The sequence below is a fragment of the Dromiciops gliroides genome, chromosome 3 (genome assembly GCF_019393635.1).
Source record: "Dromiciops gliroides isolate mDroGli1 chromosome 3, mDroGli1.pri, whole genome shotgun sequence".
NCBI classification, from domain to species: domain Eukaryota; kingdom Metazoa; phylum Chordata; class Mammalia; order Microbiotheria; family Microbiotheriidae; genus Dromiciops; species Dromiciops gliroides.
This window is the reverse complement of record NC_057863.1, coordinates 491200204-491272292: the sequence shown is the minus strand read 5'-3', so window position 1 is coordinate 491272292 and position 72089 is coordinate 491200204. Positions and strand designations below refer to the sequence as shown.

Below are 72089 nucleotides of genomic sequence, written 5' to 3'. Positions count from 1 at the left end.
TGAGGCTAGATTTGAACTCAGGAGGATAAGTTTTCCTGACCAGCCCTGGCACTCTATCCACTGTGCCACTCAGCTGCCCATATTTAATTTGTTAAGCTACCACAAAAAAATTTAAGGCTTATTACTGTTTCTTTCAGATTCTAGGTGTAAGTCTAATGATCTTTATTTAATGTATATTATTTAATGCAGATTTTTTAGAGATGCTTATAAAGTGACTAGGCCAAGCTATTCTGGAAAATAATCTGGAACTATGCCTCCAAATGTTATGAAACTGTGTATACCCTTTGACCCAGTGATACCACGACTGGGTCATTACTCCCAAAGAGACCAAAGAAAAAGGAAAAGAACCTATATATACAAAATGTTTATAGTAGCTCTTTTTGCTAGTAAAGAATTGGGAACTAAGGAGATGTCCATCAGTTGGAGAATGGCTGAAGAAGATATGGTGTATTAATGAGATGGAATGCTAGTGTGCTATAAGAAGTGAAGAGGACAGCTTCAGAGAAACCTAGGAAGACTTTTATGAACTGATTCAGAGTATAGTGAGCAGAACAGGAAAACAATTTATACAATAATAACAATATTTCAGACAAACAACTTGAAAAGACTTAGAAACTCTGATCAAAGCAATGACCCACCATGACTCCAAGCGACTCAATGATAAAACATGCTACCCACCTCCTGATAGATGATAGATTCAGAGTGCAGAGACATATGGTTTTTAACATGATCGATGTGCGAATTTGTTTTGCTTGCCTGGATGTGTTTGTAACAGGGGAAAAATCTGTTTGGGGCAGCAAAAGAATGGGTAGGTACAATCCCTTTGGGAGGAAGTAGAATCAGCTAAACAACTTGTTGCGGTCTTTCTTGCCCAAGCCTGTGAGTCAACTGGACAATCAACTCTTCCTAAAGGGCAGAGAACAGATCTTTCCCTTGGTATCCCTACAACTTCTAGCACCATACTAGACACACAAGGTACTTAAAAATGAGAGAATGAATGAATGAATGAATGAACCAGTAAACAAACAAATGAAAGTCTCCATTGCTCCCCTTTTCCAGGATGTGTCCCTGCTGCCTCTGCCTTTGATTTTCAGATGGAACTTGACAAAGCTATTGCAGTCCTGATGAATGCCTTTTCCCTCTCATCCTGGATAGCTGGTGAGGCCAGTTCATCAGATCATGTAGCACAGGTTGGTCCATTTATTTCTGTTTCACACACACACACACACACACACACACACACTCCATGCAGTTCAGATGTGACAAAGCTTTTCGGTGATATGCATACAATCCTCCAATTCAGAGTCCCTATTGAGAGGTCAATTCTAGCCACACACCCATCTCTGGTCCAAGCTAATTGTCTAGAATAGTCTCCTGTGTTTTCTTTGTTCATTTTTTATCAAGCCAAGCTTCTCAGGATACAGCCAATTTAAGTAAGCAGACAGTACCATTCACCAAGCCTCCTCCAGGGTCAGAAAACCCTTTTACTGGGGCACAAAGGAAGAAGATATTGTTCTCTGACCTGAACATTATAGAGGAGATAAGTCATACCCATGATAAATTTATCATGTGGAGTCACAATCATTTATAATGGAGAAATCACAATAAAAAAAATCACATAAAGGAACAGTAGCTTTAATGAGTAACAGCCACATAGCATTAGTGGTTTCTTGATAAAGAGGACACAGCTGAATAGAGTTTATTTGGGATGAATCTATTTCCTTGCATCAAGATAGGAGATGGTTTCCAGGGAAACTGAAGCCCGTCACAGGCCTAAGTCCATACCAATAAGAAGCCGGACTCCCACTCAGAAACCTAGAGTTCCCCCTTTATGTCCCTCCCTTTTTCCCACATTGTCTTGGTACAAATGTCTAGAGCAGGATTTCTTAACCTTTTTCATGTCATGGACCCCTTTGAAAATCTGGTGAAAATTATGGCCCCTTCCACAATAATGTTCCTAAATGAATAAAATAGGACACAGAGGATTATAAAGGAAACAATCGTGCTGAAATAGCTAACGAAATATTTTTTAAGCAAATTCACAGACCCCAAGTTAAGAAAATATTTCAGCGTTGTCTCTTCTTTTCAGGGTTCTGAGCAGGATGTTGACCAGCCCTTCTCAAGCAGTCAGCAGGAGCCCAGGCAGGTAACGGAGGAGCTGCCCAACTCCAGTGAGGAATGCCCAGAAGCAAGGTATGGAAATTCTGGTACATTTAGATTTATGGCTGAGTCCACAGGCAAGACTCTCTGAACAGTTTTATTAGTTTTTTGACACCACCCTTGCAAATATTTTTAAAGTAATATTCCAAATCCTAAACACTTCAAAGATTAAGTGTTTAAGAGGCTCTGGCCTGGAAAAAAAAAAGTGTTAAATTGGGATAAAAGAGGCCCAGAATCTAACTTCTTTAGCTGGATTCTTTCTAATAATTCTAATAATAGATTTCTCTTTTTTTGTTTTGTTTTGTTTTATTTTTGGCAGGGCAATGAGGGTTAAGTGACTTGCCCAGGGTCACACAGCTAGTAAGTGTCAAATGTCTGAGGTCCACATTGAATTCAGGTCCTCCTGAATCCAGGGCTGGTGCTTTATCCACTGCACCATCTAGTTGCCCCCAAATAATAGGTTTCTAATAATATTCTTTAGTTATTAGTCTAATAATAACTTTTATCATTTCTGATAACAATCTAATAATAGTTATCCCTTCCACATCACAGGGATTAGGGGCATAGCACCCCCTCAATCTGGAAAAATCCTCATAAAATGTTTGACCCTACATTTGTACCAGAGAAGAAGTTTTAATTTTTTCTTTTTCTTTTATGGGGTGTTTATAGTTTAAAAGATAAAAAAAATGTTGATAGTATATAATACTATACATATGTTTTGTACATTATGAGTTTCTAAACTTTTTTTGTTATCTGCTGACCTTTGTGTGTTGTTTGTGGCTTCCACAAAAGTTCCCCCAAATCCCCCTTTAATTTCTTATGCCAACCACGGGTGGGGAAAGTCTCAATGTGGAAGGGATAATTGTAGATTTCTAACAAACCTTTCTAGTAATAATAGCTAGCATTATATAGTACCTAATATGTGCCAGGCTCTATGCTAAACGTTTTACAAATCTTATCTCATTTGATCCTCCCAATAACCCTGGGAAGTAGGTCCTGATATTATCCCATTTTACAGATGAGGAAATCAATACAAACAGAAATTGTGACTTTCCCACTAGACACTAGTAAGTGTCTGAGGCTGGTTTTGAATATAGGTCTTCCTGACTCCAGGTCTAGTGCTCTGTCCATTATACCACCCAGCTGCCTTCTCCGTCCCTAGCTGCTGTGTGACCATCAGTAAACCACTTAACTAACTCCTCTGAACCTCAGTTCCACTGATTGAAAACCAAAGGTTTTCTCTGTTCCACAGGGATCTTGTAAGGACAAGTAGCATCACAGAAGTAAAAATGCTTTGAGACCTTGGGAAGAAAGGCACTATTTAAACTCAAATAAGTTATCATTATTAAAGACTTCAGCATTTGGTTTCCCACACATCAGAAGAGGAAGGAAAAGTGACTTATGTTCTCTCTCTTTTGGTTAAGACAGGAGACAACACCAGAGACAATGCCAGCCTGGAAATGTCAGCTGTATCTTCAGTTTCCTCTTGGTTCCAGACCACAGAAAAATGAGGGCATCCCCCTGCATGCTGAAGTTCCAGCAAACACAGGAGATACAGAATGTCCAAGTTTCAGAGATCAAAACACAGTGACAAGGGATTTGGATGTGGCATTTCCAGACCTGCAGGTAGGTCCGTGACTCCCACTGCCCATACAGGGCAATGCCCTCTAAGTCTATATTTTCTAGAATAGGTGGCATCTACATTTGTAATTTTCTTTTTTTAATTAATAAAGTATTTTATTTTTTTCCATTACATGTAAAAATAGTTCTCAATTTTTGTTTATACAACCTTTACATTTCAGATTTTTCTCCCTCCCTCCCTCCCTCCCCCCCTCTCCTAGGACCAGCAGGTAATCTGATACAGGTTATACACACACACACACACACACACACACACCACAACACACACATAATAACATTAATCCTATTTCTGCATTAGTAATGTTATAGGAGAAAAAATCAGAGCAATGATGAAAAACCTCAAAATAGAAAACAAAGCACAGCATCAAAACAAAAAAAAAATAGTATGGTACATTCAGCATCTATACTCCGCAGTTCTTTTTTTTTTTTTCCCTGGATTGGAGATCCTCTTCCATCACAAGTTCCCTGGAACTCTTCTGTTGCCATTGCATTGGTGAGAAGAATATAGTCCATCACAGTAGATCAACACTCAATGTTGATGATACTGTGTACAATATTCTTCTGGTTCTGCTCATCTCACTCATCATCAGCTCACGCAAGACCCTCCAGGTTTCTCTGAACTCCTCCTGCTCATCATTTCTTACAGTACAATAGTATTCATATACCACAACTTGTCCAGCCATTCCCCATTGATGGGCACCCCCTCAACTTCCAATTCCTTGCCATCCACGTAAAGAGCAGCTATAAATATTTTTGTACATATGGGTCCCTTTCCCCCTTCCATGATCTCTTTGGGAAAAATACCCAAAAGTGGTATTGCTGGGTCAAAGGGTATGCACAGCTTTATTGCCCTTTGGGCATAATTCCAAATTGCTCTCCAGAATGGTTGAATCAGTTCACAGCTCCACCAACAATGCATTAGTGTTCCAATGTTCCCACAGCTTCTCCAACATTTATTATTTTCCTTTTTTTGTCATTTTAGCCAATCTGATAGGTGTCAAGGTGGTACCTCAGGGTTGCTTTTATTTCGCATCTCTCTAATCATTAGAGATTTAGAGCATTTTTTCATATGGGAATAGATAGCTTTGGTTTCTTCATCAGAAAACTGCTTGTTCATATCCTTTGACCATTTCTCAATTGGGGAATGAACTTGGGTTCTTATAAATTTGATTTAGTTTCCCTATATATTTTAGAAATGAGGCTTTCTCTGAGTACTGGCCTCAACAATTGTTTCCCAGCTTTCTGCCTCCCTTCTAATTTTGGATGCATTGCTTCTGTTTGTACAAAAATTTTTTAATTTAATGTATCAAAATCATCCATTTTGCATTTTATAATATACTCTATCTCTTGTTTGGTCAAAAACTGTTTTCCTTTCCAAAGATCTGATAGGTACACTATTCCTTTCTCTCCTAATTTACCAATGGTATCACCTCTTATGTCTAAATTGTGTATCCATTTTGACCTTATTTTAGTATAAGGTGTAAGATGTTGGTCTATGCCTAATTTCTGCCATACTATCTTCCAGTTTTCCCAGCAGTTTTTGTCAAATACTGAGTTCCTGTCCCAGAAGCTGGAGTCTTTGGGTTTATCAAACACTACATTACTAGTGTCATTTACTACTGCATTTCCTGAGCCTAGCCTATTCCATTGATCTACCATTCTATTTTTTAGCCAGTACCAGATAGTTTTGATGACTTGCCGCTTTATAGTAAAGCTCCAGGTTTGGTACCGCTAACCCACCTTCCTGTGAATTTTTTTTCATTATTTCCCTGGATATTCTTGATTTTTTGTTTTTCCCAGATGAATTTTGTTATTATTTTTTTCTAGCTGTATAAATAATTTTTAGGTAGTCTGATTGGTATGGCACTGAATAAGTAAATTAATTTAGGCAGTATTGTCATTTTTACTATATTAGCTCTGCCTATCCATGAGCAATTGCTATCTTCCAATTATTTAGATCTGATTTGATTTGTGTGAAGAGTGTTTGGTAGTTGTGTTCATAGAGTTCCTGGGTTTGTCTTGGCAAGTAGACTCCCAAGTATTTTATATTATCTACCGTTACTTTAAACTGGAATTTCTCTTTCTATCTCTTGCTGCTGGACTTTGTTGGTCATGTAAAGAAATGCTGATGATTTATGTGGATTTATTTATATCCTGCTACTTTGCTAAAGTTGTTAATTGTTTCAAGTAAATTTTTGAGTTGATTCTCTAGGATTCTTTAAGTATACCATCATATCATCTGCAAAGAGTGATAGTTTAGTTTCCTCCTTGCCTATTCTAATTCCTTTAATTCCTTCTCTTCTCTGATTGCTAAAGCTAACATTTCTAGGACAATATTAAATAATAGGGGTAATGATGGACATCCCTGTTTCACCCCTGATCTTATTGGGAAGACTCTAATTTATCTCCATTTGCATATAATACTTGCTGATGGCTTTAGAGTAGATACTGTTTATTATTCTAAGGAAAGTTCCACCTATTCCTAAACTCTCCAGTGTTTTTATTAGGAATGGGTGCTGTACTTTGTCAAAAAGCTTTTCTCTGCATCTATTGAGATAATCATAGTGATTTTGGGTTGGTTTTTTATTGATGTGGTTGATTATGTTAATAGTTTTCCTAATGTTGAACCAGGCCCTGCATTCCTGGTATAAATCCCACCTGGTCATAGTGTATTATCCTGGTGATCACTTGCTGTAATCTCCTTGGCTAATATCTTATTTAAGATTTTAGCATCAATATTCATTAGGGAAATTGGTCTATAATTTTCTTTCTCTGTTTATGCTTTGCTGTTATGGTATCACCACCATATTTGTGTCATAAAACGAATTTGGTAGCACTCCTTCTTCCCCTATTTTTCCAATAATTTGTATAATATTGGAATTAATTGTTCTTAAATGTTTGGTAAAATTCACCGTAAACCCATCTGGCCCTGGGGATTTTTTCTTAGGGAGTTCACTTAATGGCTTGTTCAATTTCTTTTTCTAATATGGGTTATTTAAGGATTTTATTTCTTCTTCAGTTAACCTGGGTAGTTTTGTACTTTATAAATATCATCCATTGCATTTAGATTGTCAAATTTATTGGCATACAGTTGGGCCAAAATAATTCCTAATTATTGACTTTATTTCCACTTCATTGGTGGTAACATCACGCCTTTTCATTTTTGATACTGGTAATTTGGTTTTCTTCTTTTTTTTAATCAAATTAACCAATATTTTATCTATTTTATTGGTTTTTTCATAAAACCAGCTCTTAGTTTTTATTGATTAATTCTATAGTTTTTTTGCTTTCAATCTTATCAATTTCTCCTTTAATTTTCAGGATCTCTAATTTAGTGTCTAAATGGGGATTTCTAATTTGTTCTTTTTCTAGCTTTTTAAGTTGCATGCCCAATTCATTAATCTCCTCTTTCTCTTTTTTATTCATGTAAGCATTTAGAGCTATAAATTTTCCCCAAAGCAGTGCTTTGGCTGCATCCCATAGATTTTGGTATGTTGTCCTCATTATTGTCATTCTCTTGGATATAGTTATTGATTGTTTCTATGATTTCCTTGTTTGGCCCATTCATTCTTTAGAATGAAATTATTTAGTTTCCAATTGATTTGTCATTCTACTTTTCCCTGGTTCTTTCTTACATGTAATTTTTTATTGCATCATGATCTGAGAAGGATGCATTTACTTATTACTGCCTTTCTAATTTGACTATGATGTTTTTGTGCCTATACATGGTCAATTTTTGAAAATGTGCCATGTACTGCTGAGAAAAAGGTATATTCCTTTCTATACCCATTCACTTTTCTCCAGACATCTATCATGTCTAACTTTTCTAGTAATCTATTCACCTCTTTCACTTCTTTCTTATTATTTTTTGGCTAGATTTATCTAACTCTGAGAGGGGGAGAGTCAGTCCCCCACTAGTATAGTATTACTGTCTAATTCTCTTGTAACTCATTTAACTTCTCTAAGAAACCTTGGATGCTATACCACTTGGCACATACATATTTAATATTGATATTACTTCATTATCTATAGTACCTTTAAGCAAGATGTAATTTCCTTCCTTATCTCTTTTAATGAGATCTATTTTTGCCTGCACTTTGTCTGAGATAAGGATTGATACCCCTGCTTTTTTTACTTTAGCTGAAACCATAATATATTCTGCTCCAGCCTTTTACCTTTACTCTGTGTGTATTTCTCTGCTTCAAATGTGTTTCTTGTAAACAGCATATTGTAGGATTCTGGTTTTTAATCCACTCTGCAATTCACTTCCGTTTTATAGCAGAGTTCATCCCATTCACTTCACAGTTATTATTACTGACTGTCTATTCCCCTCCATTCTATTACCCTTTGTTACTTTCCCCCTTCTTTCACCCTATTCCTCCTCACTGACGTTTCACTTCTTACCCAGTCTCCCCCGATCGTGCCCTCCTCTTTTTATCAACCCCCCTCTTTTCTTTACCCTTTTCTCCCTTGCTTTTGTCCTCCCTTCTATCAGTCCCCCCCTTTCCCTTCCCCTTTTCTTCCTAAGGAATGAGTTGTTTCTTTATCCAATGACGTATATGTTATTCCCTCTTTGAATCAAATCTAATGAGAATAGGGTTGAACAATGTTCCCCCCTCCTTTCTTTCCCTCTATTGTAATAGGGGTTTTTTTTCCACCTCTTCATATGATATAATTCATCCATTCACCTCCTCTTTCCTCTCCTCCCATAGACTCCTTTTTAACCCCTTAATTCTTTTTTGTATCATCACATCAAAGACAATTTATATTTATACTCTCTATAGTAAAGTCCTTCTCTCTGCCCAAATACATTTACAGTTCTTAAGAGTTATGTGTATTATCTTCCATGTAGGGATATAAGCAGTTTAACCCAATTGGGTAACCCTTTTTTCCCCCTGTTTACCTTTTTAAACTTCTCTTGAGTCTTGTATGTTGAGATCAAATTTTCTATTCAGTTCTGATCTTTTCCACCAGGAAAGATTGAAAGTCCCCAATGTCATTAAATGTCCCATCTTTTCCCCTGAAGAGGAACGCACATTTTTGCTGGGTAATAGATTCTTGGCTGCAATCCAAGCTCCTTTGCCTTCCGGAATATCATATTCCAAGCCTTGCGGTCCTTTAATGTTGAAGCTGCCAGGTCCTGAGCAATCCTGACTGTGGTTCCATGATATTTAAATTGCTTCTTTCTGGCTGCTTGGAGTATTTTCTCCTTCACCTGATAATTCTGGAATTTGGCTACAATATTCCTTGGAGTTTTCCTTTTGGGGTCTCTTTCAGGAGGTGATCGGTGGATTCTTTCAATGACGATTTTATCCTCTGATTCTATGATATCAGGGCAGTTCTCCTTAATAATTTCCTGGAATATGGTGCCTAGATTCTTTTTCTGGTCATGGCTTTCAGGAAGTCTAATGATTCGCAAATTGTCTCTCCTTGATCTGTTTTCCAGATCAGTTGTCTTTCCAATGAGGTATTTCACATTTTCTTTCTATTTTTTCACTTTTTTGATTCTGCTTGACTGATTCCCGGTTGTCTCTTGGATTCCTTATCTTCCAACTGTCCCATTTTAATTTTTTAAGGCATGGTTTCTTGCTAGTGAGAGTTATGCACTTTTTTTCCATTGGGCCAAGTGAATTTTTTTAAGGCAGTTTTTCTTCAATGAGATTATGCACCCTTTTTTTCCATTTGGCAAATGAATTTTTAAGGCTTTGTTTTCTTTAGTGAAAATTATGTGCTTCCTTTTCCAAGCTGCTGATTCTTTTTTCATAGTTTTCTTGTTTTGCTTTCATTTCTTTCCCCATTTTTTCTTCTACCCTCTCTCAATTGATTTGTAAAATCCTTTTTGAGCTCTTCCAGGAAGGCTTTTTGTTCTTGAGACCAATTTACCTTCCCTTGGTGAGGCTTTAGATGTAGGCAATTTGAGGCTATTGTCCTCATCTGAGTTTGTGTTGGCTTCTTCCCCTATTGATACAGAAGCTCTCAATGGAGAGGGCTCTTTTTTGCTTCTTACTCATTATTGCAGCTTATTTATTTATTTTTTAAGAAGTTTGAGGTCTGCTCTGGGGGCACCAAGGTCCCTGTTTTGGGCTTCTTGTGCAGGGATATAGGTGCTGTGTGACTGGCTTTTTACTCTGAGGCCTTTATGGTGTGTGGAGATCCCCCGCCCTGCACTTCCTGTCTGGGTGCGCTAGGCCAGCCAGGCACCCGCTCCCGGCGTCCATTCCCGCCTGACCCGTTCGTGGCCCTCCTGGTCGGTGCAGGTAGGTTTTTCCACTGCCCTTCTTGGCCACCAGATTTTTGAACCAGGTTCCAGGGGCCTCAGTTGTTTGGCTGTGGCTCGCAGCTCCTGCTGACTTGCCCCGACCCCCTCGGCGCTGGGTTGCTGCCCTGCACTGGGCCTCCCTTTTGCCCGAGTCAGACCGACCTTTTCCTGAAGTCTTCTAGATTATCTCTGGTTGGAGGATGGTGTCTCTCTGTCTCTTTGCAGGTTCTGTAGTTTCAGAATCTGTCCAGAGGCTTGATTTAATGTTCTTTTTGAGGGAACAGAAGGAGAGCTCAGGCATCTTGCTGCTTCCTCTCTGCCATCTTGGCTCTGCTGTAATTTTCCTTCATAGGGAGTTCCCCACACCCAATGAAAGTATGGGTCCAGGACAACAAAAACAGGTTCTCAGAGGAAAATTATTTTTTTAATCATAAAAGTATTTTTATTTTCCAGTCACATGTAAAGATAGTTTTCACATTTGTTTTCATAAGATTTTAGTTCCAAATTTTTCCTCCTCCCTCCTCCCCAAGACAGAAAGCAATCTGACCATAGGTTAATATGTACAATCACATTAACATATTTCTACATTAGTCCTGTTGTGAAGAAGAATCAGAACAAAGGAAAATCCGTCAAAAAAGTAAAAACAAAAACAAGTAGATAGACAAGTAGGGTTCAATTGCATTCAGAATCTGCAGTTCTTTTTTAGATGTGGAGAACATTTTCCATCATGAGTTCTTTGGAATTGTCTTTGGATCATTGCACTGCTGAGAAGAGCTAAGTCTATCACAGCTGATCATCACACAATGTTCCTGTTAACCTGTGTACAATGTTTTCCTGATTCTGCTCATTTCTCTCAGCATCAGTCCACTTATGTCTTGGCAAATTAATTTTTTTTTACATCATATTGATGCTCTTTTATTCCCATGCCACAATAATTTTCCAGTGAGTTCCCCCACTATCCCAATCCCTCCAAACACAATAGTTCCCTTGCTTCTAACAAAAAATTAGAGTGGACAAATCAACAGATTTGCTATATCAAAGATGTGTGCCTAATTCCATATCTATAGTCTGCCACCTCTCTGCCAACAGGCAGGAGGCATGTTTGATACTCAGTCCACCAAAGTCATTGCATTGATCAGACGTTCTGAATACCCTTATGCATTATTTTACTTTGGACATTATTGTGGGCATCATGTAATTGTTCTCCTGGTTCAACATCAGTTCCATTTTTTTATTTTAATATATTTTATTTTTGCAGGACAATGAGGGTTAAGTGACTTGCCCAGGGTCACACAGCTAGTGTCAGGTGTCTGAGGCCCAGATTTGAACTTAGGTCCTCCTGAATCCAGGGCTAGGTTCTTTATCCACTGTACCACCTAACTGCCCCCTCAACATTAGTTCATACAAATCTCCTCAGTTTCTCCAATTCTTCTTAGTCTGCACTTCTTATGGGCATAACAATATTCCATCATATACCAGAATTTGTTCAACCCATCCCCAATCTATGGGTACAACTTTCTTCCAGTTCAAAAAGGTTGTCCTAAATATATTGTCCCTTTACATACATATATACTATGTGTGTATATATATATATACACATACATACATAGCATATGACCTTTTACTTCCGTCATTGACTTCCTTGGTTATGTCTAGTAATGTATTTACCTGAATCCGAGGATATATACAATTTTGTGACTTGACTAGGATAATTCCAATTTTTTTCATGAACTGAACTAATTCACAGCTCCACCAACAATACAGTAATGTGACTGTCTTCCCACAGCTCCTCCAGTATTTCCCATTTTGTTCTCATATGCCTTTGCTAATTTAATAAGTGTAAGTGAAACTCTTAAGAGTTGTTTTAATTTGCATTATCTTATTACCAGGAATTTGTATTATTCTTTCATATGGTCTGAAAAGCCAAAGGAGAGGCACTGGGGACACATCTGGGAAAAAGGGAGCATTGAGAGAAACCTTCATTTGTTTGTTTGCCTGGTTCATTCATTCATTCATTGAATATCAAATGCTCTTGTGTATCCAGCATGTTAGAACTTGTAAGAATACCAAGTGAAATATCTGTCCCTGCACTGTACAGTTAACACCTCTTCCTGTTGCTGTCACTTCTCTCTCATCTCTCCCTGGCTATACCTGTGCCTATCCAACCACACATCTTTTTTTTTACACTTATGAGATTCCCATTATCATTTTAAACTGCATTTTCTAGAATCCACATCCAAATGATCAGAATCTGTGCTGGATAATATTGCCACACAGTGAATGATTCCTGCATGTAACCTTCTGAGGGATACCGTCCAGACTAGAACAATGAGGTCCCTGCCAGGACCTCACCTAAGTAATACCCAAGCCAGGTGATAAGCCAAGAATGTATGATTGTATTATGCAATATCAAAAAGATAGGTAGGTGGTGCAGTGGATAGAGTGCTGGGCCTGGAGTCAGGAAGATCTGAATTCAAATCCAACCTCAGATACTCCACTAACTGTGTGATCAGGGGCAAGTCACTTAACCTCTGTTTGCCTTAATCTACGGGAGAAGGAAATGGCACACCACTCCAGTATCTTTGCTAAGAAAACCCCATATGGAGTACACGAAGGAGTAAGACATGACTGAACAACATTTCTGTTATCAGAACCCATCCTAACTCAATGAGTAGGGTGGGAGATGTTCTGTTATTTCCTGGATGTTCAAGGATTTTTTTTTCTAATTTCAAATCTAGTAAACCACTCCTAGGGAAGGAGGCATAATTCAGGAGTATAGCAGCAGGCAGATGATTGTAAATGGCTTCTAGGCCAGGAATATGTGGTCATTATCATAGGTCAACTAGGTGGATACAGTAAATAGAGTGCTGGGATTGGAGTCAGGAAGACTCATTTTTTCTGGATTCAAATCTGACCTCAGACACTTCTAGCTTTGTGACCCTTGGCAAGTCATTTAACCCTATTTTTTCTCAGTTTCCTCATCTGTAAATGATCTAGAGAAAGGAAATGGCCAACCACTCGAGTATCTTTGCAAAGAAAACCCCAAATGGGGTCATGAAGAGTCAGACATGACTAAAATGACTGAACCAACAACATCATTAGGGAAATGAACATTTATTCCTAAGTAGTAAAAAAGAAGACTGGATCTGCTAACAGCTCCCTGCTACTTAATTCCTGTGTTTCCTTAGGCAAAATAACTTAACTTCTTTGAACTTCAAACTCTTCTTTTGTAAATAAATAAATAAATTTGCCACACTGTCTGTATAATAGGATGGAGAAACCAACCTCATTCATAAGAGCAAGGGCAGCCTTTATAGCTAGCACCCAAGTCAGAAGAAATGTATCTAAAAGATGAAAAGTGGCCTCCAAGTCTGACATTGACATCTACAAAGTATTGTAGGCATCTACACAGAGTAGTGCAAGAAGGCTGATGCCCATGCGGGGAAAATCTTAGGGATGCTATAGGAAAGAGTCTTTTTGTACCCCAGGGAACCAGGGGACAGATCAAACAGTCAGAAGATATAGGGTGTAAAGGATGCAGCTCTTAACTCCTAACACAGCCAAGGCCCAGGAAAAGCAGTTGTCCAGGAGGACATGCTATAGTCCTGGAATGTTGCAACCAGATGTAGATGATGCACTTAAGAAAGAAGAGAGGGGCAGCTAGGTGGCACAGTGGATAGAGCCCTGGCCTGGATTCAGGAGGGCCTGAGTTCAAATCCAGCCTCAGACAATTGACACTTACTAGCTGTGTGACCCTGGGCAAGTCACTTAACCCCCAATTGCCTCACCAAAAAAAAAAAAATTTAAAGAAAAAAAAAAAAGAAAGAAGAGAAAGTTTTATACCACACAGGAACCAAGGGTTGGAAACTAGATGGAGGTAGAGGGAGGGGGCAGCTCATTGGACAATAGTATCAGCAATGGAGAGAAGTAAGCAGTGGTCAATGTCTAAAACTAAGGGTAAAAATCATAAAATAAAATTGAAAGCAGTGTTATCTCTATCAATGGTGATAACAGCTTCCTTTCCCTGAGGCTAAGCTGAGCATGCTGGATTTGGCCAACAGGAATGGAAACCAGGCTAAAACCAAGACAGCAGAATGATGCAAAGATGTCAGGAAAGCTGAGGAAGTCCACACTGCCTGGAGAGAAGAAAGAAGCATGCTAACTTCACTTTACTCCTTGGTCCACTTGCAGGGTCTTATATTGTTAATTTTCCCTGTTCAGGCCATGTCCCTATAAAAGGTCCAGCTCCATGTTTTGAATGCCTCTACCCAGAGATAAGGATTATAGGATTCAGGACTGGCAGGGACCTTGAAGATTCTGGGGAAGCAGATTGTAAAAGGACTGAAGTACCTAATAATTCTTCCTTCCCAAAATGAATCCATCAGATCAACACCCCGGAATTTCTAACATGCAGGCCAGACCAGGATTGAGCTGTTCCACTATAAAGAGAGATGAGATTCAGGCCGGAGAGGGTGAGCTAAGGAGATGCTGACCTAAACCTGGATATTTAGATGCAGGACCTGGATAGTTCTCTTTATGAGAAAAATAGGATCAGGACTAGATCTGTAATTTGATTGGTACAGGAACTCAGAGCTAAGGAAATTCCCTCCGGCAATGAAGATCTGTTGCTCTCTTTGTGACTTCCAGACAGATATTTGCCTGGAGCACTGAGGTTACATAGCCTTTTCATAGACACTCATGTAGTAGGTATCAGACCAAAGAGGGAAGAAGATAACACTAGTACCAGCTGTTGGTTATATAACAATTCAAGATTTACCGATTCACCACATGGATAAAATTTACAGACACATTGAAGTATTGATGTTCCCTTGCCTTAACAATAAACTTGTAAAGAAAAACATAACATACAAGGTTATGATCCTCATAACAACTTGTTAAGGTAGGTTTTATGATATTATGCCCATTTTTACAGATGAGAGAACTGAGGTTTAGAGAGCCTCAGACTCAGAGAAGCTGGCAAATCCATAGGCCACACAGTCAGTAAATATTAGGGGCAGGATTCGAACCTTATGCCTCTCCTAACTTTTAAAACCACTCTACCGTGCTTCTTCTCAAAAACTCAACACAAAGTAGCAAGTTTTATCAATTAACAAGCATTTATTTATTGTGTCTCTACTATGCACTAGACACTCAAGATGCCAAAGATAAAAATTAAAGCCTCTTCTTTTAAAGAGTTTCCATTCCATCGGGGGAATCAACATGGACGCACTAACACAACACATATAATTTGTTGTTGAGTCATTTCAGTCATGTTGGACTCTTCATGACCCAATGGACCACATTGATCATGGGGTTTTCTTGGCAAAGATACTGGAACAATTTGCCATTTCCTTCTCCAGTAGATTAAGGCAAACATAGGTTAAGTGAACTTTTCTAGGGTCACACAGCTAGTAAATGTGTAAGGCTAGATTTGAACTCAAGTCTTCCTGACTCCCAGGCTCAACACTGTAGCCACTGGGCCACCTATCTGAGATCGATGTAGATAGATAGAAGATAGATAGATAGATAGATAGATTAGATAATGATAGATAGATGATAGATAGATAGATAGATAGATAGATGATAGATAGATAGATAGATAGATAGATGATAGAACATAGATGATAGCACATACATGTGTATATGTGCATATGTGTATATGCACACATATACACAGTACATAATATATAATATATAAATATACATGCATATATAGTGCATACAAGGAAACACAAGGTAATTTGGAGTACACTAGCATTGGGAGGGGGTTTGAAAAAAAGCTTCATATAGGAAGTAGCACCTCCTTCAAAGCACTGAGTTTTGAAGGATGCTAGAGATTCTAAAAGGTGAAGGTGAGGAGAAAGTGCATGGATAGATAGATAGACAGACAGATAGCAAGATAGAGCAATTATTAAGGACTTACTGTATATCAGGTTCTTTTCTAAACTCTGGGGATCCAAATACAAGCCATAAGGTAGTCCCTGCCTTCCAAGGACTTTATTCTGTATAGAGAGGAGCTGTGGAAGGTGGGAAGCTACCACATTGGCATGATTGGAGCTGGGAAGTAAAGCCTGATTCATAGTAAGAAAATGCAAAATTTTGCTTGACTCTCAGAATCCCAAGGTGTGGAGACAGAATGTTGTGTGTTAAGACAAGCAAGAAGGCTCTTTGTGTTAGACCAGAGAGAAGATGGAGTTCTCTCTAGGTGTAACTGGAAAGGTCATCTGAAGCCACATGGTAAAAGACTGGACATAGGGGTTTGTGTTTGAACCTAGGATCCAATGGACCTTAGTGAGCAGGGGAGGATCACTTAATGGAGGATGAACTGGAACAAAAATGAAAAATGAAGCACGGGAAAGACACTTACAAGGCTATGACTATTATCAGCCATGGCAAGACAAAGTAAAGTCAGTTAAATAAACCTTGAATGGGCATCTTCCTTATGGACCAAAATAACATAGGTATACCATTATTTAAGAAACCTAATCTATTCAAATGGGTAGCTAAATGGAGCACTAGATAGAGAACTGGACCTGAAATCAGGAAGACTTGAGATCAAATCCCAACCTTTGGACATTCACTAGCTGTGGGACCCTGGGCAAGTTACTTACCCCTGTTTGCCTCAGTTTCCTGGTCTATAAATGATCTGGAGAAGGAAATGGCAAAACCATTCCAGTGCTTTGCCAAGAAAACCCAAAATGGCGTCACAAAGAGTTGGAAACAACAAACAGGTACCTTAGAGGTGATTAACAGAGTTCAATCACCTCATTTTACAGATGAGGAAACTGACATGACTCAACAACAACAAATCAACTCAAGTAGCATCTGAGTAGGCACACAGAAATAAAGGGAAACCAGGCTTTCGGTAGACAGATGGACAAGATAACTTATAAAGCCCATTGCAGCTCTAAGATTCTGTGATTCTGTAAAAAACCTGTAATTTTTCCCCATGTTATCTTTACACCTATATGTTCTTGACTTGACTTGACTTACATATTTCCTTGCAGCACTTTATAATAAAACCCCTTTTTAAAAAACTCACCTAAACTAGGCAGAGTTAGGCATTATCTACCATGGAGTAAGGTTTGGAAGAGAAGGGGGAACAAAACCTATGTCCTTGCCAGCCCATTAGTGAGTGGCAGAAACCCCAGACAGAGAGTCAGTGATAGCAGGGCCAAAAGGGGGAGCCAGCTAGTCATATCTTGGGGGTTACTGGTAACAAGAAAGCCACAGCATGCCTAACCTGGAAGCAGACAGGCTGAGGATGCACTTTGATTCCATTAAACCGTTCACTGAGCAGTCAATTGCTATAAGGAACCGGCTCATGCTAAGCTTCCGGGTTATACAAAGATGAACAAGACATAGTCCTTGACTTCCAAGAGTTTAAGACTCACACAGAGAGGACAGAACTTCACTCCATGTTCTACGCCAATGCCTCATTGTGACCAGAAGAGAAAGTGTGACAAGTGCATTAATAATGATGAAACAATTGGGGCAGCTAGGTGGCTCAGTGGATAGAGCACTGGCCTGGATTCAGGAGTACCTGAGTTCAAATCCAGGACAACTTGACAACTTACTTAGCTGGTGACCCTGGGCAAGTCACTTAACCCCCATTGCCCCACAAAAAAAAATAATAATAATGATGATGAAACAAGGCAAAGTGTAACCAGGGATGTTAGAGATAAATAGCGTTATGGAAGGGTGAGGACTCTTCATTCCTCCTCCCTCCCTTCCTTCCCTTTCTTCCTTCCCTCTCTGAGTATGGAGAGGGGAGATTTGTTGGCATTTCACTAAAGAGGTAATGTTTGAACTGAGTAGAAGAATAAGTAATCAATAGCTGGCACTTTATAGAGTGCTTTACAGTTTATAACGCCCTTCCAAAATCACAGACTCTCAGAGTTAGAAGGAACATCAGAAGCCAGAACAGATCTGACCTGAATAAGCAAACCCATTCCAACATACATCTAAGTAGTCATCTAACCTTTGATAGAAGACCCACCTCTCCCTAATGAGGATGTTACCTCATTCCACCCTTACAACATTCTTCGAAGTCAGTACTATGGACATTGCAGTAAAGAAATAGCCCACATGCCTAATAAATATCAATGGTAACAGGTGCATCATAGTCTCTTCTAATCTGATACTCTACTTCAACCATATGCCTCTCAATTTTGACAGATGGGAGATGGGAATGGTTGGGGAGGGATTTGACCCCAGGTAGAATACAGTCAGTGGGAGACATCCCAAGTAGAGGGAAAAGCATGAGCAAAAAAAAAAAAAAGAAAGAAAGAAAGAAAGAAAGAAAGAAAAGAAAAAGAAATTAAAGCAAGAAATAACTGTGGATTCACTTCAGTTCAATTAAACAAAGAAAGTGTGGGTCACAATGAACAGTTTGGTTTACCTGAATTTTATGGTGTGTGGAAAAGAATAATGAAAAATAAGGCCTAGAAAGGTAGGTTTGGAGTCAGATAAAGAAATAACCTGATTAGTTGAAGTGTGCTAGGTTGGAGTCAAGGACCGAGTTAAAATCCTGAGTGCCTTGGGGTAAGTCATATAACCTCTCTGGGCATCAGTTCCTGATCAGTAAAATGCGGATTTGGATTGGACAATTGTTAATACCACTTCTGTTTCTAATCTATATAGCTTGTCCTTTGTGGGCAGTTCAGGGAATACAGTGCTGGGTCTAGAGTCAGAGAAACTGAGTTTAAATTCGCCCTCCGCTATTGACTCGCTGCATGACTCTGGGCAAGTACATTTTATCTCTGTTTGCTTTAATTCGCTGGAGGAAGAAATGACAAACCACTCAAGTATCTCTGCCAAGAAACCCCCGTGGACAGCATTGGTGTGTGACGTGGTTCAAGGGGTCACAAAGAGTTGGACATGACTTAAAGACAGAACAACAAAAACAGCAACTGTCCTATGTGATTCTCTATCTGATATCCTGTAGCTGTGGAAGGCAGTTAATACCATGGTTGGAAGTGCAGATTTTATTCTATAGATGTCGCCATTGAAAGCTCCTTGGATAGGAGAGCGGCATAATCAAAACTACACTTTAGAGTGATTATTCTAGATGCTATATGCAGGAGGGATTGTAGGAAGAAAGACTAGAGGCTGGAACATTAATTATTTGCACTGGGTATGTTCCCATTCTATTGATTAGGCAGAAACAAGAAGCATATGGTAAATAATCTTTTCTACATCATTTTCCTTTTTCCACCCTCCTTCCCCACACCACCCACTTTCTCAAGTTAGGGATGAGGGGGAGGAGGAAAAAGGTCTTAGAGACAACGTCTTGTTAAAAAGAAAAAGGCACTGCATTGTTGCACAAAGTGTGCTGTAACTGAGATTGGGGGGGCGGTACAGAGACAGGAAGAGAGGAAAGAGAAAGGGAAGGGGAGAAAAATGGTGGGAGAGAGAAAGAAATGTAGAGACAGAGAAAGGGAAAAGAAAAGAAGAACAGAGACAGAGAGACAGGCAGAGAAAAGGGGATGTGGTGGGAGAGAAAGGAAAAGAAAGAGAAATAAGTGATTTGATCTCTCTAATTCTGTTTCCTTATCTATAAAATGCTAATAATAAATAAACCTGCTTGATCTGCCTCACAGAGTTGTTAGAAAAGAACTTTGTTTAAACTTACAAAGCTCTAGATAAGTATTATTACTATTTTGTGAAGAGCACTACAATTGGAATCAAGAGATTCTGAGTTCAAATCCTGGCTCTAGGTGTTAACTTCGACAAGTTGTTTTCCCCTCTTGAGTCTCAGTTTCCCAATATGTAAAATAAGGCTAATAATCATACACTACCTACCTCACAGGGTTACTATTGTCATTGATCAGAACCGGTCCTAGTCACTCAGTTTCTTTCCATTTGCATACAACATGCACACTCCTTTGGATGGTGATTTTATCAGTGCAGTGACCCCATGTACGAATGGTGTAGATTCCATCACACCCTCCTCTTGACCCTGTTCTCCCAAAGAGTGGCTCCCCACATGCTGAGGTCTTTCTTTTAGTTCTTACCTTACTGGGTAACAGGGCGACACACAAGCTGGGCATCTGTCATCTCTGACTTTTCCATGACTCCCCCACCTCCTTATCCGCCATATGTCTCCTCAGTGATATTGTGCATGTCATGTCACCAAAAAAACCAAATTAATTAATTAAATAAAATGCTGAGTTGTTGTAGAATGTGCTTCTTATATCCAAAGAGGAGGTTGTTGCTGTTGGGATCAAGACAATGATCCAAAGCAATTCCAAAGGACCTGAGATGAAAAGTGCTATCCACCTTCAGAGAGAGACTGATAATTCTGAGTGCAGACTGGATTTTAATTTATTTTTCTAGCCTTAGTTTTTTGTCTTTTCTTTTGCAACATGGTGTGAGATTTAAAATTGGATATTAGATCATAAATCTCCCCTACTTAACCCTTCCCTTAATTTATCTCCCAGACTAGTAAATGGAAGAAGCTTCTGGTTTTCTAGATAGAGCCTTTATTGTATACAAGTGTTGTTGATTAGAAGGATAGGAAAATAGAAATACAGTACAAATCGTCTTAATCTAGGCTTAGTCTTATTCCTTATAAAAACTCACCAAACCGATTTAGGCCACCTTTGGAGTGAGTCAGACCGTCTGTGCCGCGCTACCAGGAGTCCCGCCAAGCCGGTAAAAAAAAAGCTACTCCTCGCAAGCTGTTTTTGGAAGCTTTTTATAGATCTGGAACAGAGGCGGTCCTTACACACTGCTTCAAGGTTATTGGTTGCATCATCCAAATCCATTGTCTTTGAAGGTGTTCTCAAGTTGAGTTCATAGTCTAGTTTCTGAGAATTATACCTTCTTAAGGGATAGCCAGTATGATCACAATCCAATTAACTTGATACAATCCAATTAACTTGAAGTAGGCTTAATCAGCAGTCAATCACTCTCACTTGATTTAATCAGTCTTGATTAATCTCCAGGTGGGTCTTTGAGTATCTGCTAAATCCCATTATTTCATCACATTCCCCCCTTTGTTTCTTCTAGGAACAGGTGTCCTGATGAAACAGTAAAAAATAATTAAGTCTTTGGAAGTCTTTTCTCAGTTCTCTTGTCTTCTTGGAGTGGTAAGATGTCATCAGGAGGAAGCTGGATTCTGGTCTGGAAAGCTGGCATCTTCTTCTTTAACTGAATTGCTGGATTTTTTTACTAAACCTTAGCATAGCGTTGTCAATGATCAAATTTAGTACTTCCATTACATTCCCTCCTTATATAATAGAGAGTGAGGTAGTTATGCAATCTATAACACTTCTTACCACCATGTGTCTGGATCAAAGCCAAATTAGTAACGTGTTTATGTCACCTGAAAATGTTATGGAAAGGTTATCATACCACATCTCATGGTTTCGAGACATCCAGTAGGCCATAAGGTGGCTGGATTCTGACTATGCCATCAGACTTAGTGAAAGAAAAAGAAAACTTTTAGAAGGGAGAGAGGAAGAAACTGGACTGTGTCCAGCAATTGTGGTCTATATAGTTGCCATCATAAGCAAACCATAGACTTACATGTACCTGTCTCTCCTCCTGTTGTACATATATTCTCTACAGGGCCTATATCAAACTCATTGTAAGAGCAGTTAGTCTCTGAGATGATAAGTTTCCATAATTCATAAAATCTCATATTAATTTCACCAAAGACAGTATGATGGTAAAAATGCATGTTATGCTGCATAACTGATGATGTACTTGTAATATATACAATAATTCCAAACCATACCCACAATGTACATAGTCACAATGACATGTAAATGATATATGAATGTAAATGACTGATAATATTAGACATTATTACATAATCTTTTAGCAAGTAAACCACATTATCTTATACATGAATTCTCTATCTAGTATGACAGTAACAGATACTTAAAGTGATAAACAATTTCATCAAAAAGAAATGAGTCAATATTCAATATGTCCATTGATAAATCAAGCAATAGGTTTTAAACATAATACCATAAACAGACTCATTAAATTCATGGTTCAAAAACAAACAAACAAAAAAGCAGTTTACCTGCAGAAGGAAAAGCTTGTTAAGGTTAAAGTATTTAAGCAGTCAGAATTTGGGGTATGCCACATTGTTTCAACTGGTTCTCCAATTCTGTGCATGTCAAAGTGGCAGGGGTTTCTGAATTGTCATTAATTTTTCTAATGCTATCATAATGTTCTTTATGGTAGAAAATGTGGAGTTCTGTAGCATCAGTTTTGTCTGTGCCACTGATTTTCAATAAAGGCTGATTTAATTGATGAACCACAACATTCAGCTGATGCTGCTTAGCAAATGCTACAATTGTATCATTTCCTCCCCACTTTCCAAATTTCTTTAATTCATCAACATATTCTTCAAAAGGGGAGTCATTTACTATAAAAGACTCAAACTCTTGCACAATGGCTAATATGGAAATATGTTTTGCATGACTTCACACATATAATCAAATGAAATTGCTTGTCTTCTCAAGGAGGGAGGAAGGGGAGAAAGGAAGGGGAGATTTTTCAAAATGAATGTTGAAAATTTTTATATGTAAATGGGAAATATTTAACAAAATAAAAATACATTTCTTAAAAAATACCAAAGAGCTAGTTAAAAACCTAGAGGAGGACTAAGGAAGTGATGCAGATTTTTAGTCTTATTTATGAAAATATATGCCTGGGACCTGGCTGAAGAAAGGTCAAAATGAACCATCATTGTGCCCAAAGGCTTGCCCCTGGGAGGTCTAGATGCCCAATTCATTTTGGCCAAACCTCTTCTTGAGAAAAGGAGATGGGAGGGAGGCTCTCCTTGAAGGACGTCAAGCAACACTAAGCAAATACCTCTTAACCTGCAAACAAAGGGATGGAGAGCTCTTGACATGTAAAACAGTTAGCAAACAACCCAGTGCTAAGAACACTAAGGTGGATGGAAATGCAAACACTATGTATCAATGGTAAATCTATGTTCCTCCTGTTTCCAGAGCAAGATCTTGCAGCTGGAAGATACCCTGGATGAGCTGAATGAGGAGTTTGTTCAGCTCAGCACCCAGGCCCTGAAACTGCAGACAGAAAGGAAGGAACAAGGTCAAGAATGGAGTCAAGGGACCTTGTTCATGGTGAGCACAGTCAATGGCCCACTCAGACTGTGGCCTTGCACTTTCTGCTGGGCCTCATGGGTGTGGGTCCCTGTGAGTCACCAGAAAGACAGGGACCAGTGAGGGGTGGCAACCCTAAGCCAGCACAACCAGTTGGGATCAGGAAACTCACCAGTCTTTGCTCTGCCCTGGGTATTTGATTTGGCAGGTAGAGTAAGGGCCCAGCAGGACAGAGACGTGAGGGGGTGGGACAACTCACAGAATTTGCTCAGGGGTGCAGTTCTTTGGGGAGGTAAGGAAATGAGGGTGAAAATCACACAGTCGTACTAGATGCGAGTCAAGAATCAATCTCCGAGTATTTATTAAAGACCTATTACGCACCATGCTCTGTGCTAGGCATTGGGAATGAAACATTGTCCTCAAGAAGCTGACATTGTCTTGGGAGAATCAACATGGACATTTCTGTACATACAACATGTATATAAGTTCATTGCAAGGTTCACTAGCCATGGAGGTGAATAAGGAAAGGCTTCATGTAGGAAGCAGCCCTTGGGGTTTTTTTTGTTTTTTTTTTTAATTTATTTATTTATTTATTTATTCATTGATTCACTTATTTATTTGTTTGTTTGTTTGTTTATTTAATTATTTATTTATTTATTTTGGTAGGGCAATGTGGGTCAAGTGACTTGACCAGGGTCACTCGGTTAGTAATTGTCAAATGTCTGAGACCGCATTTGAACTCATATCCTCCTGAATCCAGGGCCCGTGTTTTATCCACTGCACCACCTAGCTGTCCCCCAGCAGCCCTTGGCTTTGAGGGAAACTAGGGATTCTAAGAGTGAGAAGGAAGTATTCTCAAGGCATGGGGCAAAAGCAAGGAGATGGGAACATCTTACAGGAAGAAAAGCAAGGTCATTTTGGCCAGGAAACAAAGGCAAAGAAGGAGTATTCATCTTCATATGTGAACAGAGTCTGCCTTTAAACCTAGTGGTCACTTCCCAAGTCAGGTATCCCTCACCCAGGGAAGCATGGTATAGTTATAAAAATATTGGACTATTGGGAGACCTGAGTTCTAGTCTCAGTCCCACCTACTATGAAGCTGCATGACCTTGTGCAAGTTCCTTAATATCTTTGATCCTGTGTTTCCTCAGTCACCTAGGTGATCCTGTGGATAGAGTGCTCGGCCTGGAGTCAGGAAGACTCATCTTCCTGAGTTCCAATCTGGCCTCAGACACTAGCTGTGTGACCCTGGGTAAGTCACTTAACTTTGCTTCAGTTTCCTCATCTGTAAAATGAGCTGGAGAAGGAAATGGCAAACCACCCCAGTATCTTAGCAAAGAAAACCCCAAATGGGGCCACAAAGAGTCAAACAGGACTGAAACGAAAAAAACAACTACACATTTCCTCATCTATTAAATTAAAGTTGAACTAGATGACCCATATGATTCCTTCCAGCCCTGACTTTCTATGATTCTGTGATGTAAAGGGCTGGGGAGGAAGTAAGGTAGAGGCATTGGTGTAGTCAGGCTGGGGTTCAAGTTAGAATATGCAGGGAAAGCAGTTGGGGGTAAGGTCACTCAGTGTTTGTATAAGGCAGTTAAATGCCTAGTAGAGGCCCTGAGTAGAGGGGCCACTGTGTTTCATCTATGGTCCTCTGAGGGAGGTGTTTGTGCTACAATATCACCTGTCACCATGGAGATTTCCTTTTCATTTCCTGCTGCAGGGAGCTGTTGCCAGGGAGCAGCCTAGAAGCAAGACTAGGCAACAGTGGGAGGTCCAACTCAATGCAAATCATCTTGCTCTCACCCCAGGTCTTAGCAGAATGGCAGCTGAAAGCCAGAGAAGGGTCAAGGGAGGGGAGATTTTTTCAGGCTTGTTCCGGTAAATATATAGGAAGGGCTTGTGAGACAGAAAGACCAAAGCAAAACATTATTGTGACCTGAGACTTGCCCTTGTTTGGCCAAATCTCTTTTTAAGAAAGGAAGATGGGAGGGAGGCTCTTACTGCAGGATACCAAGCAACACTAAACAGATACCTGTTAACAAGCAAACAAAGAGTTATGAGGAACTCTTGACTGAGTGAAACAGTCAGCAAACAGCCCAGTGCCTCTGACTCTATGGAGAGACTGGTTAACTGTATGTTGGGGGTTTGCGGGGGAGGCAAGCCTTATTCCTGTTTCCCCAAGGCCTGAATTTTCCACAGAACCTGAGACTTGTTTGTTATCAAAATGTGGACCTAAGGGGCTGCCTTCCATGACATTCTTGCTTTGAAATTTGTCATTGTTCTTTTTTAACATAATTGACTGGCTTCTTGAGAAATCTTGGCAACAGTGACCATGGCTGATATTTATATAACACTTTAAGGTTTACCAAAGCTTTATACCTATTTGATCCTCACCATAATGCTCTGAGGTAGCTGAAATCATTATAACCATTTTACAATGAGGAAGTTGAACCTATTAGAGGTTAAGTGACTCTTTAAAAGAATTTTTTTTGTTAACATCTTTGGTTTAACATCCCCTAAATTTCCTCCTATATTTCTCCCCATTTCCAGTCCCAGAAAGTTATCCAGAATAATATTTTTAAAAGAAGAGGTGAAACAACAAAATTTTAAAATCTGAGAAGATATGGACTTCCCACCTTTGCAAAGGTTGGGGGAGGGGCCTCTTCTTTGAAACTATTCTTTGTAATTTTACAACATAAGTGATTCTTAAGTACCCAGAGGCAGCATGGTAGAACACCAGCCCTGGAGTCAGGAGGACCTGAATTCAAATCTAGCCTGAGATACTTACTAGCTATTCGACTGTACCTTTCTATAGCTGGCTTGGCATCTGAAAGCTTTTATTTGCCTTGCCAGTCTGAAAGCTTTTATCTGCCTTTCTAATCTGTAAGGGGGGGTTTAAAAAGTCCCCCAGGTTCGTTAAGCCCCATATGGGGACCCAACTTGTAAGTGCCTGCCCCCTCCCCAACTGCTTCTCCCAGCCTGATAAGAAACAAGATTAAAAAGCCTCCTTTCAATAAAAGCAAAACCAGGGTTTATTGATAAGAATAAACTTAGAGGGGCAGCTAGGTGGCACAGTGGATAGAGCACCAACCCTGGAGTCAGGAGTACCTCAGACACTTAACACTTACTAGCTGTGTGACCCTGGGCAAGTCACTTAACCCCAATTGCCTCACTTTAAAAAAAAAAAAAAAGAATAAACTTAGAGATAAGGATAAAGAAAAATAGGACATACAACCTGTCTGCGTTTAACTTTCTTGCCTGCCACCAGGAAATCTCCTCCCTCAACTCTCTGCGTCTCCTTCACTCTTTCTACTGACTTCACTCAGTTGCGCCCTCTCCTCTGCTCTGTGTCATCTTCTACCAACGACCCCTGTGTCTCCTACCGAACCCCTTCTTCACTACGTCCCCCTGAGTCTCTTAAAAAACCCTTCTCTCCCAGGAACCTCAGGCCAGTGCCCACACCCCCCAAGCTAATTCGTTAGCCCCTCCCAGGGCCAGCCCCAAGGCTGCCTGGGGCACAGAGCCCCCATGCAGGATACCCGGTGCTCCAGGGTGTCTGTGCATATCCCCGCTGGGCGGAGGAACCCAGGGCATGACGCCTTGAAGCTTGCATGGGGGGGGGGTAGGGAGGGCAGGGAGCCTGGCAGAGCGTGCTGAGGCTAATTTTAGCCAAAAATGGGGGTCCCCAAATAAATTCTTACATGACCCTGAGGCCAGTCACTTAACCCCACTTGCTTCCAATATAAAAGAAAAAAAAAGAGTTGAAAATCTCTGATTTTCAGAATTTCTAATCTAGTATTTAATTGGAGATTTTTAATTTTTCTTTTTCTAGCTTTTTTAGTTGCATGCCCAATTCATTAATCTTCTCTTTCTCTATTTTATTCATGTAAACATTTAGAGATATAAAATTTCCCCTAAGAACTATTTTGGCTGCATCCCATAAGTTTTGATATGTTGTCTCATTGTTGTCATTCTCTTGGATGAAATTATTGATGTTTCTATGATTTGTTGTTTGACTCACTCATTCTTTAGGAGGAGATTATTTAGTTTCCAATTAATTTTCAGTCTATCTTTCCATAGTTCTTTATTACACATAATTTTTATTGCATCATGATCTGAAAAGGATGTATTTACTAATTCTGCCTTTCTACATTTGACTGTAAGGTTTTTGTGCCTAAAACATGGTTAATTTTTGTGTACATGCCATGTACTGCTGAGAAAAAGATATATTCCTTTCTATCCCCATTCAATTTTCTCTAGAGGTCTATCATATCTAACTTTTCTAAAATTCTATTCACCTCTTTAACTTCTTTCTTATTTATCTTATGGTTAGATTTCTCTAGTTCTGAGAGGGGAAAGTTAAGATCCCCCACTAGTATAGTTTTGCTAGTATTGTTTTTCCTCTTGTAACTCATTTATCTTCTTTTCTAAGAATGTGGATGTTATACCACTTGGTGCATATATGTTTAGTACTGCTATTACTTCATTATCTATGGTACCTTCTAGCAAGATGTAGTCTCCTTCCTTATCTCTTTTAATTAGATCTAATTTTGCTTTTGCTTTGTCCAAGATAAGAATCGCTATCCCTGTTTGTTTGTATTCTACTCCAACCTTTTACCTTTACTCTCTGTGTATCTCTCTGCTTCAAATGTGTTTCTTGTTAAAAAAATCCATTGCAGGATTCTGGTTTTTAATTCGCTCTGCTATTCAGTTCATCTCTGAAGTCCCAGCACTAAATCTATGTTCACATGATTTTCCCAGAGTCAAAGAACTATTAGGTGCCTGAGGTGGGATTCAAACCCAGCTCATCCCAAGTCTCTAAATCCAGCAATCTAGCAAAATGGCATGCTGAGTCTATACACCAATAAAGATAGCTCCCACTTGCCCAATGTTTAATTCAAACATAAATCTCCTTCATTATATATCCAACCATTCTATGCCAGTCACTCAAACAAACTGTCAGGCAGCCAATCTCTCCCTATGATTGAGAGCCCAAGGTTCAGAGTACTATAGTAAGCAGGGATGTGGGGGTGTAAGGTAGTTATACTAAGTGAAAAGGAAAACCTAGACTCATAGAATCTTAGAGTTCCTGGGGATTCTTTGATAGATAGTCAATTCTTTGCCAAGTCCTATTGATCTAATATACATACCCCCTTCTCTCCTCTGACACTGCCACCACCCTGGTGCTGGTCCTCATTGCCTCACATTTGGATTGTTGCAATAGTCTGCTAGTGGGTCTGCCTGCCTCTAGTCTCTCCCCACTTTAATCCATCTTCCATTCAGTCACCAAAGTGATTTTCCTACAGGACAGGTCTAACTATGTCACCCCCTCTACTCAATAAACATAAGCAACTCCTTATCACCTCCAAGATGAAATATGAAATCTTCTGAAGGCTCTTAAATCCACTCATAATCTGTCTTCCTTACTTTGCCAGTCTTCTTATACCTTACTCACGCCCACATACTCTACAATCCAGTGAGAATAGACTTCCTTGCTCTTCCTTGAGCAAGACATTATATCAATTCCAGGCATTTTCTCTTTCTGGAATATCCCTCTCCTCATTGCCATCTCTTGGCTTCCCTTGCTCCCTTTAGTCCCAACTAAAATGCCATCTTCTACAAAAGACCTTTTCCAAATCTCCCTTAATACTAATGTCTTCCCTCTGTTGATTATCTCCAATTTGTCCTGTGTATAGGTTGTTTGTACATAGCTTTTTCCATGTTGTCTCCCCTATTAGACTATGGGCTCCTCAAGAGTGGGCACTCTTTGTAGCCTCAGCTCTTACCACAGTTTCTAACACATAGTTTCTGTTGTTGTTGTTCATCCTTCATTCTTGAAGAAGATCATGACATTGGGGTGATGTCATCACATTTAAGTGAGGGAAGGCTGTGCAAGGTCACCAAACTCACTCTCTCCTCTAGAGCCATCTGGATCCAGTGGCAAGATATATATCAAGACAACTGGAAATGGCCCTGGATGTTTTAAGGCAATTGGGGTTAAGTGAGGACCTCAACTCTCTGTCAGTGTCCACTTCCTACTTCATGTTCTCCTCCCAGAAATGGGAGGTTCTTCAAGCTGATTGGCTAGTGTCATTCAAATTGATTGGTTCACTGGACCCAAAGGTGGTCTCAATATAAAGTTCAAAGTTTTTAGCTTCTGAGAACAATACCCTCTTAAGGACCAGCCAGATGCACTTACAATCTAGTTAACTGGAAGTAGGCTAATCATCAGTCAATCACTCTCACTTAATTCAATCAGTTTAGATTAATCTCCAGGTGGGCCTTTGAATATCTGCTAAATCCCCTTATCTACCACATTCCATTATCTTGACACACTATATGCACTAAGTGCTGGTGTTAGAAATGGGTAAACTGAGGCAGGACTCCCTTTCTGGTGCAAAGCAGAAAGGCCATTTTATTACAATCTTGCAAGAAAGGGCACACACTTTCAAGGAAGTTATGCAAAGCATGCTTGTTGCAGCAAGCCGTTATATTATGTCCCTAACAAAAGGATTCCCTCCTCCATTGGCTGGCTTCTCTGGATGCACATTCTTCACAACACTCCTACTTCATATTAACTTCTAAACATGTACCCCTACCCTCATCATACTACCCATGTCTAATCATAATATTAAATCTCCACCCAGGGTTGTGTTGGATACTATGCATGAGGCTTATTAAGCAAGTCCAGTACCATTTGAGGTTATTTAGGGGACGTGAAGGGGCTAGTTTGGGCCAGTATTCTAATCTCCCTGATTTTCGGGAGCAATCAGTCTTGTGGGACAACTTCTGATTGGACAGGGATTTTGTGGCCTTCTTGTTATCTCCCCTAAGCAACTGTAACTGCCAGCTCTGTAGAAAGGGGAAAAGGGGGGGCAGCTAGGTAGCGCAGTGGATAGAGCACCAGCCCTGGAATCAGGAGGACCTGAGTTCAAATCCGGCCTCAGACACTTAACACTTACTATCTGTGTGACCCTGGGCAAGTCACTTAACCCCAATTGCCTCACTTTAAAAAAAAAAAAGAAAAGAAAAGAAAGGGGAAAAGGAAGGGGGAGGGCGCCCTGGAGGTTTGAGCAATGTGACCTACTTAAATGAGGAGAGCACAGTCACTCATCTCTCTCACTGGGAATAAAAATACTAGCAGAAAGAAAGTCGGCCCTTACCTTTATAAAACTTAATTCTAGAAGGAGACAATACATTTAAAAAAATAGTGTGGGAGCTTGGGCTAGAACAGGTCTTCTTAAACTTTTTCCACTTGTGACCCCTTTGTGCCCAAGAACTTTTGCATGACCCTATATATATAACTATATAAAATAGGTATACAAATCAAACATTTACTGCCAAATTTTTCAGGACCCTCGCATTCAGTTACATGACCCCATAAGTAGTCGCAACCCACAGTTTAAGAAGCTTTGGGCTAGAAAGCTGGAGGGGGCAGCCTGGGGAGAAATGAAGACATGGTTGACCTGAACATCTTTCTCAAAATGGAGGTTTGTGGAAGAAACAGCCCATCAGGGGAAGAAGCTAGAGGGGCTAAGGATCCTTCCTGTGTGAGAAGTCCTAGGAGTAGAGGGAACTCCTGGTATGAAAAGGTTTCTGTGACATTGTAGACAAAGTCCAAGGAATCAGGAATGCAATACAGAGAGGGATGAAGGCTATACATTAAAATGTATAAAATTGTATACAGAGTAAATTGAAGCACTCAGTGGGGAGGCACTATCACAAAGTGAGAACTCTTGCAGAAGGCAGGATTTCAGCTAGGACTTGAGGAAAGCCAGGGAATTCAGGATATTGAGATAAAAAGGGAGTGCATTCCAAGAATGGCAGACAGCTAGTGAAAAGGCACTGAGTTGGGAGATAGGGTATTCTAGCAAAGGCAGTGTCACTGGATTGTAGAACGTGTAGAGGGGAGTAAAATATCAGAAGACTAGAGAAGTAGGAAGAGGCCAAGGTTGTAAAGGGCTTTAAAAGCCTGAAGGCAATAGTGAGCTATTGCAGTTTACTGGGTAGCCCAGCATCAGAACCAGGAGTCAAGAAGACTCATCTTCCTGAGTTCGAATCTGGTCTCAGACCCTGGAGTGACCCTGGAGAAGTCACTCAACCCTGTGTTCCTCAGTTTCTCCATCTGGAAAATGAACTGGAGAAGGAAATGGCAAACCACTCTAGTATTTTTGCCAAGAAAACCCCATGTGGGGTCACAGAGTCAGACACAAGTGATATGGCTGAGCAATAACAACTTTACATACATGAAGCTATCCATCTTGCCCAGAGAAATGGTTCTGTACATAAAGAACTGGACTCAGAATTAGGAAGCCCCAATACTCACTGTGTGATCTTGGATAATCGCTTAATCTCTCTTAGCCTGTTTCTTCATCTATAAAATGGGGATAATAAAATAAACTACTCCATAGAATTATTGTGAGACTCAAATGAGATAACATATGTAAAATACTTTGAAAATAAATCTTGAAGCTCTATAGAAATGCTAGCATGTCCCCCACTCCCCTTGTTCAAGTCTTCTCCAAGCTAAGGATTCCCAGTTTCTCCAATAATTTCTCAAATGCAATGGCTTCAAGTTCCTTCAGAGTCAACCTCTTCTGAACATGACTCATTGTATCAACATTCTTCTTAAAATATGGCACCCAGAACTAAACAGAATACTCCAGATGTGATCTGACCAAGGTAGACTATTATCTCCTGTATTTTGAGCAGTATACTTCTATTTAGGTAGCCTGAGTAGCTAAGCAGTTGTCTTCTATTAGAATGTAAGTTCCTTGAGGGAAGGAACTTTGTTTTTATTTGTGTTTGTATCCCCTTATACTTAGCACAGTGCCTACCACATAGTTGTTGTTCAGTCCTTTCAGTCATGTCTGAGTTTTCATGATCCCATTGGGATTTTCATGTCAAAAATGCTGGAGTGGCTTACCATTTCCTTCTCCAATTCATTTTGTAGATGAGGAAACTCAAGCAAATGGGATTAAATGACTTGCCCAGGATCACCCAGTAGTATCTAAGGTTGGATTTGAACTCAGGAAGATGATTCTTCCTGACTTCAGGCACAGCATTCTATGTACTGTGCCACCTAGCACATAGTAGGCACAATAAATTGACTGACGAACTAGAAGCCATCTTACCCAATGACTCATCTACACTTGTAATTATTAAAACCCTATGTCTTTTTCATACAAACTGCTCTTATATCACATTGCCCTTATTTAATACTGGTGCAGCTGTTGTTTTTTTGTTTTGTTTTAACCTAACTTCAGGTACTCGACTGTATCTTTTACCCCTTAATCCTTATTAAATTTCATCTTGTTAAATTAACTCCACTTTAACAGTGTGCTGAGATACCAATGGATACTAAATCTGTCATTCACAATATTAATGGACCTCCCAACTTTGTCATGTATAAATCAGGTATAGCTCCTGTATCTTCATCTGAGTCACTGACAAAAATATTAGAGAGTACAAGGCCAAGGACAGAGTTCTCCACCACCCTACCAGAAACCTCCCTTCATCAGTCAATCAATGCAAGTTAACATCAATCTGTTAATCCATTACCCTGATCTAGTGATTCAATAAGCTATGATGGTATAGTAAGTAGAGTGCTAGGCCTGGAATCAGGAAGACCTGAATTCAAATTCCATCTTAGATACTTACCACCTGTATGATCCTGGACAAGTTACTTAACCTCTGTTGCCTCAGTTTTCTGAACTGTAACATGAGAATAATAACAGCATCTATGTCTCAGGATCATTTTGAGACTCAAATGAAATGTTTATGAACCACTTAGCACAATGTCCAGCATATAATAGGCATTTAATACACACTTGTCTCCTTCCTTCCTTTCATCTAACTGTACTATCATTTCTTCATCTTATCCATAGACAATATCATGAGGGGTTTTTTCAGAAGTCTAGCTTTACTATATCTTCAGCAGTACCTTGATCTGGCTCTTTTCCCCTTCTACCCTAATATCCCATTTTATAGGCCTATTGTAACCATTACTTTGTCTTGTTTTGTCTTTAGGAAAGGTGAAAGAGGAGAGTTTCAGGGGTCATTGAGCTCCCATGAGCCATTCACATACCTTGGCTCTACCACTAAGCAACAATTTCTTTTGCTCCGCTTTGTCCTTTCTCTACATCTCACTCATGCCCAGTCATGCCCATATGAAAATCCTCCTATTCCATAATGTTTTCTATGTCCCAGCCCTTTTCAAAACATAATTTGCAATCTCTACCATTGATACCATTTTGTAATTAAGTTTCAGTCCAGTGTTACCTCACCAAGGCAGTGTTAGCATTTAAACCCCATCTCAAATTGTGAAATGAAAGACCATGGCCTGTGAAACCAACATTCAACCATAGATAAGGAAAGCCGTAGAGAAGGAAGAGGTGATGGTGAAGTTATATATGTGACTTCTATTTCCTCAGTAGGCTCAGAATATTATCACTTACAGGTTCATAATGGATATGGGGAACTTAATCTAACCCCTCTCCCAGTGTCACTTCCAGTGACAGGGAACTCATTGTTATTCCATAGTTAGAAAGCCTAGTAGCTAAACAGTTCTTCCACATTTGGGGCTGAAATTTGCTTTTCATTAATTTCTATAAACTGGCCATAGTTATACCCTATAAACCACCCAAAAGAAATCTTCTGTTGCCATGTAATTTATGTTTTATCGTATCATCATCATCATAGCTCACCTTTCTATAATGTTTGCAGAGAGCTTTACATATATTATCATGCTTGATCCTCACAACCCTTCAAGGTAGGTGCTGTTATTGTCCCCACTTTACAGATGAGGGAACTGAGGCAAAGAGAGGTTAAGTGACTTGCCCAGGGCAACACAGCTAGTAAGCACTTAAGGCAAGGTTCAAACTCAAATCTTCCTGATAATCAATGCAACCCAGCTGTCTTCAAGTTCTTGAAGACAGTGATCATGTCTCTACTCCTTGCTTTTACTTATTCCAAGCTAAATATTCTCAGATCTTTCACCTATCCCTTCCACATCACAGTATCCAGACCCCTTCCCACACTGGTAGTCTTCCTCTGGCCACTGGAGAAATGGGGATAAGATTTCCAGTAATGCACTCATAAATGAAATTCCAAAAGAGGTAAAAATGTTATCTTGATGAAAATCATTTTCAGAGGAAGAGTCCTCTTTAACAAACTGTCCATGAATGATCTGCTTCACAGAGTTGCTATCAAGGGGGTGAGAGCTTAATAAATCTTAAAAAGTATAGAAATGAAAATGGCTGTTAGTCTTGTACTTATAACTGGTTGGCCTGCCTCCCTTCATCCTGAACTTCCTGACCCTATTCTCTCAGGTCTATGCTATGGCTATATTTCTCTTTGGCTGTGTTCCCTTTTAAACCATTAAAGCTTAAAACTGCACTAAGATTTTTGGAACATCCTGTATATATGATTTTTAGATCTCAGTTCATCAGAGAGCTCCCTATATCACCACATTTTATTTCTTTAGATTCTTCCTCTCTCCAAAGTTTCCACAAACCAATTCCTCCTTATTCAGTTTTTCTTTCTTTCTTTCTTTCTTTCTTTTTCTTTCTTTCTTTCTTTCTTTCTTTCTTTCTTTCTTTCTTTCTTTCTTTCTTTCTTTCTTTCTTTCTTTCTTTCTTTCTTTCTTTCTTTCTTTCTTTCTTTCTTTCTTTCTTTCTTTCTTTCTTTCTTTCTTTCTTCCTTCCTTCCTTCCTTTCTTTCTTTCTTTCTTTCTTTCTTTCTTTCTTTCTTTCTTTCTTTCTTTCTTTCTTTCTTTCTTTCTTTCTTTTTGGGGGGGGGGAGGCAATTGGGATTAAATGACTTGCCCAGGATCACACAGCTAGTGTCTGAGGCCATATTTGAACTCAGGTCCTCCTGATTACAGAGCCAGTGCTCTATCCACTACACCACCTAGTTGCCCCCTTAATTAGAATTAAGTCCAGGATATCAATTCACCTTATTATTTCCCTATCTTCTATAATACAAAATTGTCACTGAGGCAAATTAAGAATTTTTTGAATGGTCTGATCTGGTGTTTGGATACTTGCACCATCCCTATCTCCCATATGACTATGAGGTATATATTATATGCCAGTAATGATGACCCAAATGCTCCTCTCATGTGTCTAGTCTTAGGTTCATGGATTGAACTCTAGGTAGAGATGTCCTGGTCTGTTTTAATAGAGCAAGGTATACTTTTCCATTGCCTTGTAGCAAGCATGAGTTCCAAGCTATTGTGTTTCAGTGATGTTTATGAAATCATACATATTTCCTCGGATTAAAATTTTTAGTTCATTTTGCTTATTACCCATATAGACATGAAAGGCCATAAGTATTATTTTCTCTTCTGCTATTTTCTCCCAGTAATTCCTGGGCACTTCTACCAATGTCTTGTTTCTCTGTCATATCCTCTGTCCTCTATGGAGTATCTGGTATTCTGATTTTATTTGAGCATTTCTCCCTTCTTCAAATGAAAAAAAATCATTCCTAAGAAAGCATAAGTTCTTTTTATAAAAGTAAATCTATGACACTTGGTGGAGTAGGAGATGAGAAAGAAAAAACATAGCTGATATTGTGTAACAATTATTAAAAGTAACAATTGTGTAATAATATAATTAATTGCTATTGTGCATTGGTATAGCACCTTATATTTATCTGGAGCTATATTTTTATTAGTAACTCATGAGCAGTCTTTTAGCATTGTTTTTGCCTTCCCCTAGTTACAGATGAGTTCATAGTTGTAATATTAATAGTAATATAGCTGTAGAAATAACAATAATTTATGTTGAAGCAGCCAGGTGGTACAGTGGATAGAGTGCTGGGCCTGAAGTCAGCAAGACTCATCTTCCTGAATTCAAATCTGGCCCCAGACACTTACTAGTTGTGTGACCCCAGGCAAGTCATTTGCCTCAGTTTCCTCATCTGTAAAATGAGCTGGAAAAGGAAATAACAAATCACTCTATTATCTTTGCCAAGAAAATTCCAAATGGGGTCATGAAAAGTCCAACACAACTGAGATGATATTTATATATAAGATTCTGCTATTTAAGGTTTACAGAAGTGCTTTTTTTTTTTACAATAGCCCTGTGAGTATGGACAGAAATAGGGTCTAAAGGTGTGCTATTATTGAAGTAAGGAACCCCTGGGTGAGGAAACTCTACACATGCAAATCAGCACCTTCTCTGCAATTTACAGCCTAAAAGAGCTGCCAGGAGTCCTGAGTGTAAATGACTTGCCCAAGGTCAAGTAGCCAGTATTTGTGTCAGGCAGGATGTGAAATGAAGTTTTCTTCAACTTAGGGATGACTATCCGCTACACTGCCTCTTTATGAAGTAGGGGAGTAAATGTTATGATATCTAAGTTTTGTTGTTCACTTGTTACAGTTGTGTCCAACTCTCCATGACCCCATTTGGGGTTTCCTTGGCAAAGACACTGGAATGGCTCACCATTTCCTTCTCCAGCTCATTTTACAGATGAGGAAACTGAAGCAAACAGGGTTAAGTGACTTGCCCAGAGTCACACAGCTAGTAAATGTCTGAGGCCAGATTTGAACTCAGGAAGATGAATTTTCCTGACTTCAGGCCTGGCACTCTATCTACTGTGCCGCCTGGCACTCTATCTACTGTGCCACCTGACTATCCCCAAGTCCATATTACTGCTAAGAAAACTAAAGTTGTGACTTGGTCATAATCTCCTATCTACAAAGTATCAGAGCTAGACTTCAAATCCAAGTCTACCACTTTCCTCTACATTCCCAAGATTACATAATGAGTAATGGGGGGCAGCTAGGTGGCGCAGTGGATAGAGCACCGGCCCTGGAGTCAGGAGTCCCTGAGTTCAAATCTGGCTTCAGACACTTAACACTTACTAGCTGTGTGACCCTGGGCAAGTCACTTAACCTCAATTGCCTCATTAAAAAAAAAACCATAATGAGTAATGATCAGAGCTAAGCTTAAAATTCCCAGGTCTAAAATCCCAAATTTCTAATAAATATTAGCCAAAGGTAACATATCTCTAAGTGGGCATTCTTACTCATAGCAGCTTTATTTTTTTTTCCTGGAAGGAAGACAAACTAAACACAAGAGAAGTATATGAGCCAGAGGCTAAAACAGTGGGCTCCAGTACTCCAACGAGTGACCAGGCCTTGCTTCTGGAGGTCAAGAGGACCCACTTGGCCCAAAGGATTGAAGATGTAGAATGGGAACTGTCCCTCCTCCTTCATCTTGCAGATCCCAGAATGCATACGGGAAAGGACCAGCTGGACCACCATGCCAGCGTAGACCACCTTCCCTTACATTAAGGAGACCATGGTTTCTATCCAATGGTGGTATCTTCAACATGAAGTATACAATTGGGTTCCCTTGGAGATATCACATTTCCAAAAAAGCTTTAACTCAAGAAAGTTTGCAAGTTAGATACAAGCAGAGTGGAAGACTTCTTTATAATATACTGTATCTAGTATCTATGTATTTTTATATAGCAGTCTCTACTCATGTTATATATATATATATATATATATATATATATGTGTGTGTGTGTGTGTGTGTGTGTGTGTGTTTATGTGTGTGTGTTTATATATATATACACATATATATATATATACATGCCTGTATTTCATCTTATTTCAAGAAATATTTTATCTACTGGGTGCAAGGCTAGAGGGGAGGAGGATTGTCAGTCTTCAACAGATCCATTTGAAAGGCAGTATGATCTTCTGGATAGAGCACTGAAATTGGAGTCAAGAGGAATTAGGTTCAATTATTGTGCTATAAGAAATGACAAGCAGGATGATTTCAGAGAAACCTGGAAAGACTCATATGAACTGATGTATAGTGAAGTGAACAGAACCAGGAGAACATTGTGCACAGTGACAGCAGTATTGTCCTATGAGCAATTGTGAGTGACTTAACTACTCTCAGAAATACGATGATCCAAGACAATCCCAAAGGACTAATGATGAAGCTTACTATCCACCTCCAGAGAAAGAATTGATTGATTGAACACAAACTGAAGCATGTTATTTTGAGCTTTCTTTTTTATGTCTTTTTATATAAAATTACTAACATGGTAATGTTTTACATAATTGCACATGTATAACCTATATTTGATTGCTTACCACCTCAGGGAGGAAGAGGGTAGGGAGGGAGGGAATGAGAGAGGGATAGAATTTGGAACTCAAAACATCAAATAGATAAATGAATGAATGAATAGATGAATAAATAAAGAGGAATTAGGTTCAAATTGTGTTCTAGCTGCATCACCTCAGATTACTTACTTAACTTCTCTGAGCTTCATCTGTAAAATAAAGATAACAGTATCTACATCATAGAGTTATTGTGAGGGAAAAAAATGAAATAGTGTCTATAAAACATTTTACAAACCTTGAAGTACTGTATAAGTGTGAGCTGTTATGATTAACTGTATTATCATCAATGTGGGTACCCCCTCCAAGTGGACACATCACGGCCTATCCAAATTTTCTGATACAAGAGCAACTCCTGGGGGCAGCTAGGTGGCACAGTGGATAAAGCACCAGCCCTGGATTCAGGATGACCTGAGTTCAAATCCAGCCTCAGACACTTGACGCTTACTAGTTGTGTGACCCTGGGTAAGCCACTTAACCCTCATTGCCCTGCAAAAAAACCAAAAACAAACAACTCCTGTCCAAGTCAACCTATAAATCCTCAGCAGCAGATGCACCCAAACATGATGGGGAGGGGGGGGAATGTGCTTCTGCTAGGTGCTGAGAATAAGGATAAAAAATGTCACAAACCCAACCCTTCAGGAACTCAAATATAATGGAGTCCCTTACTGGCTATTCTTTTGACCAAAAGCAGTGAGATTCTGAAAAGTAGCTCCGGAGCCTGACAGTCTGGGTCAGTGCCTTTTCCTGGCCTTGTGCTGATTCCCACCTTCAATGAATGCATTGGCATAAGGAGATTTGACTTGCACATGGAAAATTCAATCTCTTGCTTTTCCAAAAGCCTTAAACTGCGAGGAGAAGTTACATCCTCCAAGTAATAACTCTAATGGGAGACCTTCATTCTCCTGTGCAAGGACACTATTCAGGATTTGCCCAATCCTCACTGAGAGTGGCCCTGAGAGTTCCTACCACCCAGCTCCAGGAACCAGGAGTGTTTGGGCTGGTAGCAAGGTAGGAGCGGGGCTGACAACAACCTGGCTTCCTGGCGGCCCTCCCAAAAGGAATCGGGGTGGAGTTAGTTTAGGAAGAGGAAACCTTGAGGGGAAGTGGAAGGAAAGAATAATTATCCTTAGAGTGGCTGGAATTCCTGGGGTTCTCCCTTTTCAGCATGTCATTTCCTCTCCCCCAGGTGGCCCCTGTTCTTGTTGCAGGTATGCCGGTGACGTTCTGTTCCTTGGCCCCCAGCCAGGCAGCCCTGGCAGCAACAGAGCCCCACCAGCTTTGGTCTGGGGGCCCAGCTTCTCACAACAAACCACGCCCAGGCCCTGGAATCTTGCCGACTTATGCAAATGTTTACATCTGCTTCTCCATGGAGCAGGAATCCAAACTAGGAATCTGGGGAACAAAACAAAGCAGTGAGAAGGAGGGGTGGGGGGAGGGCAGGGAAGCTGTCTTAGCCACTTTTTTCCCTAGAGACCTGCCTGTTTCTTCAAACATTTTCTGGGACCCTGCCCTGAGGTTTCAGCTTTCCCATTGCTGGCTGCCTGAGGTCCCAGCACTTAGGATATGATTCTTCTTAGGCTAGTCATCCTCATCCTTACCTCCCCACTCAAGGACGGGCATCATTTCCATAGCAGATTTCCAGGCCACTGTTGTAAGATCCGTGGTTACTGCTAAGAAGGCAGTTGTGTACAAGTCTTGCCTGACATCTTTGGTTTGAGGAGGTGGATTGCTGACCAGAACCCTAACATCGAATCGATCTTGAGCCAGCTGTGTCCTTCCCTGCACGCCTAAACCATTTATCAAAATGTTTATCACTATTCTCCATGGAGGTGAGTGGAACCCCCTTCCTGTTATTCCTCTCCTAACCCTCCTTACTCTTGCAGAACGTCCTTGAGGAGGGCAGCTAGGGAGCAGTGGACAGAGCACGGGGCCTGGAGTCAGGAAGATCTAAGTTCAAATCCAGCCTCAAACACTTACTAACTGTGTTGACCCCTAGCAGGCCACTTAACCCCTATTTGCCTCAGTTTCTAATCTATAAGAGGGACACACTGGAGAAAGAAATGGCAAACCACTCCATTAATGTTGGCCAAAAGTCCATGGGATCACGCAGAGTCGGACACAACTGAAGGACCCAACAACAACCTTGAGAACAGGACAAGTGGAAAATCATCCTATACTTTGTTGATGCTCAATAGGAAGGGTTAGTACAAAGGCTGGATCAACATAGAAGGTTGCCCAGGGTAACAATCAGGCAGCTATGTAGCACAACAGAAAAAGAGTTCAAATTCTCACTTAACCTTTATTTGTTTCAGTTTCCTCATCTGTCAAATGGACATTGTAGCATCTTCTTCAAAGAGTTGTTGTGAGGACCAAATGAATTAACATGGAAAGTGCTTTGCAAACCTTAAAGCTCTATATAAATGCTAGCTACTATTAGTGATGTGATTAAAAATCCTGTTTTGACCCTGCCACACAGCAAGATTTGTTGCTGGTTATATTCCCCACAGTGGGAATATTCTTGCTCCTTTAGTCCTTAAGCAGACTCTTTATTAACTCTATTTCCACTGTCCACTGGAAAATACATTGCTAGCCTGGAAACACGTAAACTAGAAATTGGACAACTCCACCCCACCACCACCCAACCCCCAATAAACCTCTACCCATACACACACAACCAAAGGGTTCATTCACCCTGTCATACAACATTCCTACATTCAACCCCAGTGTAGGAGCTCCTTCAGATTAGGGATTGTGTATTTGATTTGAAAAGAAAAGTAACGGGGGCAGCTAGGTGGTGCATTGGATAAAGCACTGGCCTTGGATTCAGGAAGACCTGAGTTCAAATCCAGCCTCAGACACTTGACACTTACTAGCTGTGTGACCCTGGGCAAGTCACTTAACCCTCATTGCCCTGTAAAAAGGAAAGGAGAGGAAAGGGGAGGGGAGGGGAGGGGAGGAGAGGAAAGGAAAGGAAAGGAATCAGAGGCCTATGGGCCATGGAATCAGGGACTATTAGAACTGCAAGAGACCTTAGAAACCCTCTAGTCCAAACCCCTCATGTTACATAGAAGCAAATAAAGGCCCAGGTAAAGATATAATAAATATAAATTTTCTAAAGTCACACAGGCAAATAGTAGCGAAATCAGGGCCTAGAGCCCAGGTTTCTTGACTTTTGGGCCATTGTCCTTTCTGCTCTAAACCAAAGTAATCTCCAAGATAATCTCAATGACTCAGGAGATGCTTGCGTGGTTGCTTTATCTGTGACCTGACTTCTTTACTCTTCCCTATATGACATGTCTCTCCCCCAGCTCTCCTTTTCTCACCTCCTACTCCATCTCCATCTGCCTGGCCTGATGACAAAGCCCAGACTAAAGCAACTCTTCCCATCATTGCATAGGTATGTGCCCTCCGTGGAAGGGCCATGAGGAACAATTTGGAGTGGAGTAGGTCTGCCAAGGTTCTGCCTCCCACACCATTCCTTTCTGGGAGAGGCCAACTTCTCTGGCCCCTTTGCACATGTGTTCTCCCATGTGTGCAGTGTTCTCTCTCTCTCTTCACCTCTGTGGTTTACAATCCCTGGTTTTCAGAGGCCACTCCCTACATGAGGCCTTTCCTGATCTGTCCCAGCTATTAGCACACTTTTCTTCTTTAAATTGTTTTCTATTTTCTCATATTACCTCATATACAGGTTGGATTTACTTGGGTACATGTTGCATTCCTCCTCCACCTCTGCCTAATAGAGTATAAGCTGTTTGAGATAATGATTGTTTTTTAATCTTTATTATCTATCCCCAGAACCTAACTCAGCACCTCACACATTTGTTGTTGTTGTTCAGTCATTTTCAGTCATGTCCAACCCTTCCTGACCGCATTTGATGGTTTTCTTGGAAAAGATCCTTGGGTGGTTTGCCATGTTCTTCTCCAGCTCATTTTACATATGAAGAAACTGAGGCAAACAGGGTTAAGTGTCTTGCCCAGGGTCACATAGCTTCTAAGTGTCTAAAGTTGGATTTGAACTCAGAAAAATGAATTTTCTAGACTCCAGACCAGGCACTCTATCACACAGTGCCACCTAGCTCACACATAACAGTCATTCAATAAATATTCATTGAACCAAATTCCAAGACATGGCAAAGACATCCTCATGGATCTTATTAGAGGAACAGTATATAGGTCCAACTTATCACAAGACTAGATTTCTGAGCCTGCCTCCCTCCTACCCCAGCTTGCACTTCCCACCACTAAAACTTACCTAATCCATGACCAAGAACATCATCACTATAAGCCCTATACTGGGACTTAAACATAACCTCAGACTTCTTTCTGCAGATCATGAAAAGACACTATTTAATTCTCACTGCAAAGTAGAGGCACTGTTGAACAGCATCAAGCAGTACTGTGGTTGCGAGCCTGAAGGTAAGCTGAGTGTGATGCTCAGGAATCCACACTGGGGTAGCTACCCACCAACCACCTTTATCCTTCATGCCTTGAAGAGATGACTGAGAATAGTAGGGGCTGGTTTAGTTGGAGGATGGAGATGACTTCTTTAGGTCCCTTCCAACATTCAGGATTTGACAGAAATTTGGGGCAACCAACCCTCCCCTTATCATGAGTATCCTCCTCCATATTCCATATCTCCATATCTCCATACTCCACTGTCAGGAGCAACAAACCATGCCAGAGGGAAACTGGGGAAAGTGCAGGCACCTGTTTCTTATTGGTATTCACCAAGTTGGTGGAGACTCCTCTTTAGAAAATGGTCCAAGGCAGCTCAAAGCAAAATACATTTCATAGCTTGCTTATTCCCACAGTGCCATTTTTTTATCTATAGAAGTCAGAGTAGCACAGGGGATAGAGCATCGAACTTGAAAGTCAGGAAAGATCCAGATTCAAATTCTGCTTCAGACACTAGTTTCCTCATCTGTAAAATGGGGATAATAATAGTACCTATCTCCCAGAGTTGTTGTGAAGATGAAAGGAGATTATATATGTAAAACATTTTACAAACATTAAAAGTCATATTTAAAGCAAGCTGTCAATAGTAGTAGTAGTAGCGGTAGTAGTAGTAGTAGTAGTATTTCTATTTTACACAAAAGGTAGAAAGCATATAGTGATATTACCCTGGCCCAGGCACAAGCATGACTCAAATGTAAAAAGAGACAACACAAACTCAAGCAACAAGAACAATGACATGGACCCAAATCCAGAGAAATGGTGTAGACCCAGATATGAAGAAAGAATAGACCCAAGCACAGAGAAAGACCTTTATTTCCTGATCCCCTATCCCAGGCTTGTGCTTGGACAAGTCTATGTAGCTCAGAAGGTAACTTTCCTATAAGAGGGTCTCCTGGTAAACACAGGCAAGGCCTGTGTGTGTTTTGGAATTCCTTTGAAAGTGTAGGTGGTTTTGGAGAAACATCACCCCCAACTATAAGGCTACTTATGAAATTTGCCTCCATATCGGGGGAAATCTGAATCTACCCATTAACCAGTTGCTCAGCTCTTCACCTAGAATATCAACTCTGACTCTTCTGTTGGGTTATAGGCATGATTGAACTGGCAGATGAGAGCGGTCAGTTGAAAAACCTTCTCCAGTACCCCCAACTCTATGCCTCTGAACTGCTCAAGCCTCGAGAAACCTATATCCCTTTCACCGTAACACGTATGTATTATCCCAGTAGTATAGCCACCCCAGTGATGGTGTGGAAGATTGGTATGGGAAGAGGTTGGCTGAGAGTCTGGGGACTAGCAGAGAGCTTGAGTTGAATTTAGGCAGGACCACACATCAATTAGCCCAAGTCTGTATGTCTCTAACCTCCTGTTCCCCATATGGAGGAATGCTCACAGGCTTTTTCCAGGAAGTTGCCGTGACTAACAGACATCTCTCAATCTCTGGGCACCTGACTAGGGCAACACACGTTTTCCAAGATGTGTCACCCCATTGCAATTGGTCCTCCCAGCTGTAGCTGCATTGTAGGGAAAGGCTGATTAATGAGCAAGTGAAGGAAAGAAGGAAGGAAGAAATAAAAAACTCTTCTTTGCCCCAACAGGACCTGAAGATTCATCAGAGCCAGTGTTTGTGGCACTATTAAAGGATGATGAAGTTGTTGACTCTAAATTTCTAGGTGAGTGGATTCTCTGTTAAGTACCTCAGAAGTGTCTCTTGGGAGAAAGGATTAGTTCTACATATGGGGAGAAGAAAACTTGCTCTAGTGCATGTACATACATGCACACACACGCGCGTGCACACACACTTATTTCCCCCAGGCATTTGTATAGCACTTTGTAGTTTACAAAGCATTTTACAGATATTATCCCATTTGATTTACATTATCTATACAAACTCCTACTCTGATGCCTTATAATAATAGCTAGCATTTATATAGCTCTTTAAGGTTTGCTAAGTGTTTCATAGAGGTTATCTCATTTAAACCTCACAGCAACACTGGAAGGTAGATGCTGATCTCCTGTCTTGGGCTTGGCCCAGGTTCAAATTTGGCCTATGGTTCAAGAAGAAATAATAAGAGAGACTGGTGACTTGTAGATTATACAGAAGCCCCACACCTCTACATCATGAACATTTCCTTAGAGAAAAGAATTGGTAAGCATTGAATATAGAAAACATAAAAATAACATCATAAAAGTGAAAATACATATCTAGAAGGCAAGAAAAGACTCATTATTTACATAGGGGTTATCCTTGAATCAGATGTCTGTGTAAAGTCAGATCACTAATTTGTCAGAGCAAAGATCAGTTAAAAGAAAAAAATAACGGGGCAGCTAGGTGGCACAGTGGATAAAGTGCTGACCCTGGATTCAGTCCAGCTTAAGACACTTGACACTCACTAGATGTGTGACCCTGGGCAAATCACTTAACCCTCATTGTCCTCCTCTCCCCCCCCAAAAAAAGCAATCAAAAGAAAAAATAACAGTGAAAAATAGCTATACCATACTAAGCAACTGTCTTGAGGTGGTACAGTGGATAGAGCACTGGTCTTGGAGTCAGAAGGACCTTAGTTCAAATCCATCCTCAGACACTTGATATTTACTAGCTGTATGACCCTGGACAAGTCACTTAACCTGAATTGCCTCATCAAAAAAAGAAAAAGAAAAAAAGAAAAAAATTCATTTTTAAAAAGAGAAGAAAAGAAATATACATAGAGGGCAATGGAAGTAGCACAATGGTTAGAGAGGTGGACCTGGAATCAGAAAGATCTAAATTCAAAATCTACCTCAGACTACCTAACTGTGTGACCCCAGACAAGTCACTTAACCTCTGTCTTCCTCAACTTCTTTATTTGTAAAATGAGGATACTGATAGTACCTACCTTCCAGTGTTGTTATGAGGATAAAATGAGGTACTTTTTATAAAGCACTCTGTAAACTTTAAGGCATTATATAATGCTGGTGATTATTATTATTATTGTTATATAACCAACAAGGATCTTCATTGGGGTTTTTTTGTTTGTTTTTGTTTTTGTTTTTCCAACGAGGATCTTTGAAGAAGAATGTTAGTAGAATGTGTCATCAGGGAAATATAGGACAGGGAAAAGAGGCTGGTCACAGGTGAAGGGAAGGGATGATAGGTGGACATCCAGAGTGTTGCACAGGTATTCTCTCAATTTCAGGAGGAAGTGAGAAGCACCTCTGGTGTACTAAATGGGCCCCAATGGTCCCCAATGGGCCAGACTTATGGGAGGACATGGACAGGAGTAACACAGGGTGGGCAGGCTGGGTTGCAACTTGCATAGTAAAAGAACCAATGAAATCAATGAGATCACAGATCTATTTGAGCATCTGAGAGTGATTCACAATTGCCCTGCATGATAAGGAGACTATTATTATCTTCACTTTACAAAGGAGGAAGCTGAGGCACAAAGTGAAACAGGTGCCTGAATTTTCCTGTGGGCACATTGATAACATCAATCAAAGTAACATTCCTGCTAGCCCTAGCTCTGGGTGCCTGGTACTCTCCTCACCTCTTTTGTGGGTTCCAAAGACAGAAGAGGAAAACAGATGGAGAAATGAACTGTCCTTTTCAGCTTCAGGCTGTATGTGTCTTGGCCAAGGGAAGCATATGCTAGGTCCAGATTACAGAGAATGGGATGGTTCCTGGGAAGGGGAGGGGGAGGAGGACATTCCTAGGATCAAAGATAGGGAACTCCAAAGGACCTTAGATGATACCTAGTCCCTCCTTGGTAGTAGACAGAACAATAGATTTGGAATCAAGAAGACGAGTTTCAATCCCACCTCTGACACTTGCTAGCTATGGGATCCTGGGCAACTCATTTAATCTCTTGGAGTCTCCAGTTCCTCATCTGTAAAATGGGAGGGTAGGGAATTGCACCTACCTCCCAGGATTAAAATTATATAATATATGGAAAGCACTTTGTAAACTCTAAAACTCTATGTACACGTGAGCTATTGCATGAATAAGAAGAGATTATGGTTTAGCAAGGGCATAGTAGCTAAGATCTGGGTGTGATTCCTGCCTTAGATGCTTATTAGCTGTGTGACCACAGGCTAGTCACTTCACCTAGGCTAAGTCACTTAACCTCTCTGAGCCTCAGTTCCCTCATCTGTAAAATGGGCTAGACTGGATGGCCCTACTGGTCCTTTCCAATTCTAAATATATAAGCCTATGATTTATATAGGTCTTTTATTTCCAACAGTAAACTAGGTGCTCTGATAAGAAGAACTGGTCTCTGGGGCAGCTAGGTGGTGCAGTGGATAGAGCACCAGCCCTGGAGTCAGGAGGACCTGAGTTCAAATTCAGCCTCAGACACTTGACACTTACTAGCTGTGTGACCCTGGGCAAGTCACTTAACCCTCATTGCCCAACCAAAAAAAAAAAGAGAGAGAGAGAGAAGAATTGGTCTCTGTCCTTAAACAGCTTTCAGTCTAGTGGGGAAAAGCAAGAGGAGAAACCAGAAACAACTTTAGAAAAACAAATCCGGGGACAGCTAGGTGGATAAAGCACTGGCCCTGGATTCAGAACCTGAGTTCAAATCTGGCCTCAGACACTTTACACTTACTATCTGTGTGACCCTGGGCAAGTCACTCAACCCTCATTGCCCCACCAAAGAAAAAGAAAAACAAATCCTTGTTATTTTATCTTTTCTTAACTGTGTCTTACACCCCAACTAGCTGGTGAGCTCCTTAAAAGCCGCGATGTGTCTGAGATTTCTCCCCATCACCAGATGCTCCTTGCCCAGTGTTGACGTGGTCAATTGATTAAAAGCAACAACTGGGAAATCATTACTGACTCTGTACTCTATTCACAAGTTCCTAAGCAGGAAACCAGCATAAAAGAACAACCAGATCATTTTCAGGGTCTTGGACTGAACTCCGTGTTCTCCATCCTGTCCTCCTCTCAGATCTCTGCTTTTGTTTTCATTGAAGTAATCTGAGGAGTCCCAGTAAGAACCACTATATACTGTTAACATTTGCAAATAGCACACTTAATTCGACCAAAATAGGAAGAGCCTGGGTTGAAATGATATGGTGCTTCCTTGTTTGCCGACTCCCAACCGGCCCTGCTATCTCCCTGTGTGTCTATATGGTGGGGGAGGCCAGAGAACAGTCAACAGGAAGGCCTTTAGAGCCCAGAATTATGGCACAGCTTGGTGACCTGCCCACATTCCTGCCTTCCCAGTGTCTTTAACAATAATACTTAACAGTTAGGTAACACTTTATCATGAGTGCTGTCATGGCATGAACTGATTCAGCCGCCCAGCCAGCCACTCCCTGAGAGCTGAGAGCTGAGAGCTGAGAGGCTGTATTGCCTCTGCAGAGTTGAAGCTAATAAAAAGCTTTATCACACTGAAAATAGCATTATTACTGTAGGGAAACATACACTGGAGATGGTTGGGTTCCCACAGAAGGGCTGGCTACAAAATTTTGTGGGGTTATAGCAGCACCCCTGAGGGCTCAGAAGAGTCTTTCAAATGCTATTTGCCTGAGCATACATTAGGGTGTTTTCTTCCCTATATCAATCACTAATGATTAGTACCCCAGTACCACTGAACCAATTGACAACAATTAGCTATCATAAGGGAATATTTACTGAAAAGATATAGTAAGAACAGAAATAAAAGCATTTCCTTCCTTAACTGGAGCTATACTCTCCCTTAGGCCATCTCAGTCCCTGGGAAGAATAGGCTATAATGTAAAGCATTTCCTACAAAGAATGTGTCCCCATCAAGTTCACTTCTGAATTCAGCATAGCCAGTGGACAGAACTGCTGCCCTGCTCCTAGGGTCCAGCAACTTGGCTGCAGGGTATATCCACTGTTTGGCCTGGATGTTTGGCCATTGTTCCTCAGGGCTATGCTATTAGACTCTAACTTTGGCCTGGCCTCTAGCTCCTAGATCTCTATCAGCTCCCTCTTCTAACCTGTCAAAATTCACATGGTTGCATCCTAATTTGTTCCATCTCAAATATTTTTTCTCCTCAAGGCAAAAAAGTATAAACACAACAGAAATGGAAGCAACAGAGACAGGCTGTGTTCTTGCAGACTATGTAGAAGCATGGGTGGGGATAAAAAGTCCCAAGACCTCTCTCCACTAGAAGGCTTCTAGCAGCAGTCTTCGCCCCCTCACCAGAACACAGCCAGGGAAGAAAAAGAAAATATTGTGGCTCAATAGTGCCTTTTGAATGTATTCTCAGTTCTGGATCCAAAGTGAATCAGAAGGTGACTCTTCTACAGGTGATAAGCTAATTGGAAACAATAGCCATTCTCGTTCTGAATTGAGGAGCAGGGTGCTTCCATCCCAGGTCATCTAAGCCTTTCCAGAAGCAGAATCCCTGGCCTCTTCCCTGTGGAGATTACATCAGCAGAGCATGGAGCACATGCTCACAAGGGATAAGCATGGCCAGTTCATTGCATTATTTATTGGAAGAGGCAAAACCCACAGTGAAGGCTCTTTACAGATGTTTCCATCTCCCATCTTAAACATATGATGATAGAGATGGCATAGCCCCCACCCCCTCCAAAATGAACATTGCGTTGTACCACATTTCAATAAACACATACTCTATCTGATCACTCTGGACCCCACTCTCCTCATCTATAAAATGAGATTGAATTATATAACTTCTGTATGGCTGATTTGGAAGATTACTGCATGCAGAGGTGTGCTAGGTACAGGGAAAATTCAAAGATTAGATAAAACATAGACTTTCCTCTTGAACAGTCCAATCTAATAGGGTGATAATGCAGAGATAGACAAATTTATCACATAGCATTACATGACAAGTGTCTTAGAGAGTTACAGAATAGTGTAGCCACCAATGGGTATATCTGGGAAGGCTTCATAGGAGAAATAGCATTTGAATTGGGCTTTAAAGGATGGAGAGGGAAGGTATTGCTGAGAGAGTTTGAGCACAGACATGGAAGTGGGAAATTGAAGGGTTGTGTTCAAGAGACAGAAAGTAAGACAGCTGGGCTAGAGTGTGGAAGAAATAGAGAAGTATGAGGAGAGGAGGTAGTAATATGCCCATCTGTGGAGGGCTTTGAATGCCAAGCAAATAATTATGAACTTTACTCAGTGGGCAGCTAGACTGAGTTTCTAAAGCACTTAATTACATTAATTATATTAAGTAATTGATTTATTTCTATTCTGCACAAACATCTGAAAATTGGTGTTCAGTGGTAGAAAGAGACCTTTATCAAGGACTGTTGGTTTTGGGGAAAGGGTGCCTACTAGCCATGCCAAGGAAATCAATGAAAGGACTTTATGTCATACTGTGGAGTCATTGGGGAATTGTAATGTAGTAAGGCTGAAGGAAGACAGTGCAGTTGTACTGGGTGAGCTGCCTGAAACATTCCCAACTATTCAAAGAGACAACTGGAAGGGAAGGCAAGTAGTGGGATGGAGGGTTATTGAAAATTGGTTACTAAACTCATCATCAAAACCAGGAGTTACAGCACATTTTTGAAGTCCTCCTGTTGGGAGCTGGATGGCGTGAAAGGATGATGTCAGGCAGCCCAGGGCCAGAGCTTCCCAGGATACACTCTCCTCAGCAGCCAATGAGAATAGTGGTAGGAGCTGATACCATGGGACAGGCTGCCAGACAACCAGTATGAGGGCTCAATATGGAAAGGAGAGTCATTTCCAGGATGGAGGGAGAGGGGACTCCCTTCCAAGAAGGAAAGGAAATGTTTGGCACTTAGCTACAACACTCTACAGAGGCAGTGCAAGAATTGGTAGGGGGCTAGTGTAGAGAAATGTTGGAAATCACTAGTCTTTGCTGACTCACATTTGATGTCTCCTTGGAGCTTTATGTGGTGCCCTAAGACTATGGAATTTGAATGTTTCCAAATAATAGATAACCAGTTTGGTAGCACTGAAAGTACACAGGGTGGCCATGTGAAGCTCCTTAATGTCCACTAAAAGGAAGTAGAAAAAGCCTCCAACTTAATGTTATGGCTGCAAAGGGCACCTCGAGAGAAATCATGAAAAGGGTAGTGTGTAGGGAGGGCTTGGACCATGGTAGGTCGACTCAAGGCATTAGGGGATCATGATGAAATACTAGGCCCTCCCCTAGCCATTACCAAGAATTAGGATGGTAGGTTCAGTCACCTACAAACAAAGCTAATGGAGTAAGGAGTTACCATAGAATCCCAATAAAGCTTTTCAGAAATGAGCCACCAAAAACAAAAGAAAAGGTGACTCAGGGGGCAGCTAGGTGGTGCAGTGGATAAAGCACTGGCCCTGTATTGAGGAGGACCTGAGTTCAAACCCAGCTTCAGACACTTGACACTTACTAGCTGTGTGACCTTAGGCAAGTCACTTAACCCTCATTACCTTGCCAAAAAAAAAAAAGAGAGAGAGAGAAAAGGTAACTCAGATTTCCCAAAGTGAACCAAAGTAGCTCAGGCCAAGCTTCCTGGAAGTTGGCCCAGCATGGAGAAGCAAAAGAAATTACCATGACTGGAGACTTCAGAAGCAGCATCAAAAGGACATGTGGGGAGCAGCTAGGTGGCGCAGTGGATAGAGCACTGGCCCTGGAGTCCAGAGGACCTGAGTTCAAATCTAGCCTCAGACACTTAACACTTCCTAGCTGTGTGACCCTGGGCAAGTCACTTAACCCCAATTGCCTCACCAAAAAAAAAAAAAAAAAGGACATGAGGTGTGGGGGGGTGGGAAGCAGGAAGTGAAATAACTATAGAGTACTGTTTAGAGGTTGTGTAGGGCCTAAGGAACAGAGGATCATCTGAGGAAAAACTCAGGGCAAGGCAGGAGCCATTGGGGTTGAGTCTCACTTAATGAATGACACATATGATGACCCAATGGAGCATGTATACGACCCACCTTGGTGACATCTTACCTTTTTGAGAGCAACCTCAGAATTGTCTTTTTGTTTTCTATTTGAGACTAGGCCTCCCTGTCTTATCCAAACTGGACGTATAATGGGCACTCGTGGGCCTGATCCCAATGCTGATCAGCACAGAAATTGTGACCTGCTCTCTTTCTGACCTGGGTTTCTTTGCCCCTACTTAGGCACCCTGATGAGCCTCCCCCGCTCCCAGGGGCTCATTACAATTGGGCCAAATAGTGCAGACACCAAATTGACTTAGCCCACTGCAGCTCAGAGTTGTCGAGATAAAGAAATCCACTGCCTCGATCTACCTCAATAGTTGGGATTACAGGTGGACAGTGCCACACCCAGCTAGAAAACTGCTTTTTGCAGAGATGGAGACTCCCTCTGAATCTTAGAATCCTATACTTTAAAAATAGATGGATAAATTATAGATGATAAATGAATGAATGAATGTATGTATGAATATATAAACAAGTGAATGAGGACATGAATGAATGTTGAAATTTTTTTATAAAGACTAAATCAGAACAAATTCAAATTAATAGAATAGGTTGTAAAAAAACCTGAATCCATCCAGTATTTCATTCAATTTTATTGAATCTGACTTAGAGGCAGCTAGATGGTGCTATGGGTAGAGTGCTGATTTAGAGTCAGGAAGACCTAAATTTAAATGCCTCAGATACTTACTGTATGATCCTGGACAGATCGCTTAACCACTCTGTATTGATTTATCTGTAAATATGAATAATGACAGTACCTACCTCACAGAGTCATTGTGGGGATCAAATGAAATATCCATAAAGTACTTTATAAACCTTAAAGCACTTATATAAATTCTAGGTGTTATTATTGTTATTATTATATACTCTCTGTAGGCCACAGTTTTCCATCTATAAAATGACAATAACAGTCCTAGGTATGAATCAGACCTGGAGACTAGTTTGGAGACAAATAGTGAGCAAACATTCACTAGCCCAGGAGAAGGAATAAAAGATACTGATTATACTTTCCCTGGCTCTCAGTAGTGAAGGGGACATTCAACAGAGTAAGCTGGTCAAGATGTTGCATTTTGTAGTGCTTGGTGCCAAAGGCCTTTGGAGAAACAATGCTTTCCTCTGAATTGATGATCACTGTGAACTGACTGAACTGACTGACTTTGAAAGGATCAATTAATGTTGGTGCTCCACCCTTCCTGATTTGAGCTCCCTGCTTTCTCTGAAGCTACCCTGAGGCTTGCTGAAAACTCCAACTCCCCAGTGTCTGAGAAACAGACAAAATCTGGGAAGACCAAGAGAAAAACCTTGACTGCTGAAGCTCTGAGTCGAAAGGTAAGTATCTAGCTGTGGGTCCCAGATGACCTTTCCCTTTTCCTACCACTAACACATGTCAGATCCATCTTTGCTTCTGTTTCAGGCAAACTGAGAACCTCCCCAAGGAGCAACAGGAAGCATCATGGGACCTAGGGAGATGTGCTGGATACAGACTTGGAGGACATGAGTTTCAATCCTGACCCTGACACATATTACCAATATGTGAGGTGACCTTGAGCAAATCCCTTCACCCTCTCTGGGCCTCAGTTTATGTATCTATAAAATGAGTGGGTTGGACAAAAAATCTCTAAGGTCCCATCTGGCTTTAATTTTGTGAAACTAGAAACCATGCATCCATTCAAGTCCCAATCATGTCCTTTATGTGGGATGGGAGGCACCGTGAAAGGGCATGATGGCAAAGCATCTGCTTTAGCTGGTAGTAAAACATTTCCACAATCTGTAATAAATAACATACACATACACATACACATATGGAGCTAGAAATGTATCCATACTTCGTGGCTTATTAGTAGCAGATTTTTATCCCAGGTTGTCTCACCACTACATACTTGTGCACCCTCTTCTCCTTGCCAGTCCAATTTCCCAGTCCCAATTAGTTGGCCTACACTCAGGGAAAACTAGTGATGTGGATATTATTTCAGAAGATCTTTGGTTTTGTCTATATGATTCCATTCAACAAAAGTTTATTAAGTATCTAGCATGGCAGTAAAACATGGGAATATGGTGACAAAATAGTCCCTGCTCTCCAGGAGTTGATGTTCTCTTGGAAAGATAACCACATGTATGTAGGTAAGTATACACAAAGTAATACAAAGTAGTTCGAAAAGGGAGAGAGTGCTAAAAGCAGAAAACTGGGAAAGGCCTCCTGCTAGCGTGGGGAGTTTTCCTGTGCTTTGAAGGAAGTATGAAAATGGGGGTCCCAGAGCCCCTCCATTTGAGGGACCTTGCCTGACATCTTTTAAGACCAGCCCAGAGTCAGGAGAATTGCAAAGGAAATGTAGATTGACCTTCCTAACTACCTAAAGGAAGTTAACTCACCTAGTCGACCCCCCAAGTCATGTTAATCAATGGACGGGCCAATTAGCTTGGATCAATGTGCAGTGACCCACTTCTACCAGAGAGAGGATAAAAACCTTTGGGGCAGGGGGGTCACCCTCTTCTCTCCCTGCTCTTCTTGCTGCACCTCTCCCTATCCTGGAATTTTATGCTGGGCCTGAGATGCTGGAGGATGCAGCCATGTGGTCTCTCTCTCTCTCTCGTATGAAGGGATTCTGAATTCTGAGCAATATGCTCTCTCTCTTTACTAACATTTAATATGCTTTAATAAATGCTTAACTCCAAAGACTGGTGCTATAGCCTCTAATTTATAAGTAAAAATATATTAGAAACCCCAGCTAAGTTCCCTAAAACCTAGAATAGAGACAGGCACCCCCATATATTTTCTTTTTTTTTTCTTTTTACCCCCATATATTTTCAAACGACACAAATGCTAAGGATTCTCTATGTCAGTGATGAGAAGGAGGTGCATTTCAGACTTAACAGAGCTATAAGGAAATTTGTTTCTTCAATGGAAATCACCATTCTCCACGTCTTACTACAGGGCTTCATATCAATCAACATTTAGTAAGCACCTACTGTGTGCCAGGTATTGTGCTAAACACTGGGGATAAAAGAAGCAAAAAACAATCCTTACCCTCAAGGAGCAGGGACTCCTTTTCTTCTTCTCAGAAAAGAATTTTATTATGTTTAGGTTGTGTGATAAGATCAGTTCCAAAATCTACATGATTGATATTTTAAATGTGCATTATAAGATTACATGACTAATCTAATAGAGGAGACAACATGCAAACAAATATATATATATATATATATATATATATATATATATACACATATATACATACACACACACACAAAGCAAGCTATATATAGGACAAATAGAAAATAATTACAGAAGGGAAAGCACTAGAATTAAGAGACATTGGGGAAGGCTTCCTGTAGAGGGTAGGATTTTAGTCAAGACTTAAAAGAGCCCAGGGAGGTCAGTAATTGGAGATGAGAAAGAAGAACATTCTGGGCATGGGAAATAGCCAAGGAAAATGCCCAGAGCCCAGAGATGGAGTGTTTTGTTCATGGAATAGCCGGGAGGCCAGTGTCCCTGGATCTAAGATTTTGTGTTGGGGAGTAAGGTGTAAGAAGACTGGAAGATTAAGAGGAGGGTAAGTTATGAAGGGCTTTGAATGCTAACAGAATGCTTTGTATTTGCTCCTAGAAGCAACAGGAAACCAATGGAGTTAATATCGAGTTGGGGAGGTGGGGTGCAGGGAGAGGGTGACATGATTGGACCTGCATTCTAGGAAAATCCATTTCATCACTGGCTGAAGAATGGCCATTGCAATAATCAAGGCAGGAGGTGATGGGGGCCTGCACTAGAGTGGTGGCAGTGCCAGAGGAGAGAAGATGTACTTAAGAGATGTTGCAAAGGTGAAATCTGTAAGCATTGGCAACAGTCTGGATATGGAGGGGGGCAGAGATAGTGAAGAATCCAGAATGACTCCTATGTTGTAAATCTAAGGGATTAGGAGGATGGTGTGGAAGGAGGCAGGAGGTGTTTAGGGGGAAAGATAATGAGTTTCTATGGCAAAATTATAATAATGTAAAATAAAGTCATGAGTGGGAGGTTCTAGTGGGGAGCAGGTAAGGGCACAGAATTCCTGGAAGAAAATGATGCCCCCAAAAGAGGTAAAAGTCAATTTTGTCCATTTAAAATATTAGCCAAAGCTGGTCCTAAATGCAAGAGAGAGAGGAAACTATCATAGAATCTTCAAAGAGAAAGGGACTCTAGAGATCATCTAATCTAATCTCCCTCTCAGTGCCTGGATGCCTACTACAACACCCCTGATGATATTCACCCAACTTCTATCTGAACACCTTCAGCAATGAGGTACTCACTACTTTATGAAGCAAGTTAAATCACTGTTGGACAGCTCTAATTGTCCTGCCCCCTCGAACCACATGGAATAAGACTAATCTTTCTACATAATAACCCTGTTTTTGAAGAAAACAATTCTCTTCCCTTTTAGTTTTCTCTTCTCTACATTGCATATCTTCATTTAATTTCATCCCCATAAGGCATTGCTGAAAGTCCTCTTTTGATCCTGATCACCCTCCTTGGGAAACAACACCATTTGTCAATGTCCTTCTTCAAGTGTGGTCCCCAGGACTCAACATGGTACTCTAGGTATGCTCTGAGTACAGCAGGACTCTCCCTTTCTGGGTTCTAGACACCATACAATAGAAAATGCTTTTTGGCATCCACATCACACTGTTGACTCATATTGAGTTTGCAGTCAACCAAAACCCATTACATTATTTTACACAAAATGATATTTAATCAGGTGTGCTTCATTTTGTGTGCATACAATTGATGTTTTTTAGCCTAAGTTCAGTCTAGCAGTTCTCAAGGTATGGCACTGGGACCACTGTGGGGCCTCAAGGTCAAAACTATTTTCACAATAATACAAAGATGTTTTCATTTCTAATATGGTAAATATTGGTTGTTATGACATTTTTTAAAAAGTCCTTTGGAGTCTTAGATATCTCTTTCCAAACTAATGAGAAAAATGTTCAACAGACAGAAGCCCGATGATATCCTACTAGAGACCTCATTCCAGGTCAATAATGATCCATTAATAAAAACTTATTGGATACAGTGGTCCACCTAACTGGATTGTCATCCAGTTCACATTTCTTTTCTTCATCTTATCTACAAGGAAATCATGGAGGACTTTGTCAACAATCTTGTTGAACTTCAGTTACAGCACACCTGCAACATTTCTGTGATCTTAGAGACAGATTCATGCCAAAAGTTCACATATAGGTTGAGATTCTGTCTATCCTAATTGCCTCTACTTCTGCTTTGCATATATAAATTCTGATGACACTCTTTCAGGGATCTGTCATTTCATCTGTGTGGGTGCTCCCGCCCACTGTTGTAGATCACAACCTGGCTATAAACCCCCACTACAGTTGAGTAGTTGGTCTCCAAGTGTTGCTATGGCCAAAGTTTCATAAATAAAAAGTTTGTCTATTGTTTTGCTTGCACTTTAGAATGAATCGTATTACAAAGTGTAAACATTTTAAAATCTAGTTGTAATGGGCCAGAGGTGACCAGGCTGGTATATAGCTCACATCCAAGCCTAGAATGAAATGAAACAAAGTTTATCAGTTAGGAAAAGGAGGCTTACTTAGCCATAGCAGGGAATGGATTTCAAAAGCAAGAAAAAGATTGAGGATATAACCTTGATCCAACTCTGCAACTCTCTTATGCTGGTATTGGTTATGCTACTGATCTGTGGTCAAAAATCTGAGAGAGGAACTCCAAAGCCTCATGTCTTAAATAGTTTTGTGATTGGGCTTAGCAAGAAGTCTTTGCTCACTGAGCCAATTAAAACTTGATGCCAATAACTTTTGTTTGCTTTTTTTTTTTTAGTGAGGCAATTGGGGTTAAGTGACTTGCCCAGGGTCACACAGCTAGTAAGTGTTAAGTGTCTGAGGCCGATTTTGAACTCAGGTACTCCTGATTCCAGGGCCAGTGCTCTATCCACTGTGCCACCTAGCTGCCCCATGCAGCTTTTAAGGAAAACCTAGCCTAACCTACATGTGGCAGGATTTTAGAATATTGTTCCAGTACACTAGTAAACAAACAATAGTTTACCAGTTTCATAGTTGGCCCAGTATTAATACTGATGTTACAGTTAGCTTGAAAGGAAGGAAGGAAGGAAATAAGTATTTGTTAAGCACCTACTATGTGCCAGGTATTTTAAGACTATTATCTTATTTGATCCTTATAACTCTGAGAAGTAGATGCTATTATTAGATAGTACCATTTCACAGATGAGGAAACTGAGACAGAGGCCAAGTGATTTTCCCTGGACCACAGTCAGTGTCTGAAGCCAGATTTGAATCTAGGTCTTCATGACTCCAAGCCCAGTGTTATATCCACTGTGCCCACTAACTGCCTTTTTTAGTTCTTTGTATTCTGCATCTCTCTCTTTTGCCACAATTATCACCCTTTAGGAAAACACTCATAAAGTCCTAAATACTCTTTCGTAGGGACTATGGCAATTATGAATAATGAAAGTGGTGAATATTTACAAACAGTAGCACCTCTAATTAGTCATTTTTGCCAGGAATCCTCCTAGAAAATCCAAGTTGGAAAGTGAGGAATTTAGAATCCTATAACTGGAAATGGTCATAACACTCATCTAGTTACAACTTCCTGCACAACAGATGAATTCCTTAGGTATATAATCCAATTTAAAAGGGGGGGGGCGCAGCTAGGTGGTGCAGTGGATAAAGCGCCGGCCCTGGAGTCAGGAGGACCTGAATTCAAATCCGGCCTCAGACACTTAACACATACTAGCTGTGTGACCCTGGGCAAGTCACTTAACCCCAATTGCCTCACCAAAAATTTTTTTTTAAAAAAAAGCTTTTAAAAGGATGGAGGAGGGAGAAGACTGCCTATGTGCATCCCCCAGGATAGATACCATGGACAGTAGCTACAATGAAGAATAGTCAATGAAACACCCATAAGCTCACAGGAGACCAAACCCAAGAAATGAGCCAAGAGTAAAACTCATGACTTCAAGCATCTGTACACAAATGCCCAAAGTAAGTGAAGTCAGGATGGTTTAGTAGATAGAGTGTTAGAACAGAAGGCAAGAAGTAGATTCTTATCCTCTGTCAAACTTACTAAGAGTACAATGCTGGGCAAGTTATTTAAACTCACTGGGCTTCTGTTTTCTCCTCTCTAAGATAAGGTAGTTCAATTTGATAGCTTCCAAAGTCACTTCCAGCTCAAAACCTATGATCCTATGATGCTATGACAAATAAGCAAGAGGAACTAGGGGTCATAACACAAGAAGGTAAAATTGACTCTACAGGTCAAAGAGTATATTACTGGGTAGGCAAACCTTATTCAATAGTAGCAAGATAGGTAAAAGAAGAGCAAGCAGGTAACACTGTATATTAAAAAGGTATATTTATATGAGGAAATCCAGGAACCAGAGTAAGGAAACATGGTGAAAATCATTTGGGTGAAGATCAAAGAGAAAGATCCTAAAGTGACCACCATTAGTGTATGTTATAGACCACTTGGACAAAAAGAGGAGATGGATGAGGAATTTGCAAAGTAGATCACATGGAAGGGCTTCCTCCTTCAGGTATAGGCTGGACTAGCTAGCTTTCAAGGTTTCTACCAACTATAAGATCCAGTGATTTTTAAAGACAGACAGCATGCAGGGTGTGTGTCCATTGTGGTCTTTGTCACAGTCTAGGTTCCCTGGGGTAAGGAAAGGGTGCTGGAGAATGTGATTGTACCAAGAGTTAGAGAAAGCAGGAGACATTTCTGTAGCCACCTCCTAAACTGGTGATTTTACTCTCCTCTCTCTTCCCATGTCAGCACATTCTCCTGTGAGCCCCATATAATTCCAATACCAACTGTAGTCTGGCAAAAAAGCATGAGTTACAGAGCACTCTAGAGTTGTAGCTCCACTAAGGCCAAAAAGCAGATTCGATGGTGAAGCAATCAGCTTCTCTCCACCTGACTCAGCATTTGACTTTAGCTACAAGGATCAAGTTCCAATAGACCCAAATTAGTGTCTCATTTAGTCTTTGTATATGGGGTATTCCAAAATTCTTAGTATAGTTTTAAGCTATGAAAGTGCATTAAGATATTAGTTGGTCAATAATCCTTTATTAAACACTTACCATATGGCAGACACCATACTATGTGCACTTAATCTTGTTTGCCTCAGTTTTCTTATCTGTAAAATGATCTGGAGAAGGAAATGACAAATGACTCCTGTATCTTTGCCAAGAAAACCCCAAATGGGGTCAGGAAGAGTCGGACGTGACTGAAAAAGGACCCATCAACAAACTCTCAGAGGAAGGTAATACAGGTCTTATTATTCCCATTTTCATATAAGGAAACTGAGGCTCTGAGAAGATATGTGACTTGTACATGGTCACACAGCTTATAAAGGAAGGACCTGAATCTTAATCTGGGTACAAATTCTATCCACTAATACCACAAGCTGCCTCTGTCTTCTAATTCTTTCTGCTGACACACAATTATAAATGCATACATTTCCTTCACTGGATGAACCACAATGTCTTCATCCAGGAAGTCTTCCCTAAGCACATCAGCTCACAAACACCTCTCTTTATGAAATAATTGCTCTTATTGACTGAACTGCTCATTTGTCAGTTACTGCCTAGTAACACCTCCTGTTTTGTTGCCTCTTATCAGTTAATTATCATATAGTTGTTAAACTTTTAATGTGTATATATCAACCAACCAATAAGCATTTTAAGCACCTATTATGTGCCAAGCACTAGGGATACAAGTAATAATATTAATAATAATAGTTTTAAAAGTCAGCATTAATTGACTCTCCCGGGGTCACACAGCTATTAAGTGTCTGAAGTTGGATTTTAATTCAGGTCTTCCTGACTCTGAGCCCAGCACTCTGTCCACTGGGAAAGAAAGAAATAATCCCTACTTTCTAGGAGTTTATGTTCTAATGGGGTGGGGGAGACAAGTACACATATAAGTATATACAGCATATAGGAGGGAGACAGATAAATATAAAGTAGCTAAAGTTTACTCCAACTAGATTGTCAACTCCTTAAGAACAAAGATTGTGCCTTAAACTTCTCATCTCCCAGAGTATTTTCACAGTGCTCACACAGTATGTGCTCAACAAATATTTGATGAATGGATGGATGATAATACAACTGACCACTTATATGGTGGTTTCTGGTTTATGGAGTGCATCTCATTAGATGTTATTTGAACACGGGATGAATGGATGGATGGCTTCCTCAGGTCTTCTAGTGAGTTAAATGGAGGTCGGTGCCAGACATCCATAAAGTGGTAGGTAGGTGTCTCAGGAAGGCAGTCAGGGACCCACTGATACCACCAGGTATGAAGAGTAGAGTTTGCTGGGGCTAGAGTGAAGGGGAGAGGCACCTGGCTTTGGGCCCTTCTTGCTGCTTCCTACAACTCCTCCCCTTTCAAACACTCTCTGTCTAACCTCAGGTGATAGACCAACAAGCCAATGTGAAAGATCTGGTTCATGCTGTTCATTTCCATCTACTTTCAAGCTCACATTATTAGGGCTATATTTATTTAGAAAGGCTAAAACCTTGAGAAGCCATAATTCCAAAAGAGAGTTGGCTCTTCTGGTTTGCAAAAGAACACATTTGTATGTATTTGCTTCTTCCCAGATAAGAAACAGTTTCCTGGGGGAGAAAAAACTTCTATCTAAATTACATTTCCTTGGAGGTCTTTCCAAAGCTGTTTCTTATATTCTTTCTCACTTACATGGAGAAAAATGCGAAGCATTAGTATTCTGACTTAACAGAGAAAGAAACTGAGACTCACGGTGCTTATTACGTGTTATCTATGAATATTATTATTATTATGCATGAGTCAATGGCAGTCTAAGAACTAGAATCCTGGTCTTCTACCCTTCTTCCCTCAAAAAACAAAGCATAGACACTATGTTTAAAAATAATAGCAGCAATTCACATTTATAGAACACTTTCCACTGATGCATCAATGTGCTCCAAAGGCGAGACAGACAATGGTACACACTACCATCTCCCCTGATGGACAGAGCCAAAGACCATGAGCCTGAGAGTCCAGGGAATAGCAGTGTCACCCACACCACTGGCTAGGCTTCCAGCCCAACCCCCACAGCTATCACCTAGGGAAGCAGCCCTAGTACAGATGGGCCTGGCATCTGCTTCTGCAGGTACCAGAGCTCCCTGGGCAGCTGTAGCTACTGAAGACTGAGAAAAATAATTTCAGAATACCAACATTCTTGGTATTGTCCAATGATTCAACATCAAAAATATATAGGATTTTAAAATGGAAATGACACTAAAGAAGATGCATTGTCATCTGCTTTGTTGCTGCACCCTAAGCTGACTTGTGACTGCAACTTCCTAGATGGGTTGTCTTCCCCTTTAGAATTAGGTGCTCAGTGGATAGCTCATAGGCCTGGAATCAGAAAGACCTGAGTTCCAATTCTGCCTCAGACACTCACTAACCGTGTGACCCTAAATAAGTCACTAAACCCTTCCATGTCTAAGTTTCCTCATTTGTAAAACAAGGATAATAATAGCACATACATCACAGGGCTATTGTGAGGATCAAATGAGTTAACATATATAAAGCTCTTTATAAATGTTAGCTATTATTGTTGTCATTATAATTATTAAGAGGTAAGCTCCTTGAAAGCAGGAACTCTCTTATTTTTCTATTTGTATCATCAGTGTTTTTCAGTTAGTAAGGACTCAATAAATTTTTTTTCCCATTCATTAGGTATAATCCTGTGAAGCAGGTCATTCAGGTTTTATCTTTGTTTTACAGATGAGAAAACTGAGGGATTAAATGACTTGCCCACAAACACACAGCTGCTAAATGTCACAGGCAAGATTTGTATCTAGGTCTCCTGACTCCAAGACCAGCCTCCAGCTACCAGCCCATGCTGCTTCTCACTGGTTGTTATATTGATTAACAATCTCTTTTCCCATAACTTCTACCCATTGTATCTGGATCTGACTCATGGGACCAAATACAATAAGTCTAAGCCTTCTTTCATGTGTCAACCTTTCAAATACATGTAAACAGCAATCGCTCTTAGCTCTGCATTTTTTTTTTCTCCAGGCCAAAACATTTACAGTTCCTTCCACCAATCCTCATAAAATCTCCTACTGTTGCGAAAATTTCTAAGTCACAGGGTTAGATGAAGAAAAACGAAAGTCTCTGAGCCAAAGAAAATAGGTTTGTTGAGAGAGGGATCCTGTCTTACAATAAAGCTGGTCTAATTCTAGGACCCAAAGACCCTAAGCCTCAGGGTCTAAGGGTATTTATACACAATAAGTTCCTCCTACAATAGTAACACAATCTAAGTGGTACATGTACAATAAGTATGAAATAGAGAGAAAGAAACCATTAGTCTGTCATCCTCCAGTTGGCTAGGCCAGTGGATTTGTTTTTTCTTCCACAAACAATGACGATCTGATGGCTTTCCACCAAGTTGATGGCCATTGCCTGTCTGGCTGACTGTCCACCATACTAATATTCCAACCTTTCTCTAACTCTGATTGGTCCCTTTCAGCTCAGAAGTTACTATTTTGGGTATTTGACCTTGAAGCTGATTGGTAGACACCTAACCACAATTGGAATTGAATTGATGGATATTAGTTATGTGGTTTCTAGATCAGTTTACAATATAGCATTTACATTAAATCTACTAATATCTGTCTTACTTATACCATTATTATTTGCTTAAGCTACTGGAGAATACCTAAAAATGTGAAATCATAGTTTGTAGTCTATAAACTGATTATTACCATAGTTGAATCACTTATGTCTAAGGGGTGGGGAAAATCTCACTCATACTACTCATCCTTAATAGTACCTGGAATTGTCCCATTTTGTCAGTGTTCCTTGAACAGGGGGAAAGTAAATCATTGGCTCTCCTCCAGCTCACACCCACCACCCCATTTGCTCTTGGGGATGTTCTAACCCTATATCATAATGCCTGCAGTTACCCTATTTGCCACAAGAGGGAGAATGTGTGACAATAAGGTGAAGGTGAAGGAGAATTACATCATATTCATTGGGTTACTTCAAGAGCAAAATGAAGTGATATCTATCCTGTGGTGCCCTCAAGGTGATAGTTCAGAGAGGGGCTGATATGGCAGTGAGGACTAGAGTAGCCAGAGAAGACTAAATGCACAAAGGACTTAAATTGAGCCTTAAAGGATGAGTGAGATTCGGGTAAATGAAATTAGATAGATAAAAAGATGATAGACAGAGTGAGTAAGTGAGTGAGTGAGTTAGACAGATAGAATGAATGAATGAATGAATAAATGAATGAATGAGTGAGTGAATATTTATTTGGTGCTTACATGGCAGACACTATACTAATCCCTAGTGATACAAATACAAGCAAAGCAGTCCCTACCTGCAAGAAGCTTGCATTCTAATAGGGGAAGACAAACACAAAGGAATGTTGAAAAGAAAAGGGAAAGGAAATTGCTGGGACACACCTGAAAGAAAAAGCCATAATTCCCCTATCAGAGCTTGGGGACTTGGACAAAGCCCAAGTTTGGTGTGGAATAGAGACAGAATGAGAGTGAAGAGTGAAGGCATGAGTAAGGCAGTAGCCCATTCTAGGACAGAAAAGATCATGGAATGGACAGGAGCTCAGGATCATGATAGAGAATGCACGAGATTAGGCAGGGCTGAGCCATCATATCACCTCTGCCTTCTAACATCCTTTTTCCTCCAGATGCAGTTTAAGCCCCTCCTCCTATATGATACCTTTCCTGAGCCCCTCAAATGCTAACATTCTCCTCCCCAAAACACCTTGTATTGAACTACTTTTTATTTATTCTCTTTATTATTTATTCTGTTTATATTTGTACACAAAAGAAGCATGGTATAGTGGGTAGAGTGTTGGCCTCAGAGTCTGTGAGACCTGAGTTCAAGATTCACCTCTGACACATATAGGCTATATGGCCAATAATTTAATCTCTCATATTCTAAGCACCTCCCTACAAATATATGATGTAAAGTACTAAACTGCATTGATAGAGTAAGTTCCTCACCTGGGAGTTCCCTGTATCAAGGGATAGTGAATGGTCCCTATCTATTTATCTACCTATGTATATATGTAGGTATATACGTGTGTTTATACACACACATACATACACACACACACAATGTCTCCCTCATTATCCAGTAGATCATTCCTATCCATATAAAGATATAAATATATGGGTCTTGTGATATATACATACTTGCAGATATGTATGTATATGTGTGTATAATATATACAGTTAGGGACTATCCATTGGATAATGAGGACACCAAGTATCTGTGTGTGTGCATGAATATACATATACACATACATGCACATATAGACTTGGCGTCTTCCCTATTGTTATGCTCCTTGAGAGCAGAGATTGTTTCTCATTCATTATTGTATTTATAGCCCCAGTACCTAACCCAGTATTTGGCAAATAGTAGGCATTTAATAAGTACTTGTTGATTCATTGATTGATTATTCATACTTCCTCTTCATGATCTACAATGGATTTCACATGTAAGGTGCAATTAACCTGATGACAGACTTTTTCTCATTATTCTCTTCCTTTTCATCATCTGTGAACTGTTCTTCCATTTAGCCACAATTACTTTATGTCTTCTGGTTTCATTTACAATGGATATGTCAATATTTCTAAGATTCAGTCACTTTAGTAGTAGATTAATTTATTGCTTGTTCAACAAAAATCTCACCTTTAGGGCATCAACAGTTATAAATAGTCTAAAATTGTGTAATTCTTAGTAGCCTTTAATTTCTTTGTCACCACTCCACCACTGTCACTGCAGAAGCCAAAAGGTGCTACCCAAAACTCTCTATTTGTCTTTCTTTCAAAGCTTCCTATAGCCAAAGAATTTATTACCAAATGGCCAGCCTACTAGAGATGAGTTTCTCTTTCCTAAGCTAGGCTGGCCTCCAAGAAGAGACAGTCTGTTACTAGAATCCTATTCAAAGACTTTCTATATTGGTAGAAACCTTTTAAGCTTCCACTTAGCTAGCAAGCTTTTTAAAACCCAGAGTGATGACTTCTGGCCAAGATGGGTAACTAAACAGGGAGGAGAGTGCCCAACTTCTACAAACTTACTTCAGAAAAACCGTAAAGTTCACACCAGACCAAATAATGATTGAGAAATATAATGAATAATTACAGTAAGTGACTTCTTCCATCTCCGAACTGCACAAAACTGTTATTCAGAAGCCCACAGCCGATAGGAAATGGAATTGCCAGAAAAGCCAGTACCAGCTCATGGTAGCCTTCCAATACAACCAAAAATAAGCCAGGAACATATATACTGAAAGACTCTGTATCTAGATGGAACAAGAGTAGAGGGCTCTCCTGAGAAATACAAAAGTAGTCAGAAAATCCCAGAAAAAGGGACCATGAAAGTCATAAGCAGCAACTAGCACATTGCAGCATGACTCAGACCAGGAGGACATCTCAGACTCAGAGATTTCAATATTGTAAAATTATCTTGAGACACCAGAGAAGAACCTGAAAATCCTGATCTCTGAATCTCAAAGATAAATGAGAGGTCAAAACCTGGGAAGTAGGAGTCAGAGCATGAACCCAGGGCAAAATGAAGTGAGACTGACCAACACACACAAAAGTACAACAGAGGGCAGAGATTTGCCTTGGCACACAGCCCCAATTCAAAAACTAAAACTAGATAGATGAATAAAAAAGAAAATTAAAATCAACATTAAACATTATTGCAAATGTAGAGTTTACTCAAAAGAAGGAGAGAGTAATTCTATAACTGCAAGAAGAGGCTCAAAGGAAAAAAATTTCTTCTTTAAAATTTTAATTTTTTTAAATTTCTGCATCAGCCATGTTGTAAAAGAAGAATCAGAACAAAATGGAAAAACCTCAATAAAGAAAAACAAAAACAAAAAAAGTAGAAACATTATGGTTCAATCTGCATCCAGATTCCACAATTCTTTTTTTCTGGATTTGAAGAGCATTTTTCATGATGAGTCCTTTGGAATTATCTTGCATCATTGTATTTCTGAGAAGAGTTAGGCCTATCTCAGTTGATCATCATACAGTGTTGTTGATACTGTGTACAATATTCTCCTGGTTCTTCTCATTTCACTCAGTATCAGTTAATATAAGTCTTTCCGGGTTTTTCTGAAATCTGCCTGCTCAATCTTTCTTATAGCACAATAGTATTCCATTGCATTTATATACCACAACTTGAAAAAGATTAATTTTCTACAAGGACTGCATATATATCTAGAAGAAATAAATAAAGGGATAAAAAAGAAATGAAGTCTCTAGAAGAAAGAATTGGAAGAAGAATAAGTAGTTTAGAAGAGAAAGTGATAAGCCTCCCTCAAGAAATGAACTCCCTCAAAACTAGAATAGACCAAACAGAAATTATTGACTCTAAAAGTAAACAAGAAATATAGAGCAAAATAAAAAAGGAAAAAAAATAGGAAAGAATGAAAGTGTATTCTTAACCAAACTAGGGAAAAGACATAATTATAAAATATTAAATGGATAGCATTGATTACATGAAACTGGAAAGCTACTGCACAAACAAAATAAATGAACAAAAGATAAGAAAAGTGATGAAATGGGAAACCAACTTTTGTATCAAATTTTTCTGTAGGACTTTGGTATATAAGATATGTAAACAATTAACAGATATAAATAAAACCAAAATCTATTCCCCAAACAAATAATTGGTCAAAGGATATTAAAAAAAAAACAGTTCTCAAAGGAAGAAATGTAAACTATTAACAGCTATATGGGGGCAGCTAGGTGGCACAGTGGATAGAGCACTGGCCCTGGAGTCAGGAGTACCTAAGTTCAAATCCAGCCTCAGACACTTAACACTTACTAGCTGTGTGACCCTGGGCAAGTCACTTAACCCCAATTGCCTCACACACACAAAAAAAAACCCAGCTATATAAAAGAAATCTCCAAATCACTAATAATATGAAAGTGAAAACTACAGCAACCCTGAGGTTTCATCTTACACCCTGAAAATATGACAATAGTCAATATTTAAATCAGTAAGAAGTTAATAAGCATTTATATAGTTCCTAATATGTACCAGGCACTCTGATAAGTGCTTTTTAAAATATCATCTCTTTTGTTCCTCATTAGTATCCCCATTTTATAGTTGAAAAAACTGAGTCAAGCAGAGTTTACATGATTTGCCCAGGGTTAAACAGCTAGTAATTATCTGAGAATGGATTTGAACTCAGGTTTTCTTTGATTTCAGGGATAGCATTCTGTCAGCTGTGTAGTGTGTAGGCCTCCATCAGTCACAGACAACCATGGATCAGTGCCTTGAAGAGCCACAAGCCACAGTGTGGCTGTGCAGTCCGATACGGGAGCCGCAGCTCCTGAGTGACTTATAACTGGTAACTGCCACATCCCGTGTTGTATCTACCCCATGAGGAGTAGCTGGAGTGTCCTCTCCAGGGCTCTGGCCTGGGCGGATCAATTGGAAAACAAGCTGTTGCCCATGCAGCAGGTTTTCCCTCTCTGCGACACTGGTGGATCCAAAGGAGAGGCAGAGCCAAGACAGTTTGGCACCAGTGCCACCGAAGGAGTTGCCAGAGGGATGTGATGTCCAACATCCAACTGCCTAAGGGACTCTGACTCCTGATTTTTCCTCCCAAAAGTTAACTCCCAAAGCCTTTTCCATATATGAGTATAGCCGCAAGGCAGCGGAGGTATAAAATCAGGGTTTTCTTCCCCTAGGCAGCTTGCCTGACAAGGCTAAGGAGCCCCACCTGCCTGTACCACCTAGCTATCTCTGAAGGGTTGGAAGATAGGCACACTAGTACTTTGCTGACGGAATTGTGAATTAGTACAACCATTTTGGAAAGTAATATGAAATTATGCATATGAAGTAGCTAAAAAGCCCATAAGTTTTGACTTTGAGATTTCTCTATTAGACTAATACCCCAAGGGGCCATTGATAAAAATAAAACCTCTATATAAACCAAAATATTTATAGGAACACTTTTCTGATAATAAAGAATTTGAAACAAAGTCAGTGCCTATTTATTAAGGAATTGCCAAACAAATTTTGGTATGTGAATGTAATAGAATATTTCTATGCTGTAAGTATATTTGAATACAGGGGAGCATAGAAAGATCTATATGACTGACACAAACTGATATAAGTAGAGCCAAGAAAAAATATGTATAATGACTATAACAATATAACCAAAAAGAACAACAACCAAAAAATAAATCAAAAGAAAACATTGCAACAAATACAGAAAACAAGTATGGCTCCAAAGAAGAGATATGAGAAATCATCTCCTACCCCCACCCCTTTGCAGAGGGTGGGGGGACTATAAGTGTGCTACATTTCATATATTTTCAAACTTTTGCCAGGTACTGGTCAATTTTACTGACTTTTTTTTCACTTTATCTTTAATGTTTAAAAAAATTATTTGTTATGCTGGGTGTTATATTGGCTCTCTGGAAAGGGGGAAATTTTTGACAACATTTTAAAAAAAGAAAGACATTAATATGAATTTACTTTAAGCAAAGAATGGCATTCCTCATCCCATCCCACCCCCAAAAAAGGAAGTGGCTGTGACAGACAGAAACACAAATGCAGAGACTGTAGTCAGTACAGAAGAGAATGGTGTTTTTAACATGTTCAGGCTCTACCAGAGCAGTCAGCATCTTGATCTACCAGAGGCAAAAGGGAGAGCTGGGATTGGAATGGGGTGAACTTTGCCCTAGCCAAGAATCTGGGTGACTCGTGAAATGCCTGCCACCTTCTCTTTCTTCCTACTTCCTTTCTGCCTGAAAGATTAAGCTGCTGTTTAGTAGTTTCAGTTGTTTCCAATGTTTCCAATTCTTTTTGACCCCATTTGGGGTTTTCTTGGCAAAGATATTGAAGTGGTTTCTCATTTCTTTTTCCAGTTCATTTTATAGATGAGGAAACTGAGGCAAATAGGGCTAGGTGTCTTGTTCAGGGTCATACAGCTTGTAAATGTCCGAGGCTGGATTTGAACTCAGGTCTTCCTAACTCCAGACCCAGAACTCTATCCACTGCACTACCTAGCTGCCCCAAAAGATTAAGGCAGGATCTTTAAATACTAAATCTCTGTTTCATTTTAAACTGTCCAATTGTTGTTTTAATACTTTTAATACTTTGCTTTAAAGCAAGTTTTCTCTAAATAAAGATAAAATAATACCATTTTTTTGAGTATTGAATTGCATGGAGAAAGTACAAATGGGAAAGGAGAATGATGGGGCTAGCTTGAATAAATAGAATTATAATCAGTACTGAAAAGCTATATAGCTATCCAAAGAACCAAAATATTTATCTTAGCTTAGGGGCTCAAGAGCTGTTATGATTTTATTAATAATTTTAATAAACTTCCCGAAAGGAAGAGTTTAGACTATATCACCCTTTCCTTTCTTTTTGTCCTAGGGAAAGCAATTCATTATTTATAGGCAGAACTAGGTTGTTTTAAATGAGGAACCCCCAAAACTATCACTCTTTGCAGATCATATGATGGTATACTTAGATAATCCTAGAGAATCAACTAAAAAATAATTACTTGAAATAATTAACAACTTTTGCAATGTTGCAGGATATAAAATAAACCCACTTAAATCAGCAGCATTTCTATATATTACCAACAAAGTCCACCAGCAAGAGATAGAAAAATAAATTCCATTTAAGATAATTGTAGACAACATAAAATACTTGGAAGTCTACCTGCCAAGAAAAACCCAGGAACTATATGAACACAATAACAAAACATGTTTTACACAAATAAAGTCAGATCCAAACAATTTGAGAAATTGTAATTGTTCATGGGTGGCCTGAGCCAATATAATAAAAATGACAATTCTATATAAATTAATTTACTTATTCAGTGACATGCCAATTAACCTACCAAAAACATTTTGTATAGCTGGAAAAAATCATAACAATTCATCTGGAAGAACAGAAGTCAAGAATATAAAGGAATTTAATTTTTAAAAGTGTGAAGGAAAGTGGCCTAGTCATACCAGATCTCAAATTGTATTATAAAATGGTAATCATTAAAACAATCTGTAACTGGCTAAGAAATAGAGTGGTGGGTGAGTGGAATAGACTGAGTATACAATAAACAGTAATTGAGTGTGATAAACCCAAAGATCCAAGGTTTGGGAACAAAAACTGCTGGGAAAACTGGAAAACAGTATGATAAAAACAAGGTATAAACCAACACCTTATACCATACACAAAGATAGAGTCAAAATGGATATATGATTTAGACATAAAGTGTGTGCTATGTACAAATTAAAAGAACAAGATTAGTTTACCTGTCAGATCTATGGAGAAGGGAAGAATTTATAACCAATCAAGAGATAATGTTACAAGATATAAAATAGATAATTTGATTATGTTAAATGTAAAAGGTTTTGTACATACAAAAGCAATGCAACCAAGATTAAAAGGAAAGTATAAAGCACCAGCCCTGGATTCAGGAGAACCTGAGTTTAAATCTGGCCTCAGACACTTGACACTAGCTGTGTGACCCTGGACAAGTCACTTAATCCTCATTACCCTGCCAAAAAAAAAAAAAAAAAAAAAGGAAAGCAGAAACAGGGAGAGGCAGGGGTGTGATTTATAGCAAGTATCTCTGATAAAGACCTCATTTCTCAACTATATGGAGAACTGCGTCAAATTTATAAGAATACAAGTCATTCCCCAATTGATAAATGGTCAAAAGATATGAACAGGCAGTTTTTATATGAAGAAATCAAAGCTATCTATAGTCATATGGGGTGGGGGGGGATGCTCTAAATCACAATTGGTTAGAGAGATGCAAATTAAAACAACTCTGAGATACTACCTCACATCTCTTAGATAGGCTAACATGACAGAAAAGGAGAATGATAAATGCTGGAGGGGATGTAAGAAAATTAGGACACTAGTCCACTGTTGGTGGAATTGTGAACTGATCCAACCATTCTTGAAAACAAGCTGGACTATGCCCAATGGGCTATAAAACTGTGCACACTTTCTGACTCAGTAATACCGCTACTAAGTCTGTATCACAAAGTGATCCAAAAAAAGGGAAAAAGTCCTTTTTGTACAAAAATATTTACAGCAGCTTTTTGTGGTGGCAAAGAATTGGTGATTGAAGGTATGCCCATCAATAGGGGAATGGCTGAACAAGTTGTGGTATATGAATATAATGGAATACTATTGTGCTATAAGAAATAATGAGAAGGATGATTTCAGAGAAATCTGGAAAGACTTAAATGAAATGATAAAAAGTGAAGTGAGAAGAACCAGTAGAACATTGTACACAGTAACAGCAATATTATATGATGACCAACTGTGAATGACTATTCTCTGCAATACATTGGTCCAAGGTAATTTCAAAGGACTTGTTAAAAAATTTTTTTAATTTAAATTTTAAAAATTGAATCAAAGGACTCATGTTGAAAAATGCTATCTACCTCTA

The 72089-nt window shown here is 39.9% G+C and overlaps 1 protein-coding gene across 1 annotated transcript; it reads left to right on the top strand.

Annotated features, from left to right (window-relative positions):
* The first annotated feature begins 39730 nt into the window (after window positions 1-39730).
* On the top strand, window positions 39731-54213 carry LOC122750424 (uncharacterized protein CXorf65 homolog). Its single transcript, XM_043997147.1, has 6 exons — window positions 39731-40125; window positions 42626-42712; window positions 43842-43958; window positions 44347-44421; window positions 52844-52950; window positions 53036-54213. The coding sequence occupies exons 1-6, from the start codon at window positions 40101-40103 to the stop codon at window positions 53042-53044; spliced, it is 420 nt and encodes a 139-aa protein (XP_043853082.1). The 5' UTR covers window positions 39731-40100; the 3' UTR covers window positions 53045-54213.
* Window positions 54214-72089: the final 17876 nt, after the last annotated feature.

Excerpts from the sequence above, each read along its gene's own strand:
- LOC122750424 (XM_043997147.1), top strand. The coding sequence starts at position 40,101 with ATGTTTATCACTATTCTCCATGGAG. Across the intron at positions 40,126-42,625 it reads TATCACTATTCTCCATGGAG|ATCATGAAAAGACACTATTT; the intron begins GTGAGTGGAACC and ends TTCTTTCTGCAG. Across the intron at positions 44,422-52,843 it reads TGTTGACTCTAAATTTCTAG|CTACCCTGAGGCTTGCTGAA; the intron begins GTGAGTGGATTC and ends CTTTCTCTGAAG.